Source organism: Atractosteus spatula, chromosome 16, assembly GCF_055471065.1.
Source record: "Atractosteus spatula isolate fAtrSpa1 chromosome 16, fAtrSpa1.hap1, whole genome shotgun sequence".
In the NCBI taxonomy this organism is placed as follows: domain Eukaryota; kingdom Metazoa; phylum Chordata; class Actinopteri; order Semionotiformes; family Lepisosteidae; genus Atractosteus; species Atractosteus spatula.
Window position 1 is genome coordinate 5486973 of NC_142721.1, and position 72089 is coordinate 5559061.

The following is a 72089-nucleotide window of genomic DNA, read 5'->3' on the forward strand; positions in this document are numbered from 1 at the left end:
TAAAACCAGACGATGTGGTGCCATGAGACCTTGTGACTTATACATCCGTGGTCTTGACATGATGTGGGCTGTTTTCAAAGATGTAAGGGAAAGCACTTTTTTTAGTAAAAATTATCTTGACTGTAAAATATATTTCTTTTTTTTCTTTCTTGAGTCATTAAGGTTATTTATACCATTTTTAAAGCATTTAATGCCAAACTTTGGTTCTATTAAGTCAGAAAAATTAAAGCTACTGTACAGATAGTGTATGAAATTACATCTTCACAGACATCATAAATCATAATAGTGATGAGTCTGAAATATTCCAACTGCAATTTTTAATTAGGAGTACTAAATTAAAATGTTTGTTTATTTTTATTTGTTTGCATACAATGTTCAAATAGTGTTTGGCGGTGTTTGTTTTAGAATTGTACTATTGTGGCTTGGAAACAATGTGTGGAAAACAAAGACTTTAAATGCAAACAAAATGTTTGTTCTCTGATTTAAATGCCTCTGAATACACACTTTTCTACTTTAGTACATCAGCTATCCCACATACTGCAGTTTTCTTTTTTCAAACAAGTGATGTTAAACCAGACTAATTATACATTTTCAACAACCAGATAATAAATTTCCTAAGTGCTCACAACTACAAATATTTCAAATGATCTAATAGTGAAAGCCAACACCACAAACTCAAAAACCAATTAACAGAGACAGCTTTCTTGGCTACTTAGCCTAGGGAGAGGTGCTGTAGGAAGAACAGACACTTTACAAACAAAAAGAAGCAATTCAACCCATCTAGTCTGTTTGGTACTTAGCAGTTAATGGCTCCAAGAATCTCATCCATACGTTTCTTGAAAGTAGCCAGGGTATCAGCTTCAGCAACATGGCTGAGTAGATTGCTTTACATGCCCGCAACCCTTTGGCAACAAGACAAAAGGTGGGAGCTCTTGGCTCTTAATACAAAGTGAATTAATTAAAAAAGATCACTTAAGTTTCTTACCTAGCTTCTGAAGAATAACACCAGTGTTACAGACTGAGGCCAAGATGCCTCTCTGAAACAAATTAACTCATGAATGATGGTTTCAGGCTATCTCTCTGTGCTTCAAAGCTTCTCTTGTCTCCTTCACAATAAACATTGTGAATTGTTACCAAGGCTTAACGGGCACCAAACAAGGTTGTCAACTCAAGAAACCCTTATATTGCACAGGTGTAACAGAACAGTCCTAGCCACACCTCACCTTAAATATTCATCAGCAAACATCCCGTACACGACCAGCCTCCATTGGAATGTTAGGAGAGAGTTCCACCTCACTCGACTGGTCTGGCAGGAATGGTCTCCTTACACATTGCTTTGAGTACAGTGTCAAAGCAAATCTTCACAACCGGAGCTGCACAGACCTAGACATGACTGTATCTTACAGATGTTACACAACTCTATAGTGCCTATATACCGAATGAAGCTTTGAGGGATACTACATTTCCTCTGCACTTATGTTTTGTGTAAGGAAGATCTGCCCTGGTGTTCTGCTAACTTTAATGCTTTAACAACAAAGTATAATCATGCTTGAAAAATAAAAGTTTACTTCATGAGGCCCACCTTCATGTATTTCCACACACTCTTGAATAATTCAATATCAACATTTCTGCACCCATGTAGAACTTACAACCTCATTGTTAGGGGTGTGGTTACTAATCAAACATGAAGGTACACAAAGTCAGACTACAAAGAAAACTACTCCTTTCACAAGCCTCAGTGCATGAATCATTTGTCTTATCACACAACATCCCACAAGGTTAGAGGGCATGCTGCTTTTTATAATATAGTTACAAGCTAAACCCCACTGACATTTTGACAGGAAAAAACTGTATAACTCAGCCTGTGACACAGGGAAAACAAACTTTGAAACAACCTCATGCATTGTACAGTAAATGACCTGAATTTTGTGGGTTTTCGTTTTGAACGGAGCTGACTACAAGGGGACTTGTTTCAAATCTTTAAAATCCTCAAGGGCATTGATAAAGTCAACCCAATGGACTTCAACAGAATAAATGTGAAAGAAATCCAGAGGACATTAAGGGGGTAACATCTTAATTTGTCTGCAATCTTTATTCACAGCTCACTCATAGAATAACGTGTCAAAGACGTTAAAAATATTTCAAGCACAATGTAACCCGTCACAGAAGCATCTTCCACATACTCCATGTACAATGCAAGTACTTTCTCGGAACAAATGAAAGCATAATTTAAGAGCGCTGGAATGAGAAACAGAAGTAGAGCAGAAAAGGAAATCTGGTAGCAAGATTACTTGGAAGTGTTTTACCGAAGAAAATCAGTGACAAAAGAACGATTGCGACTCATGGCCCCTCGGTGGCAGCACATAACAAGGTTTAAGCACAGCGGCTGTTGTGCAAGTCAGCAGTCCCACACAAAGAATTAATGTCAGCTGACGCAGACACCAACGGCAGATACCGCACGAAGGTTAATCTATTTTGTTCTTGTCGTTTTTATCCAGTGTAAACACGCTGAAGGGATCCGTTCCCTTCAAATTAGGAGATGCATATTATTCTTAAAATTTCACAAGATTGGCGAATCTAAATATTCATCTTAATACAATACACGTGTAGCGGGGTCAAAAAAAGACAACAGAGCCTGCAGACTTCCGCGCATGCGTATTCGAGTGTTGCATGTGCGAAAACCTCATTCAAAAATACAACTTCTGTTCCAAATACCGATCACTATCGGCAGTGCTTTATTTTCCCGAATATCATTTATGGTGTATTCTGATATGACTTTTTGCTCAAGATGCTGACTTGCAGCGAGCTGTTCAGATAATCTCATGCCCTTGTTTTCTGACCCAGAAACTACAAAGTGTCGTCTGTGAATGTGGCTTTTGAAGTTAATCAGGTGTGTGTTATGTCTTGGTACGGGAGGAAATACAAGATGTGCACAAACATAAGAAAAAAACAAATGAAAGAGAACAACCATTCTTCACAGTGATGTGTTGCAGCACTTTAAAAACTAATTTCTTTTATTTCATTTGTTGATAGTTTGAAAGCGTGCATCGGCGCATTGGTTCTTAAAAGGGTGTTTCCGGCTTTAAGGTAATTTGGACATGAATTATAACAACTTCGTTTTGAATAATAAAATATCATTTTTATATCCGTTCTTTGGTCATAAAATGTAATTGCTCTCAACTCTTCATCAATCATCTGATCTAGAAACGGATGAACTGTGTTAAAGCCCCTGTTAAGAAACGTTTTCTAATGTTGAATATGTTAAGGGTGTAACCTCACCAACCAAATACTGTATTTTCAGTGTTTTGTATTTTAACACCAGAAATGTACAGTACGTGTTGTGAATTAAAGTACACACAAATAATACAAAAATAAAACAATTTAAACTAATCTTTACATTAATATAATTTGTTTTCAGTGGGGAAAAGCTGAAAGATGGAACAGAGTGAGAATACCATTGTGAACATTAATGTAAAACAGGTAAGATTGTTTAATCAGTTTATGTAACGCATTAATGGTTGTAACCAATAGAGATTAATGTTTATGACAGTACAAAGTGATATACACAAAAAAAAATATCTTGGACCATTACCACATCTTTAAGTAACTGGAATGTAGAGCTTAAAAACTAAGTTTGTACTTTCTTCAAATTATTTAAATAGGATTAATGTTATAAACCTCTTAATTTTAGCAGTAATACTAATTTTAATAATAAACATTATTTCAGGGTCGTAATGAGTCTTAATTCAGAGGTACTGTAGTTTATACTAGAATCACAGCAGTGGTGACACTGAATTAATCAGTTTCTTAAAGAGTGATACAAGGTACCTGTAGACTTTTAGCAGTCTTTGAAACTGGATTCAGATTTGACTTGTGTTTACACAGATATATACACTTACATAGATATAGTGTTGCATTTTTGGGCAAAAAAAGGAGTAGGTTTTTAAAGGAGGGAATAAATTTTAATTTAGATGTTCTGCATGGGGGCTGAGGATAAAATAGACTAGATGTTCAGTACCTCTTTTTCTTTCAGTCATGTGTGAAGAAATAACCTACTCCCAGGGTATTTCTGAAATATAAAAAGCTGTATCACCGTTGAGAGTGGGATCAGGCTCTATTGAGATACCACTCTGTATTTGCTATGGGTATTAAAATATTCAAAGCCACAGATTGCTCTGGCTTCTTGATGTGCAGTTATATTTTGAAGATGTTGTCTACCTGCAGAAAGACTACAATCGAGCAATCGTGATTGCAGTCTCATCAGACGCGATCTTTAACCTGGAAGAGGAACAAAAGCTCAGTGCAGAGGAGAGCAAGAGAGAGACTGAAAAGCAGCTCGGGACTGATCTGCTGAAGCCAGGCACTGCCTTCCCCTTTATCAAGGTAGAGCACTGTGTTTGTCTCTCTTGTCGTCTAAAGCAGAAAATCTTCAGCTGTAGGAAGTGAACATTTTTGTTTGTCAAATGGAAATCTCAGAACAAGTGTGTCATGACAGTTTCTACAGGAAACACAGTAGAAACTTGTCAACCATCATAATGAAATATTAACTGATTTCCTTAATGTGTTTAAAAGTGGTTCTCATTAACATTTAAGCTGAAATTATTTTGTTATTGTCCTGCTTTTTGTTTAGAATAGAACTTGCTCAAAATCAGTACTGGAAGTCAGTGTGGTCCTATTTACAGTAATACCAGTATTGTTATGCTAAATGTACATGTACCTTTTTGGACAAATAGATTAATACTACATTCAGGCACTTTAGCTACATTTTAAGGATGGTAAATTAGTTTGCATTGATTTCTTCAAGTGTAATTTAGGTATCAAATATTATTATATGGTAAGATGCAGTAAGAAAAACAATTAAGTGTATAGAAAAAAATGCATTTTCAATATATCTAATTTGTTGATCTATTGGACTGCTTTACTTTGTTATATATTGTGATACCCAAGATAGAATAAACTTCATCTTTGTAAATGTTGCCCAGGATATTGATAACTGCTAACTGAAACTAAAATAGATGCAGATAAATTAAAGAATACTAAAAGCTTAAATGAAGAAAAGAAATCCAGTGGTTTAATCAGTCTCAGGAATATACAGTACAAATGGTCCGTGAGGCATTGTGTCTTGACTCTGACTCATCTGTCTTGTGAAGGCAGCTGAGATGGTTAACAGGAAACTGCTGGAGAAAAATCCTGATGAAACACATTTATTTGATGTGATCCTTGTATCTGATAACAGACCCCAAATCCGCACGCAGCTAGTCAACAGTACAAAGCATTATGGTAAGTGAGACATATACTCACTGGCTCACCTAGTTAAAGACAAGAATATCAGTTTCGCAGGCCCATTTCTGGGAAGATTCAGCAGCTGGTTTAGCATGACTTCACAGCACTAAATTTGAATTCTGTACATTCAGGCTCTGTAGAGAGATGCATACCTTGCAGTGTCCTCTTGGACAAAACTGTCAGATAAATAAATTGACTGAGATTTATCATCTGTCCATTATCAGAAAGCCACTTAGAGTTCACATGATCCTTACTGGGACGATCTCGGAAGAACATGGTACCAGACAGGATGACCAACACCCTGAACAGGAAACCAGCCTGGTGTATGATACACACAAGTACACAGAGATGATTTAATGACACTGATTGACATAGACAGCATGCCTTTAGAATGTGGGAGAAAAAGGAAAAGATAACAATTTAGTTTTGAATCATGAAGCTTTTGCACTTATTACTGTAGCCACAGCCTTTACCTAATTTAGATATAGACTCCAGGTCTGTTCTTTCTGCCTGTTAAAGGCTGACGTGATTATTCTCTTCCAGGTTTGGACATCAGCAGATTATGCTTTTTCAGTAATGATGATTTTGTAGACTACTTACAGTCAAACAATGTGAAGTTGTTCCTGTCAACAGATAAGACCAATGTCTGCAAGACTCTGAAGAAAGGTATGTCCACCTGCTCAGGGTGATGGGTAGCTGTAACTAATGCAAAAAAAGCATATACCAAAGTTGTGTATCTTGTGAAGAAAAATGCTGTCTTATATCACGTGAAATCAAGCACATGGTGTTTCTATCTCTCCATCCATCTTCATATGGAAAGTGTTATGATAAAAAGTGTCAATCTTTATAAATTATAATGTTATAATGTAAAGAAATACAGACTCTCTATAAAATGTTTCATTACCCAATGTACCCAGTTCCTTTATTGCAATTTTGCCCAAATGCTTTACTATACTTAGGTTCTAATTATTTTTCCTTCACAATCTTTGTGTGAAATAGCCACTGATAATATTTTATCCAGCTATATCATTCATGGAATGACTGTTTCGTGGTCAGTTATGTTTAAAGTAAAATGTTGTGGATACATTTTTAACATTGTTAATGTCTTGTTTGATTCACGGTATTTAGTTGAGTTATATTCAATTACCATGTGATTTAAAAAGAGTGTGTGAATAAATTTGCAGAGTATGTAAATTTGGAAACTACGGTGAAACATCTTCAACATCATTGACAATCAGGAAATACAACACAATTTTATAAGAATCAACATTTTACTCAAATATTTCACTTGTTTTATGCTATTATAACATGTGGAAACACTTCCTACAACATCAAGATTGTGGGCAGCAGGTCTTAAGTTAATAGAGATATGAGAACTAAAGAAAGGAAAGAGAGCAACATTCGACCTAACTGCCTTCTAAACTGATTTCAGATATAGAAAATACATGCTTGTCACGGATAAAAGAATGTTAGCACTCTTTAACTCTACAGAATGCTTGTACTGTATATCATAATTGCAGATGAAACAGATGTTCCACTTTTCTGCATTGTCGTGTATACTTCAGGAATTCCAGCAGCTCTCCTGTTCAGGCAGGGTGCCCAGGCACCCACAGACCAGCTGAGGATCTTCTTCACTGGGGACGATGTGCTCTCAGACAGTGCAGAGCTCGTGCTGAGGGGAGGAGAGCTCACTGAACCTGTGGACTCCAAGAAGGAGCTTCAGAATGCAACTGCAGCAAAGGTACAGAAGTACTCATTATAATATGTAAGATCGACTAAAAGGCTTTTTAAAATTTTTTTGTTTTGTTTATTTGTAGCTTTTCTACAATAAGATTTTCGCCCTACTTTTTCAGGAGTAGTCATACTTTAAAAGTTTCCCTAATTGTTATTTTTTTTCTGATAAGTGGTTTATAACTGTCTTGATAAATCAGGATAAGGGAGAAGGAGTCCTAATGCAGGGTACAGCAGATTTGACAGCATTATCGATAACATTTATTTGTTTCTGCTGCCGAAGATGAAACACTGTTATTTTTATACCGTTTTATACTGTTATTTTTTTCAGGGGGCAATGAAAGAGTTTGCAGGACTAATTGGGGAGATGAGAAGGAAGTTTGGCCGAGACAGCAGCCCCTTATGTACCTATTTGATGACAGCCCGGAGCAATAAGGAAGTGAGCTCCAAGGTAATACAGTCACTTCGCGGCTGGGGACTGGAGGTGGATGAAGCTTTTTTCCTGGTTGGAGCCCCAGAAGGACCTATTCTGGCCCAAATTCAGCCTCACATACTTTATTCTCCTGGTCTGCAGAGCTTGCAGAAAGACCGAGAAGATTTTTGATGGGTTTCTTGTATTATTAAGGTACAGATGAGTAGGTTGAACACCTGACTGCAGCCTCTCATTCCCATCTTTTCTAGAGTCAGAAACACGAGCACCAGCTTCCTAACAATGAGCACCAAATGGGACTAAGGGTTAAAATATAAAACACTTGCTTCTCTTGGAGCTGTGCATGCTTCAATGATTATATGATCACAGATAATATGATTATGGCATGGGATGAACTGAAATATAATCAGCTTGTTTTGATAAAAAAAACTGTAGCTGCTGTTTGTTTTTTAAATATATTCACAAAGTGAATTTTAAAGTATTTCTTTAGAAGTACTAAATTTCTCCCAACATTCAAAGTCCATATTATAAATGTCATGCCTTGAAAACTCTGAATACTGCAGACTGCTTTTTGAAGGTAAATATTGTGTTTTTGTAAGTTATTCATGTTAACACACTGTAATTCCTTAACTTTGGAAGATGTGATCTACACAAAGAACTCGTTGTTAAACAATTTGCATGTTACCTCACAACAGAGTGCCAATGTGGAGTGTCATTTTACTGGGTTTTGTACAGTTTTTCATTTTAACTGGAGCCAAAGCAAAGGAGAAATATTATAAAAGATGTTTTGGAATTTTCTGAGCTGCCTCCAACTGCAAGTGCACAATCCATAATACAGAAAGCCAAAGCCTTTCAGATTGAAGACATTGAACAGGGATTAAATTATCCCAATTCTGTATATAAATAGTGATTTAAACTATTGTGAATTTTTTTTTCATATTATTGCTTCTGGGTCCAGCATCTCACTCACACCTGCAGATGAAAACAATATAATGTTTTATCAGTTTCATTCCTTACTATGGCTTAGTATCCTGGTTGCAGTTAGCTGCCAATGGAGAACACAGTTTGTCATTAATTATGTATATTGGTATTTTCTGTGGTTTTATATTATTTGTACATATTCCAGAAAATGACACCTTACTATAGCCTGGTCATAGAAGACTTGTAAAGGTTTTTATGCTGATATTTCCTTGTATTGTTTTTACAGATTTGCTTTCACACTAGAGGTGTCATTTTATTTTTTATTGTTATTTGCTGCCTGTTACGAAAAACTGTTAACAGGATTACCATCCTGCGATGTTAGTGTTTCCAAGCTTACTGCTTTTTGTTTCATTCTCAATTTTGAATCTCTTCCATCTCCACAATAATCACTACTTTTACGGTTTCAATAAAAAGACTTTGTCCAATTCAGTTTGAAATACTATTGACATTATTACTATGTTCGATGGTTTTTAGTTGGAGTGCTGAAATGTGCATAATATAAGTCAATCTTATTTCAGTGAATTTTAATCTTCATAAATATACACATAAAAAATGGTCTTCAAGCTTGACCTTTTATGTCAATAGAAATATTACTTGGAATGTTAAATTTTTCATCCTGTTTTGGTTCATAATGAAACATTACATAATCCATGCAAACCTGTAGATTCAACAGAGCATGACACAGCTAAAACAAATTGCAAAATTGCATTTCTAAACAATCATATGATTAAGTTCTGCTGAAAAAATAATAAAACAGTCAGATGAGGACTTAAAGGTCTGGAGTCACACTTCTGTGTTTTTTACATGTGATTAAGTATTTAGGGAAATGGCTTTTATTTAACTGATATTTCAGGAGAGATATACAGACTCTGTGAAGGTATGCATTGCGAATACTACAGCTTACTTTAGCTTCAGTTCCCTTTGATACTGGGGTGAAAACAGTTCAATGAATGAGGAGGCTATGTATCCCTACAGAGCAAGATTGTTGATGAACACTAAGTTGGTAGAGGGTGGCTGAGCAGGAAATTCTGGGAAGGAGAGTCTGATATCTGTTATTTATATAGAAGAGGCAGTGGGTGACTTTGGAGAAGGTCTTCCTTCCTGAATATCTCCCCTAAAAACTTTCCATGCAGTTCTTAAAACGTGATAAGACTGTATTTAGACAAAAACCTAAATAATTTAGGCTCACTAGAACACTTCTTTTACCAAATACAGCCATATGTATTGGCATCCATTGATGCAAACAATGTAACAAAACTACATGCAATAAATATGGTTAACCTTGTTTAAGCAAACCTATAGAATATTTGTCTAAATGAAGGTTAGTTAAGATTATTTATGGACTGAATTTAGAAGACATGAATAGTTTCATTTTTATGTCCTTGGATATATACCCCATATGTTTGCCAGCAGTTATATCACCCTGCGACTCACAACTGGTTCCCCATTGAAGCTCAGCAGGTATGAGCCTGGCCAGTACTTGGAGGGGAGACTGCCTGGGTAAGTTAAGATGGCTGCTGGCGGAGGTGTTAGTGGGGCCAGTAGGGGGCACTCAACCTGCAGTCTGTGTGGGTCTTAATGCTCCAGTGTAGTGATGGGGACACCATACTGTAAAAAGGCACTGTCCTCTGGATGAGATGTAAAACCTAAATCTCTGTTGTCATTAAAAATCCCAGGGAATTTCTTGAAAAGCGGAGGGGTATTATCCATTTGCCACTGGCCTTACTACTAATGGCCTCCATCGCTGTGTTCTCCTCCTCACTGTTAGCTAATGTGCAGTGAGTGTACTGGCGCACTATGCCTGCAGTTGCGTCATCCGGGTGGTGGTGGAGGAGGAGAGTCCCCATTACCTGTAAAGCGTTTTGAGTAGAGTGTCCAGAAAAGTGCTATATAAGGAATTAAGGTGTAAGGAATTATATAAAGTTCATTTCTAATATAGTACAAATCCATTCATGTCCGAATATACTGATACACATTGAAAACAATTAAAAGTTTCATATATTTTTATGTTATCTTTTTATAATGTGTAATTTTGCAGCTTCAACACTAAAGTATGACCATTTATCCTAGGTTTAAACAAGCACTCATGAAATGAAATAGAAATTTCCCGTGCTTAATAATGCATGTGTGTGTCAGGGGTGGGGGTAGGGTCGTTTAGGGTTATAGCCTTAATTTCAAAGGATGTAGTAAAAGTACTAATTCAGGTTAAATTGAAAATCTACTTTTGAACAGTAAAAAAGTGTGGGGAACTGCAGAGTGAACTTAAAAAGAAACAACTTAGCAAAATTGGTTTTGTACTTAAACTGTCATGTGTTCATTTGGCGTCTTCATGTTGCTTTGTCATCAGAATCATTGTTGACAAACATGACTTGCAGTTCTGGACAATTACAAAAAAAAAATATTTCCCTGATTAAAATATTTAGATCAGGTATGCTTTTGAATTACAGAATTTTTCTAATAAACTAGAAACTTAATACAAAAGTGGGTCATTCTTATTTACTCATCTCCGTGGTTTGATAACGTTGCAAACTGCAGTTTTAGTGGCACACATTTTCTCCTTTAATCAATATTTGTATATTTTCTGACCGCTAACGAGAGATATACAATAGAATACCCAATAGTTAATCTATAAATAGCTTTATACATGATAAATTGTGAAGGGAAAACACTATTTTTACTAAGTAAGCGACTGATGCAGGTCAGCCTTTCAGCTGGCATACAGTACAGTATATGCCTTGTCTGTCTGTTTCGCTGTGGTTGTGCTGTGTCTCGTCACATGATCATTCTGCACTGGAGTCAGCTGACGGAGGTGTTGTGTTATTAAAAACTCGAGTGAACTGCTTGGTCATTGTTCATATCCATAATAGGGAGCCTAACGATACGCTGCATGTCCTGATCGCTGCAACACTAAAATGAAGCTTTCGTACTTGTTCCTGTTGGCTGCTTTTGTGTGGACCACCGATGCTATCATCAGGTAAGATTTTCTTTTTTTTTTTTACACGATCAGGTATGATCTTGTTGCATAATACCAGTAATACCCAAATGAGATCACGGACTACCGAGGGTGACCGGGTTGATTTCAAATTGACTGTAATCCTCACATTACTGAAACCGTGTCTTCAGAAATAGATCAGTACCTTTGTTATGGATTGGGCTGTTGCGCTTTTCATCGGATGCAAATTAAGTAACGGTTGGCCGAGAAGCGCACAGCAAAATCATTTCACAGCTTTGTTAGTCTTTACAAAATAGAGCTGAGGGCGTTTTTAAGAGCTGCCGTAGGCTATGCGTCTAATTTGAAAAGTATTGCTGCAAAATATCGGATACCGCAGTACTTTCTGTGACTATGTTATATTTGTTCTCGGTGAGTACTGCATGTGCTCTATTGTTGGTAGTGTCTTTGTCGCTGTATTGAATTTTGCGTTGCGCTGGGTAAGAAAACAGTAGCTTTATTATGCTGTAGTACCGTCACTAATTTGTAACCTGGCATTGATTTTTTTGTGCTTTTCATCTTTACCTCTATGTTTGTACGTATTTCTACTAATAAAATACTTCAACTGTTGTCACAACAACTTCTCACCTGACTGACATAGCCAAGCCCCGACTCACCTGATCATGGTGTCTGCGCTCCTACCAAACCCTCAACAGCAGACAACACTTCCTAGTGTTTATCCCCAGTTAAATTCTGTTGATCTCCCGTGACAATTTCTGTTAGTAGCAGCAGAAATTATCAACTGTTTTCTAAGGGTCGAAATTGGTATTCATTGCTATGAATCGGTTCAAACTGCTCAACAGTTAACCATTATTGTAAACTCTTTGAAAATGATGCTGTCAATGCAGTTAAATGAATATAACTAAATTATATACAAATCCACGGTGATATCTTATGATAAGGAATATGTCAAAGTATGTCACTGTATCTTTCTAATTAAAGATCTATTAGCTGAACAGTGTTTCAAATCAATAAGCACTGAAGGAAAATACTCATTAGAAAAGATCTTGGTGTGGTGTGCAGTGTTTTTAAATGTTCAGGAAGAGCCTTTGAATATGCTATTTTTTAACAGTTTGTTCCTGTATACAGTACGTGCTGCTTTTCTGTGAATGAAGGTGGCAGTCCTTGTTTCCGGAGGAAAGATTAAAAATTTAAAATTTTAGGAAGCTTTTGCTTCTATAGAAAACTTTTGGTCAAGTGTATGCATTCAAGTGCATTCAATATTAGTGTTGCAACTGACTTCCTGCTGTTGATCTCGCTTCAGAGAATTCAGGTCGAGCACTAACCGCCATTGAGGAGGGTGTCAGAAAGCTGCAACACCTCATGTTAGCTGAAAAGTGCATTTTTCTGTGCCTTCAAGAAGGAAAAACAAACTGCATTCTAAATACGGGGGTGTTGAAGTATTTAAGTGGTGCATGTTCTGGATGAGGTTCTGTACCTGTAAGACTCTGGGCTTTCCTTCTAACCAAAGAGGATCTGGCAAATGGTAAACACTGGGCACTCAGATGGGGTTTGGTGAGTCAGCTGTACTAGAAAGGTGCTTTGTGTACAGCAGCAGTTTTCTTAAAAGAGGGAAGCAGAAGACACATGAATGTAAAAGAGCACAGCAGGATTGTGAAAGAATATTTCCAAGCAGTGCTTTGGTTGTTCACATTTTACATCCAGTGTTTTGATAGCACTGAGGTGATTCAGTGCTTTAACGGGATTTGTCTTTTCCCAGGATTCCTCTTAAGAAGTTTCGCTCTATCAGACGGTCTCTGTCCGATGTGGGTAAAAGCGTCGAAGAGCTGGTGGCTGACAAGGAGTCCTTGAAGTACAACCTGGGTTTTCCTGCAAGCACTGGGCCTACTCCAGAGACCCTGAAAAACTACCTTGATGTGAGAATCCCTTTGCCCTTGTAAAAATTCCTTTTGTTTCTCAGTTGTAGAACCTGAGTGATATCTTTATTTTCGATTCTCAGGTGTCTTTACTATACTCATAAGCACAAGAATCTGAACGGCCTCCCCTCATTTTTAACTTTTTTATGTTCTAATAAAGAAATAGTGTGATACAAATATCAGATACTTTCCATTTTAAATCTGACCTTAAATCTGTTTAATTAAGTATGAGTGAAGCCTGAATCCTGATTTAAATTACACACCAGTAGACCCAACCAATGAAAATTACAAATTACCTTTTGTGGAATTCTTAAGTATAAAATGTACGATATGCACTCATAATCTGCAAATGTACACTTCAACAGGTTTGACCTGTTTAATCGAAACGCAAGTGGAAACGTGTTTATGATTTCCTACAGTTGTGCTAGACATTTTGTGTCAGATTACACACGCATGCAAAGTTAGTATAAGGGTTGGAGAAGACTTGTCATTGAGCAACTTGATTCGCCTGCCTGATAAAGGGCTTGCTCAATGCAGCAAACATTTAGATTGAAGCAGTATTAGGAAAATGATTTGATCTTCTATCACGTAAATTAAAACTCTGCCCAGACAGCACCATGATTAGATGTGACATGAATTCTACAGCGGTATTTATATTTCCTCTCTTGAAGCCAAAGAAACTGCCTGTAATCTGCGTGCAGGAGCAGCAACAAGGTTTGTTAAAAGCCTGTTTAATTAGTGTCTCAGCTGGTTGTTACCAGGAACGCCCTTCCTATGAAACTCCCACTGGTTGGAATATCATAGGATCTAGGAATCTGTTGATCAGGAGCACAAGGAAACAAGAGTTTGTTATATGACAGATGAGCCACTGTGTTACTGTACTGTAAGCTACTTTATTCCAACCACCTGACTTGGGGCATGCAGGGCTCAGCTCCGGGTTACTTAAAAGGCATCTGTCTGTTTAAACAGGCCTGCAGACTGAAGCATTGCACAATTTAGTGTTTATATTTTTAGAAAAACTAATAACGTCTTGAGTACATTGTGTTCTACTGTACCATGCATATTTCAAAACTTCTCCACTGGTTTTATTTGTTTTTGTTGCAAGCTAAAGTCTGTTTTCGACATTTTCTTTACATTTTTCTTTGTGCGGAGTGGCTTATCTTTTAAAAAAGTTATCTTGGATTTGCAAACCAAAAAAATTTAGTTGCTGCTATGGACGACTTGTGCTTAGATAAAGCAACTAACTGCTGTTGAAGAAAATATCTCGGATGGTATTTAATCAGTTGCTCCATGAGGTTTAGAAATGACTGGAAGCAAAAAGCAAAAAGCTGCTCGTCTATCAATGTGAGATGAGGGGTGGTATATTGAGGAAGTTCTTATCATGAAAATAATTGAAGGTTGTATTCTTGTTGAATGTTTTTAAACATTTAATGTTTTTGATAAAATCTGACAGACATCTCAAATATTTATAGATTTTAGAGGAGGTTGAAATTAAGTTGTGTTTGACATCAAATGTTGCCCACAAATTTTAAAACCTCTTTTATTTACTGTATTTTTTTTACTGTATAAGCATCATTCCCTATAACGTATTTATACTTTGGCAAGTAACCAGACACTGCATGTTTTGACTAAAATGTTGGTTTTAAAATCAAAAGCTTGGACTAGGCCCAGTTACTTTTGCATTGTGTAAAACTTCAAAATGAATTCTAAGCCACTTAAACCTGCTTAGACAGCTGATACTAAAAACTGCTAAAGAAAAGCTGTGATTGGCTCACACACTGACTCATAATCACATGAGCTTCAGGCGCCACAGCCAGTTGTCATGGAGCTTGTGGTTTTTTTACCACTGAAATAACTATGCAAGTCGTTAACAGTTGCAACTTATGCACATCAAAATTTAATCAAAAGAATACGTGCTTTAGATTTGTCTCCTGCTGTTGGAGCTGCCCTGCATTTGCTCAGTACAGAAAAATCTGGTACCGAAGTAAGACATTATGATTTTACCAAATAAGATTTTTTTCTCAGCTTGATATTACCTTAGTTAGCACTGGAAGGAGAATGGGGCACTAAAATTCTGGGGGCCATTTTAAGCTTAAAATGGATAACACTTGTAAATCCACGTAAAGTAAACAGTAACTAGTGTTTTTTAGACATACTTCTTGGTGAACTGCCTGGAAGAAATTAATGAATGCTGAGTCATAAGATGTAAAAGTCCAGATTCCTTCTGAAACATCTGGAGGGAGGAAGAGGGTCTTGCATTAGCAGCAGAGGTCCATGTCTTTAGTCTCTTGGTCTTTAGTGGGCTGAGCCAGAGAGGATTATGAGGCAGGTGTTATAGTGCTGATAAAAATTTGATGAATAGTATTTTTGCTGGCAGATTAACGGGTATGGTTTAGCTATTAAACACATCCCAGTAAATCTTCAGCAGACGTTCAAATTTCATTTTATAGGATTGGAACAATCCATCATTTCCTTGCAAGGCTGTCCATCAAAAAAAGTTTTTTAATTGGGCTGCCTTTTCTAATGTAGTGTGTAGGGCAAAATCTGAAATTTTAGCTGTAAACTTACAGATTCCAGCTTTAAACAGCTTAAAACCATTGAAAAATAAACACAGTGTGCTAGGTTTATAAAGAAGATTCTGTGATATGTATGAGCATCTGAGTCTATAAATATATATCGGGCAATATATATGCACAATGAAAAATTGGCAAATATGTGTTCCCGACACTGTAAGAAATAACAAGACTGAACTATGCAAAGTGCACCCCAGCTGTTTGCTTGTGGCTCTGAGAATCAGGACAGTCTCTTTGCTCTTTGCAGAAGATGACGCCGTTGACTCCTGTTCTCACCTGTGTGTGTGTTGACAGGCTCAGTACTACGGGGAAATTGGAATCGGAACCCCGCCACAGCTCTTCACCGTGGTGTTTGACACAGGATCGTCCAACCTCTGGGTGCCTTCCATCCACTGCTCCTTCACCGACATCGCATGCTGTACGTCTGACTTGTAAAATTGCTTTACTCCCATTTTGCAGGCCCCTCTCATTTGAACTCTTAATGTGACAGGCAATTCCATCCATCCATTTCCTAACTGCTTTGTCCAGTGCAGGGTTGTGGGGGAGCCAGAGCCTCTTCTGGCAAGCAGTGGGCACAAGGCAGGATACACTATGGGTAGGACGCCAGTCCTTAACAGGGCAGACAGACGTAGGCACACACACTCACCCCAGGGCATTTCCCCAAGTGTCAGTTAGCCTGTCTTTGGACTGTGGGAGGAAACCGGAGCACCTGGAGGAAACCTACTAGCAGTGCTAACCACTGCGCCACTGTGCCACCCCAACAGACAGTTGCTTCACTTTATTTTGAGACGATAATATAAGCAGAAAAAGACACAGCCAGACCTAAGTAAATAATGAATGTTTAATAATATGAAGTATATAGCTGCAGTGTTTCTGTTCATGTTTTCATATTTTCCTTTGTGAAAATGCCAAGGGGGGGTTGTCAGTATTGTAGAAAGAATCACATGAACTCATGCCATTTCAGCTGATAGTTAGGCAGCCACATTGCTGTTAAAAGGAAAGTTCTCTCTTTTGATTTGATGTCCACAACCTCATTTTTAGAGGGCAGCTTCTAAATAGTATCGTTTGCATATATTTTATAGAAAACTCGTAATAGGTAAAGTAACAAAAGCGCTTTGAGAAGCCACCTTTAAAGGTGCTATATAAAATAAAGTTTATTAATATTATTAACATAAAAGATAATGTTTGCAATCATACAGTAATACTGCAAAATACATACTGTATAGTCCACAGGTTACTACTTCGTTAGCAATGTCTAAATAGAAAAGATCGTGGTACGCTTTATTTGGCTTAAAAATCAAATAACTATCAGTTTTTTTAACCGTGTGTCATTGCTTTCCCTAAGTGTTTCACCACAAGTACAATTCTGCCAAATCAAGCACATATGTAAAGAATGGAACAGCCTTTGCCATTCAGTATGGATCTGGCAGTCTATCTGGATATCTCAGCCAAGACACCTGCAAGGTAAAGTATTTATGTTTTTAATTTTTCCTATCTTTAATCTAAAATTACAGATACCTATAGTGCTAGAGCACGTCTTGTTCTTTATAGTGCCTGTATGTGTACTTACTGTATAGTTGCTCCTTCCAGAATGCTTTGTGAATGAGACACGGAGGTTAGAGCAGACGGAAGTGGTCATGTCTTAATTTCTTCCTCAGGTTGGCGATTTATCTGTGGACCGCCAACTGTTTGGTGAAGCTATAAAGCAGCCTGGAGTGGCATTCATTGCTGCCAAGTTTGATGGCATTCTAGGAATGGCTTATCCCAGGATCTCAGTAGATGGAGTAGCTCCTGTCTTTGATAACATGATGAGTCAGAAAAAGCTGGAAAGGAACGTGTTCTCCTTTTACCTGAACAGGTGAGGAATGTGCCAACCCGCAGAGTTATGGCTAAATTACATTAATTTTTTTGTTCCTTCATTTGTACTAATGTCTACAGCGAGCTAATGTAAAATGTACTTGTTTTTTTTTGCAATAAGTGGAGATTACGATGTTTATTACTGGCCTTCTGTCCATCTAATTCTCAAAGAAAGCAGAAGTGTTCATTAAAAAGAATTTAAAACATTTACATATACATGTGGTTGTGGTACCTAATGTTGTGTGAAGGTGTAAGGTTGAAAAAATGCCTGTCTGCACCATTTAAAACCATAATATGAGATAAAATTTTGTAAGAGGCAAAGCAAAGGAAATTTTAATTTCTTAGTTTTTATCGTCAAAAGAATAAGGAAAAAGTGAGGTGGAGTGCCAGTCAGTATCCTTATTCACCCTGCAAAAAATTAGGCATGGAGACATTTTGTGAACATTTGTATAGCTTTGGTAGTGGTGCCACTGCCTGATAATATTGATCCCTCATGCTTTCACAGGAACCCTGAAACACAGCCAGGCGGGGAATTGCTGCTCGGTGGGACAGACCCTAAATATTACACTGGGGACTTTCAGTACCTGAACGTTACCAGGCAGGCCTACTGGCAGATCCACTTGGATGGGTAAGTTCAGGTTTAACCTTCACTACTTTTCTGGGAAAACAGAAGTGTACTTGCTGATAATGTTTCAAATCCTGTCTTTGACATTTTTCATTGTCTGCAAGGAGTTACAGTTAGTGTCTGGTTTTGATATCATGACAGAAAAGTCACATCTAGAATACATCTTAAACTTTGAAAAGAAGTAACGTTGTCTAATATTGTGTGTTCTATTGCTACAACACAGTCTACAGTCAATAAAATAAGTAACAATAAATTGTACAAATCAAATTGCTATAACATGGAGTTTGACAAGAACTCTGACAAATATTTCTAAACTATACTATATTTTGAGTATACAGTATAACTACAGAATAGTACACATTACTACGTTGATCAGACCATGAAGTGTAGCTTAAACTATGGTTGTTAGCCTAATAAAGTTCTTGGAGATGGGTTTCTAAATAGAGTTACAGTTTTCCAAGGGTAAATTGAAATGCTTCAGTGACATTGAGCTCTTGGCTGACATTTACATTGAATTAGGCAAAAGTGGATGAGCAGCTCAGTGCTAGTCAGCCATAGAGGTATAACAGAGTCAGAAAACTAACGTCTTTTAGACCAATAAAACATTCAAATTCAAGGGTAGTCAGAGCACTAGAAAATGAGCATATTTCCTCAGTTTTTAGTTAAAACAGCTCCATAATGAGTTAAATTATCAGAATATTTATTGAAAGACCTCATGAGCATTTTTGAGTAGCAATGGCGCATTGGTTAGGATTCCTGCTCTGCAACACTGGGGCCCAGGGTTTGATGCTGGCCTTGTGGTGATTTCTGCTTGGAGTTTGTGCGTTCTCCCTGTGTTCACATGGGTCTCCTCAGGGTGCTCCAGTTTCCTCCCACAGCCCTAAGAACACATTGGTAGTTTAATGGGATTCTGGGAAAATTAGCCCTGGAGTGAGTGTGTCTGTGTGAGCCCTGCGATGGACTAGTTTCCCATCCAGGGTGTATCCCGCCCTGCACCCATTGCTTGCTGGGATAGGCTCTGGCTCCCCCTTCACCCTGAATCGGATCAAGAGATTAGAAAAGAGACAGATGGGTGAACATTTTCTGTGGTCAATTTGTTTTCAGAAAAGCCACTCACAAAAGGGCTGGTGTGAAGGTGTGAAATAATAAATATTATGGCAGTGAGATAAAAAAAAAGTGTTTTAATGTTAGAAAAACAACTGATGAGTGTCAAACAGCATGTAATGTTGTATTATACTTTTTTTTTTACTACTTTGCTGTTTTACTTAGAAGTTATATATTAAATTAATATTTAGAGGTGCTTCTTTATAGAATGTGGAAGTGTGGGACAGGTCCATAGCTAATACCACCACTACTACATTTTGGTCTTCACAGGATGAGTGTTGGTAGCCAGCTGACTCTGTGCAAGGGTGGCTGTGAGGCCATTGTTGACACTGGTACCTCCCTCATTACTGGACCCGCTGAAGAAGTGAAGGCGCTCCAGAAAGCCATTGGAGCCATCCCACTCATCCAGGGGGAGGTACACACAAAGGACCCCAGGTCCCCCGACATCGCAAGATTGTTGTGTTTCAGGATTTTCACACCCGCTACTTTAAAACTCAGTGAAAATGGCCGTTGTGTTTAAGAAACTTTATTGTGCTAACAGAGCAGGGCAGAACACTCCTGACTGACTTTCCTGTGTTAAATTTTAACAGTGTTATCAGGGTAGAATCATAGTTAGAAGCTTACTTCTATTAGCAGATGAGGAATCTTGAGTTCAAGGTCTAGAAACCAGGAGTGGCTCAGTATGGAAAAAGATTTAAGACTGGTTTGAGTGACTCAGGCCTTGTGTGTATGTTCAGGCATAAGTATAGTATAAATGTTAGTAAGGTGTGAGTATAACAGCTGCTAATTTTATCATTTAGAAAGGTCTAACAGATAATGATATTTTCTTTTGGTCTATTTCAGTACATGATTGACTGCAAGAAAGTTCCTTCTCTTCCTGTCATTTCATTCACAATGGGTGGGCAGACATATAAGCTGACTGGAGATCAGTATGTCCTGAAGGTGAGCTCTTTGATTAAGAAATGAATATAGTTTTCTGAAGATACTATACCTAAAAATAACAGTGCCCCAAAACACCATTTCCACTTTCACTGCAATACTATGTAACATGACAACATTGACCTACTTCATTCAGTTACATGTTATTTTTTAAGGTGATCAAAACTGAGGCATTTGTCTCACTCCATCTTGACATTTATTTATAAAATATGTCCATGTTAACCAGCTCTCAATAGAAAATTAATTCTGTAACCACAGTTTTTCCAAGGTAAAAAACATCCAGTGAGGGGCAACGCAGTGTTGATTCTGTTGCCTTGCTCTACCAGGGTTCTGGGCTTGATTCTAGCCTGTGCTTGTGGTAAAAGCTCTGGCTGGCTGCCGCCCTCAGCCAGGATAAGCTACTTTCCGATAGCGGGTAGAACTTCTAATGAGAACATAAAGCCACAATTCCAACATGCAGTGAAGCAGATAGAAGAAAAACAGACCTAAAATGAAACATCAGAGAAGATTCACAGAAATCTTAAAAGGGGGTGCTACTCCTGTAGTTCTCAAGCACAGAATGGCCTGGCTGATTCAAGTTAATCGTAGCCAAAGCTGACTGATCTTTAAAAAAACACCATTAAAATAGATTCTAGGAAAAACAGCTTTAAAACCGCAGCATTAACCATAATTAAATGTATATTAAACAAGTTCTATCACTTACATGAATTCATGTTTGTTAGTTGTATGAAAGACAGAGCTGAGAAAAATATAAGAATATTTTGTTTGCCAAAATCTATTACGTTTTCTTCTCTCTGATTTGTTCTTTTTCTTTAGGAAAGCCAGGCAGGGAGGACAATTTGCCTGAGTGGATTCATGGGACTTGACATCCCTCCTCCAGCTGGGCCCCTGTGGATTCTGGGAGATGTCTTTATTGGGCAGTACTACACAGAATTTGATAGGGAGAACAACAGAGTTGGCTTTGCAAAAGCTAAATAGTTATAGAAGTAGTTAAATTTGACAATCTCTAGGGAAAGGAGAAACAAACTAAGGTTATTGCACAAATATGGGTTCCGTTGTATCAGGTAGCAATGCATTTAGATTTAAGGGCTTAGAGCCTAATTACTCATCAGCTGATATTTTTCAGTAAATAACAAATGATCAAATTTTAAGTTGAAAAATGAAGACTACATGCTTTGTGGTATCTGGCAGAATATTGACTGATGTGATGACATGAACAGTTTTGTTTTAATGTGTGTATTTTTTAAAAAAGGTACTTTTTAGTAACTGCCAGTTCACTTGCTTTTTGTTACATTTTCTTAAATATGTCTCGGAACCACAGCCTTTTTATGTGAGAATTTGTTTCCAAAAATTGAAAATGAACTTAGTGTTTGTCGTCTTTGTTCATGTGATATTTTTGAATTATGGAAACTAAAAAGTGCAGGGTACCAGTTAGACCATTTGTAAACGTAACTAAAATAAAAGCCACTAGCTGCTGATAAGTTTTTTTTGCTGTTGGAAAGTGTGTACATTTCCTGTAGCTGAAAATGTCCCCATCCGACTTAAAAATTGGCACAACAAAGCAATACCCTTCTCTTGTTCTAAGTAACACTACTAAAGTGAAGATCTAGATCATGTCCATCTTAGGCAAAAGGCCTAACTTAGTTTGCCTAAGTGCCAAGTCTCAATTAGATTATTTTCTGAAACAAACTTCAATCCTTTCTGTTCAACTCAAGAAAACCTTTGAAGACAAAATATAGTAAAGTGTAGATTTGCCTAATGTAGAGCTCAAGTGAACATCTAGAGCACAATCTAATTTATTTAGCTTAAGAACAATTTAAACAATCCCTTTTCTCTGGTTTTAACACTAGAGCAGAATCAGGATAACTGGTTCAGTGCTGGATAGGGAGGCATAATGAAGTGGTAGTCAACACTACTGCCTCACAAACCCAGGACCCTCTTTTGACTTCCTGTGGAACCTGCATGTTCTCCACTTGCCCATGTGGGTTTTCACCAGGTGCTCTAGTTCACTCCCAAAGACATACAGCTTATGTTTGATCACCTGCTCTGAAGTTTCTACTAGCAGGAGTAAGGGGTCAAGGGGAATTAATACCTGGAACTTATTCCAAGAACGGCAAAACTGAATGATATCTTCGCTTTACAGTGATCATTTTTCACCTCTCACTGTAGCCCAACAGCTCAGTTTACTTTTTAAACTGTTCAGAAAAGAACTGAAGGTGCTCTCAATTTAATCACTTTTTTTCGTTAACGTCTACAGCATCACTAGAAGAAAACAAGAAGGAAAATACGTACCGAAGTGTTTCCTATAGGGCTTGTCATTCAGGCTTTATCTGGGACACTTACACACATCATTAATCACAACGCTGCCAGGATGTTGTCTTACTTTTTTACATTTTGTGTGGTCTATCCTTATCTTTCACACCCCCTCTAGGATCCTAGATCTATCCATCAGCTTCAGGGAAAATTGCTTCAGTCCTCCTTTTTACCTGCCCTTCACTTAGCCCTACTGACATGTAACAGCCTGTATTAAAGCATTCATGTTCACTCATTTATTCCCCCCCCCCCAAGATTATTACAGAGTAAGAAAATGATCTGGCTTATCCTGTGGAGCCAGGGACACTGATTCTTAATAAGAACCTTTGCCCCTGACACAGCCGCCAGTTGAAAGCTGAACCACAGCACACTTCTGCCCAGCAGCTTACTTTTTCTCCCCATGGCCACATGGGCCATGCTCTCTAGATTAATTGGGAGTCTAAGTTTTCCTCTGTGTGTGTGACTTGCTTTTGCCCCATTTAATAGTATCTAGCAACCATTGCAACAGTGATTTAATCAATAAAGTAAGATTGTCTGCCATGTTCGACTCAAGCTCACGACATCAACATCCCCGTTTTACACAAAGCAGTTATTGAAAATTGATATTTTATTGCAGGGAGTGGTGTTTAATTTGCAATACATGACATTTCCACAGTACAATAAAAGTCTTAACTCCTCTCCTTATCGGAGACCTTTTTAAAGAGGTCCTTTCACAATTATAATGAAAAGAAATGTGTGAATTAAATATTAACCTTATATAGTAAAACCTGCACCAGTTCCCATGCAGCTTCTTCTTTAGCTGTAATCCTAAAGAAAACGTGGTTGGTGATAAAACAAAATGTGAAACACACAGAGCTTTGTTTTCCCATTACTGAGTAGTGGCACAGAGTGCCTCGCTATTGTTTTTTAAAATCTTTTTATAGTCATCTTACAGCAACAAAGTGTAGATTTGAATCCCATCTCTAGTGTTAACTAGCAGATCCCGAGACAGACCTCACACTCTGCCCGTTTGGTTTTAGTGAGTTACAGTATGACTGATCATACTGCATTTGACACACTGCACTGATCCTGACATAGCTATAGAAGGGCTACTGATTCATAACTATATTGCACACAGCTTCTGCCATTGTGGTCAAGGTACACTGATATGCCTCACTCTGCTGCTGTTTTTAGCACACAGCCATAGTTAATGAGGTTTATTTTCATGAAAAGCAAACAGCACTTGACAAGTAGCGTTGCAGTTGCTGTTATTACAGTGCTCATGTTGAGATCAAGACCATGAACAGCAGCTGAAACTCAGGATAGACAACCACACTACAGACACCTTTTTCTTTCAATCAAATTCTTTTATATTTCTTTTAAACTGCTGTAAACAATTTTGTTTAGGGCTGATAATATGCTATGAGAATATTCATTTGTCTTCTTATTTCAAAGCATTCAAAGTTTGATGAAAAACTATGACAAACAGTGGCTAGAGTATAATTAACTACACTATTATATCATTTATATACAGTAGTTAAAGTGCACCAATGTTAATTAATTTTTACATTGCTATTGACAATTATGAATCTTTCAAAAACTTGTGGGTGATAAATCACCTACTAGAAGATCATCTAATACAGTAATATAAATAATATTGTATATTAATAATAATATTTCCGCACATTCAGTAAATCATGAAAAGAAGCTCTTGAGATTTACTTACAACTCCTATGTTGGAGAGAGCAAGCTTGAAGTTTTCAGCTTAAAGACAACTAAGTCTATGTGTGTTTGGCACTTGATTTTGAAATGTCTCGATTTATAACAACTTGAGTTCTCATTGTACTGTGTATTCATTTCCTTTCACTCAGGTAGGAAAAGGAAGGAAAAAAAAGTGAAAAGGGAAAACTCACCTAATTTAAAGCTCATTGCTGGTGTTTTGACAAATCACCACATTTTTGAAATGGTTAGTAATCTTTCAAAGAGAAAAGTTCTAAAATCACTTTCAGAAAAATTAAATGGAAGGCAGCATTCACGAGCAACGGACTTTCTACACTTCTGCTGATTGCAGTGAAATCCTGAGAGTTCATAACAGATCATGGCAATGCAGGTGTGTTTCTCATTCAACAAGAAGAGTTTCTCTTTTACAGAGATATGTTTTCTTCCTCGTTGTCAGTGTCCAAGGTATATTTGTCTCCACTGTGAGGTTTGGGGTCTTGGAAGCGCACAGCGGGGGTCTTGGTAAACTTCATCTCTGCATCTTCCCAAGACGCTTTTCCTTGGGCTGTGGGAGACTCAGGATCCTTGTCACTGTCGTCCCCATCTAGGGATTCATCATCTTCGACAGCTTCGCTCTCTGGGTTGTCTGGAATAATGACTACTTCTTCTTTAGCATTGGGATCAATATCCTCCTTGAACCAGACGGACTTATACCCCTCTTCGTTCCTTCTTTCCTTGGTGAGGATGGGCTTGACCTCTTTCTCACTCTCTGTTTTGTCGGACCCAGCCAGGCTGCTTGAATCTCCCAGCAGATTAGAGGCCAGAGCAGGAGCTGCCGAGAAGCTCACAGGCTCGGGAAGCTCTTGGGTTTTTGATTGTAGATTTACATATAGATTGTGGTCGACCTCGTCTGGGCGTTTGGAATCAACACTGCTTGCATCATCACCATTCTTGTAACCATCATTTACAAACTGCATCCCGTCATTTGCAGAAGAACCGCGGCCAATCTGTCAGGGAGAAAAAGAATAAAGATAGATCATGTGTCACAGGAGAATGCTTTAGTAATATATTCAGATCATTTATTGAGTGAGTGTAGTACAAAAATCCTACATTTTGCCAGGGAAAAATCTTCAGGTCTTGTGTTTGAAATTGCATTTATAATTAATTACCTAAAGAAAAAAAATGTTAAAATACTTTTCAAAATTTTCAATATAATTTTCAAAAGAATCCCAAATATAACTTCAACAAGTATGCCAAAGTTTTGCAGTGCACTGAAAAAACAGCTTCAAATACAGTATATTGATTGTCTGCTGAGAGATATCCTGTGCATTTTGTGCATCACACACTACTTTTGTATTAGGAATTAGTTCACCAATTATGTATTATGTTATGCTTACAGAACTCCGGAAGATACTGGCTTCAGACAGCTTTTTCCAGTCTGTTTTTGTTTTGTAGATTTTAAATACCAGCAGGCCAATTATCACCATCGAAAGAATGAGCAGGACAGCAAGAGTAGCTCCCAGGGCAGCCATGTCTTCTGGACCGTATGCACCAGTTAGCACTGCATCGCCACCTACAAAAGCAGAGAAGATGAGAAACGCTGGAGAAAAAAGAAGTTTCATGGATAATAGGAGATAAAAGAGTGCAGTTTATCCTAATGACACAGAACAAAACATGGATGGGAATGTACATAATCAGTAAGATTCTGCCTTCCTTTTAATTATCAATTTCCTCCAATCTAAGTGAATGAATTAATATATTTTTAGAAGGATGAAGATAAAATCTCAGTTCTCTCAAACGGACTTTGTCTGGAGTAGGCATGTTTACACTACTCAAATTTATGGAGGGCAGGAGTAAAAAAACAGAATTCTAATACTGAATGATGACTCTCGTTATGTTTAAACCAAGCTGCAGAAAAGAGTGTGGCTAGCTGACTTTACTGTTACCACAAGGGTCATTTCTCTGTTGTTGGCACCTACTGCACTCTTTCTCCTAGTGCCAACTGGCCATACTTTACATGCCTCTTATCAAGATAGCTGCTGCTTGGGTCCGTGGTGCCTTGTATGGAACCCAACAACCTTGTAAGATAGTGGTTAATGAAATAGAAGCACTATTGAACTCGGCACTGATGGACCTGTTTTGGGTTCCCATTGTGGGGCAGCTGGGTGAAGAGTTGCCATTAAAGGGTTTTTATTTTTTAAATTATAAATAGGTTCTCAGTAAATATGTTTCTATTATTCAGTTTTGTTCACTTATAAACATAAAAAATTACAAAAATAAGACAATTCAAGATAAGTACTCATAGGTCACTGACTAATATGCAAACAACAAAACACAAGATGTCTGTGTGAATTCTAAAGACATAGACAATGTGATTACAGTTAATTGATAATAACACATGCCTGATGTTATCAAAAGCAGGAGGTAAAAAGAAGATAAAGTGCCTCTAAATGCTTGTTAGAATTGTGCTAGCATTAGCGCAGCCAGGTGAAACAAGCTCTGATAAGAGAGAATCAATATAACAGCAGAATGACTGATTGGAAATCAGCAGTGCATAGCAACACTGATTAGGCCAGGATCCGTCTGACTCAATGTTGAACAGTTCACATCTAATGTTAGATAAAACAAATACATCAGAGTTCATTGCACCAGTATAAACTTATATCAAAAGACAGCATCATTATTTTATCCAAAATAATGCAAAATGTGTGAATATTCTACTGCACACAGTGTAATAATATGGCACTACGCTTTTAGCCTCTTAGAGTCATTTGCAACAAAAGGGGCAGATGATTGCTATAGGAAAAGTAAAGTAGCAGATTACTTTTGGAGAAAAAGCTCTGCTGAAATATCATTTGACAAGGAGCTGAATATATTCTAAATATTCAACATTTAAGCGAGAAAGTGTGCTATGTGCAATACATGCAGTTTCATTTCAAATTAAGCACTTTTAATATAACTAAACCAGGTGCTACGTAACATGCAGTGTTAAAATACAGATGAGTAGAGGTCCTGCAAACAAAGAACAAAGGTTCTTCACTCATTATGCATCCTGAGAAACAAAATGCTTGTTAAGAAGCAAATAGTCAACGTTTTTTGCACCAGCTGGGCTCCGGAACAGTGCTGGTCTACCTGTGTGAGGACCTGAAGTGGGGAGAAGAGATGAGGGGGAGGGTGACCAGGGTGAGCTTCCATAGGTGGCATCAGGGGTCTGGGTGGGCTCTGATGTAGGGAGGGCAGTGGTGCTGTTGAACAGATCTGTTGTGGCGTTTGTGGTAGGCATGGCAGTGGTAGCACCTGGAAGAACAGCAGTTACGCCAGGTCTGAGCAGAGGCTACCTTCAGGAGAGAAGGTGTCCCTTCTGGGGGACAATCATGTTTTCAGAACTCAAGGCTGAGCCCAACGACAGGCAGCTGCAAAGCTGCTGAGCTAACTTTCCTTCTGAGAAAAAAACCCCAGGTACAGTATGATACAGAAAATAACACTTCATATCATTTGCATTATGAACTCAGTGGCCAAAACATTAAAGAATCCCCTCTGATTGACTTATTGGATCATCACAAGCAGCCGGGTGAGCTCAACCTGCAGTCAATGAGGCTCAGAAATATTATCAGGCCCAGTTTCACGCCCTTTTCCAGCAGAGCTGCCATCTGACGTGATGAAGAGAGTAAAGGTGAGTTACAGTAGGTTGAACAGCACAAGCCAGTGGCTCCAGCAGTTTGAGCTCATTAGGCTTGAGACCTGGAGATTGTTCACTCAGGGATGTGGATAAAAGTCTGTTTTCTTCTCCTTAATCTAGCAACACACGTCACAGAGAGATTCAAGTCATTTTACAGAGTCTTCCTAATATTTTAGCCAGTAAGTGAAGCAAAGCAGATTTTTAAATGTGGAAAATAATTTGATACACACAAATATTAATGGAAACCTGTAATGAGGAGAAAATTAATGAAAAAGCACCATGATCTTTATAACATTTTGACCCATACTTTTTATATTTTAAGCAAAACAATTAGCAAAGCGTTAGCAAATAATTTGCTCAAAATGATGTACCAACGTTAGCAGTTTTCAAAATCTTAATTTCCAGTTATTGTTCTTTAATATCATACTTGTGATATCCCGCGACTTGAAAAAAATGGAGATACAATACAAAATATAGATACAATTCACCTCTATAATAAACATACATAATATAGGCATCTTTTTATACTTAATATACTAAAATAATACTCGCTAAAATACAGACATATGTTTAACCTTTTCTCAAAGTTTTGTTTAGCAAATACACTAACATACTTTACATCACAATTTCACTAAAATTCTGCTCACCCATTAGCACCTCAACTGTGACTATAGTTGAGGCAGATTCTCCATTTGACATATCCTCAGCAATTATCTGGGGGAAATACAATTGAGACAAAAGACCAAAAATCATGTTGACATCTGCAAGCACCGAGACCTTTTTTCTTTGTTTTTGCTTTTGAACCACAGACAAAATAAGCCGATATATCAAACATGTCAAGAAAATTGTGTCATGACACATAAATAAACTGAAATTTAATACTGAATATGTTGTGTTGTATTAAACCCTGTTGTGTAATACATTGACTTGAAAATCCTAAATGTCTTGTTACCCAAAAGTGGTACTGTATATACTGTAATCTGGGTACTTTCATTGTCTTACGTTATACATGATACATATTTACATGCTTCCTTAAAACTAACACATGCCCTCACCTTAGTTTTCCCAGAGAGAACAAAGGATTATATACTGATTACTTACTTGTGCAATAATTGTGTTAGGTTGTAAGATCTTCTTCGAAAGAATAAAACCTTCTTTAGTCACTGTGAGGTCATTGTTGTCTTGGACTTTATATTCAACATTAGGATTTACACCCTAAAATAAGAACAGGAATTGTTTCAGGAAAATTTAAGAACATGATATAAGAAGCATCTTCTGCCATTTTTGTTGGTCTGTTTTTACCTCCTAGTAATTGTTTTTTTTAAGTTCTGTGGTTGGTACTGAATTCTGAACAGGTCTAACAGATTCAATTATAGCACCCCTATGCTGATGTCCATGCATTGTTTTCGTGTCCACTTTAGAACAGTCTCTTGTAATTATTTAATATGCCAAGTCATTGAATACAATGCAATATGTTTTTTATTGCTAAACGTATTTTTCCTAAGGATTTGCTTGTATTTAGTTTTTAGAGACAGGTGTGTTGCTTCTGAAATCAAGTTAAGCAATTAAATTGACCTCAAGTGTACTTCGTTCAAGTTTTAGAGTGATCTCACAAGGAAATTAGATGTACCTGAGCTCAATTTGGAATGTCATAGTGAATATTTATCAAAACAAGAAATTGCATCTTGATTAAAAACACATTCCTTAACCTGTTCTTTATTGAGTGCTTTATTTTAGTTTTTTCATTTATTTTGTGTCGTGGTTATTGCTGTGGGGTAGAGGTATTGTCTTACTATTGTTTTTATAAGTTTATATGGTTTATAATATATACTGTATTATAATTTTATATAGTTTTTATAATGTGTATATTTTCATACCAGTTCCTTTTTATTTTTTTATTTTAGAAATAACTAACCTTTTTAATGGAAATTGTCAGGAATTACGTACTGTATAATTGGAGACTGATCATTTTTTGTTTGATGTTCTTGTGTTTTATCTGATCATCTCATTTATACCTATAGTACATCATTGTCAGATAACTTTTAATAAAGGATAATTCTTTAATTTGCTAGTCTTCACATACTATAGGGTTTTTTGTTTCATTAAAGTGGAGTCAAGTAAGTTTACAGATTGTTTTTTACAAACACACACACACACACATTAGTTGTGGACTATCAATCACAGATATATTGAAAATGACTGTGATTGTAATAAATAGTTACTAATAGCAGTAAATAATTTGGATTGTCAAACAATCTTAACATACTTCATGGTAAAATAAGAACAAAGGAGATGGTGTTGCAATGAGACTGTAACAGTAAATATTAAGAAACAGGAAAGAGCTATTAACTTTTCCTGCACTGAAAGCCTAATTTCAGAAAAAATCTTCTTAAAAGCATTAAGCGGTACTGGAACATTTCAGTGCCTGCTGAAGTGTTTTGCTTACACACCTTTATCCACCTTATTTTGTGTGCCTGTTCTGTGTACACCGTCCATCAAGGCCACATGACTTTAAGCCAATAAAATAATTGCAACAGCAATTAAAGGGGTTGCAGAGGACAATGAGCAAGGGAATGGGCTAAAAAAAGATAACAATGAAGAAGATGCTTTACTCACATCTGCGAAATCGGTGTCCGTAGCAAGGACCTTCAAGGGCCTAGCAGAAAACCCCTCTTCCAGGACCATACTCCCCACATCTGAGTCACTGGATATAAACCCGTTATATCTGGGCTTTTCAAACTCAGGAGGGTTGAGGGTTTTCATCACAACATCTATAACAACAGACGTCGTAGCAAACTGGTTGGGGTTCTTAGTCTGGAAAGCCTGAAAGATGGAAGAATAATCAATGAATCTGTTTCTTCAAAGATTCATCATTAGAAATCTAAAAATTAGCAAAAGCGTGGAGAAGCATATACAGATTCTATACTGTATATGAAAGGTATTTCCGATAAAAATGATGGCAGCCTGGATTTTTCCAAATATATTTTAGTGCTTTAAAGTTTCTTAAAAACTGCTCATAAACACAATGATTTCCTTCACTGGATAAATGCACTTACCATAACTGTCAAGAGTATTGGCCCTGCTATATCCACAGCTTTTAACATTGTGATATTTCCAGTATTACTATTCATGTCAAACAGACCTGCTTCATTCCCTGTTAGATGTAAAACAGCACAAAAAGCATATAAATCTATTGACAGATAAAGTCTCAGATAAAGTCTTCATTTATAGGTGTAAATGTTTAAAACTGCACTGTAATATAAACATAACTAGCTTCCCCAAAACAAATAAAGGAATTACTTTTCTAAAAATCAAAACTTTGGACAGTGTTTCCCTACTTACCACTCAAAATGTAATACTCTATCGGTTCATTAATTCCCTTGTCTCCATCAATAGCATACAGGGGTTCAGGTTTCAAAGGCAATACCCCTTCCTATAACACAAACCACCAAATACATTATGGCCAAATCAAGCTGATTTGAGTGAAGTTATACTAAGCTTGTAAAACAAGTACAACTGTCCTTACACCTACAACAGTTGCAAAAAAAATGGTAGGTTTTCCTGTTGAAATTTCTGACAAACAACCAAGTTCAGACACTCAAATCTAAATATCTTTAGAATAGGAAATGTATTCAGTATTCCTGAATGCAGAACATGGAGAAAGAAAAGCAATACACTGGCATGGTCTGACATTCCAAATTAACAGATCAATATGATCAGGTTTCTACTGCATGCATCTCAGACACAAACTCCTGTCAAAGTACATGGAGATTTGTACTGTACATTTTTAAGTTTGAATGCTCTGCATGTTTGGGAAATAATACAGTGTGTTTTTTCCTACCTCTTTAACAGTTAAATTGACAGTTCCTTTATAGCCCATGTTGAGACATATTTTGGTACAGGTATCATCAAATGAAATTTCCTGGCATGGCAGAAACCATGGCGGGCGGTTATCAATATCTTTAACATCGATGGCTATGTTTGTGGAAGCTGTGTGGGAATTTGCAGCCCCAGCAGTTTCAGTATCCTATAGAGAGAATGAGAGTCATGATCTGAGTGCCATTAGAGTTCTGAGTGAACCTATATTAGGAAAACACACAGCAACCTGTGAAACTTACCCGTACAAATAAGATAAGATCCAGCTTGGGGGTTGAATCGTAGTCCAAGATTTTACTCACTGTGATGTCTGGGGCTGTTACACTTGCCAAATGGAAATATTGAGCCCCACTCTGTAAAAGAAAGTAATGTGCATGGCTAAGCATATTTAAACAGTATTTCTGTTTAAAGTCCTGTATGTAGAGTATTAGTAACTTCATGTTCTAATTAAGGACAGTGAGCACATTGTCAAAAATGTAAACTTCAACAAATTCTCAGAGCATCATGAAATCTTAAGAAGGCAAACAAAGAGTAAAACATTTAAAAGAGCTGGAAAATAGCTGGGGTCATGGATAAAGTCATAGAATTGGTTAACAATTCTACAACTACACCTCTTGGATCAAATGTTTTATTTTACAATAGAGCCAGGGCCTGCTAGACTTAAATCAAAGTATGTAGGGACAAATACTGTCTAAACAGATTTGTAAATGAATTAATAAAATGTTAAAAATTCAGCAGGAAAACAGCAATTAAGGCTGTATACTATAGGTCCATCTACTTTACATAAAAAATAAAGCTAATTAAAGTGGCTTGATTCACATTAGATTTCACAGATATACCTGTATGGAGAAAGGAAAAGCCTGAGACTTACGGTGCTGTTGTCCAAGTGGTAATAAAGTCTATCCCCATCGCGATCTACAGCATTTACTCTGCCGATGTTAGTGTTCACTGGTTGGAACTATATTTAAAAAATACACTTTAATAAAGCTTTTCTTTCTTTTGGGAAAATGTGGGTTATAATTTCTGACTACAAATCTCTAAAAGTTCTCAAATACACTAAGGAGAACATTCGTTGAAAAAAACAAATTTAGCGACATTGGTGAAAGCTGTGTAATATTGAAATATATCTCCAGCACCCCTTCAAAATGTTTAAATCTGAATATTAAAATCAGTAACAAGTAGTCATTGAACAACAAGGACTTCAAGTAAACATTTCCTGCAACTGTTTATCAGTCTCTTGGCTTTTATTAATTTTGGCCCGTTCATACATACAGAATTGCTTCAGGTCAGAGACACTTAAGTGTTTCCACGCATGAACGGCTCTCTTCAGGTGCTGACATAACTTTTCAGTGGGACTTAGGTATGGGCTTTACCTTGGCCATCCTGAAATTCAAATTTTTCTTCAGCCACTGAGTGGTAGATCTGATTGTATGTTTTGGGTCATTGGTTTTGCTACTATACATGACACTGCTCCAGCTGTAGCTGATGGATGTGGAACCAGGTGATGAGGTGGGGACATGGGAGTCAGGAATAGCATGCTGGGGCAGGCAAGTAGTTACATCCCCACTACCAGCTTGCAGGACCCTCGACTTGTTTTCTAATTTTTTTTAGAAAATAAACTTTTAGAAAGGAATCTCACGCGGGTTCCTTCTACACATGTTGGTGACAGACGACCAACAGAGATAAGCATGAGTACGGGGTTAGAAATGGATGGCCTGATATTTTCCTTCAGAATTGGCCAATACAATGCCAAGATCAGGATCCAGATCCTGAGGCAGCAACACAGCCCCAGACCACGACACCCCCACCATCATGCTAGACAGCTGGGATGAGGTTCTTCTGTTAGAAGTCAGAGATTTAGAATGTTTTTCATTATAGCAAAAAAGCTCAACTTCAGATTCAACTGTCCGGAGGACAAAACTGTTTTTTGGTGAATTTGAAAAGGCAATGATGTTCTTTTTTTAGGATAATGGTTTCTTCCTGGCTATCTATCTATGAAAACGTTTCTCGTTCTCGTTCAGTCTTTTCTTGAAGGCTGAAGCATGAGCCACGGTGAGACAGGTCTCCAAATCGTTAAACCTTACTCCGGATTTCTTCTAGACTTCCTGGATGGTTATCAGGTTGCTCTTAAGGAGACTTTGGCAGGACGACTGGTCCTAGGTACAGTCTCCATTGTCTTGAATTTTCTCCAACTGTAGATTGTCTGTCTGATAGCAGACAGACGGAGCCCCAGATATTTAGAAATGGGTTTGCAACTCTCTCCAGAATGGTAAGCACCAACTATATTTTTTTCTAGGTCCTTTGAAATCTATTTTAATTGTGATGTCACTTCTGACTTGTTATTTAACTTATTCGAATTATGCCCTTAATTTTACTAAGTAAATTGGGGTTCATACTTCATTGCATCTCAAAAAACATTGGTAACAGGCAAATTAAAAAGATAAAACTAGGATTTAATTTTAACTGGGGTATCATAGATAGTACAGTAATATTAAAACATTGCTTCTAGAACCTGCAGAATTAACTATAGTAGCTTTCTGAAGGTGTTTTTGGTTACAGGTGCCCAATAAGCCTGTGAATTTATCATGTCTTCGGACTCTGAATGTAGTCCAAACCTAAAACACTTACCTCATCTACAGACAGAGTATAGCTTAGTTCTTGAAAATATGGAGGATATTCATTAACATTTGTTATTTCAACAACAATCTGTAAAAAAAACTAAAAAAAGGATAGAAAACAAGCATCAATTTAAACGTAGTGCTCACAAATAAAGTATGACAATAAAAGTAAATACAAGTTAAAAATACATACAGTAAATGCCCTAGTACAAATATGAGTTTTAAGTTTAGTCTTTAAAAGAGCCAAAGAATTTGTCTCTTGAAAGGTTGGAGGAAGGGTATTCCATCATAATTGAGAAGCGAGAGAAAAAGTATGGTCCCCAGCAGTCTGAGATGACTAAAAAACCATCCTCAACTGAACAGAGCCTACAGAGAAAGTAACAAGCAATAGGTTTATTCCATGCTGAAAAGAGAAGAAAGAAAACGCAACGTTTCGGCCGTGGAGCCTTCTTTGGGTATGAAGAAGGCACACCTGAAGAAGGCTCCACGGCCGAAACGTTGCGTTTTCTTTCTTCTCTTTTCAGCACGGAATAAACCTATTGCTTGTTCCTTTGCAGCCTACGCATGCTGACGCAGCTCCCCACCTGAACGACTACGGAGAAAGTGTATACTATACATGAAGAAGCTCAGTGATGTATGATGGAGCCGGATTATTCAGAGCCTAAAAACTCGTAACAAGATCTCAGTTTGAATTTATTACTTTTTAGGCAAGTTTTAGGCATATTGCAACTTATGAGGACTTCAGACAAACTGACAGTATTAAGGGATCTGGTGGTATACAGGTTGATACACTATTTTAGCCTTTTTTCCTGGTCAGGAAGATAAAACTAGTACAACCTTCTCATCTCCTCCCCAACAGCTGGGGAGGAGAAAGTGTTAAGAAACACTTGAAAAAGGATGTCTTCTAGAGATGCTTCTGCTGTATTACGTACCATTATTGTATCCTTTGTATGACTCCCATAGGAAAAACCAGGTAATGCTTTAGCATTGAATATATGTAGAACACCACCCATTAGCCTGTCACTTTGGGTACAAATGCCATCTATAATCATATAGAAATTATATCATATAAATAATAATAATAACAACATGAACAACAATAAGAACAATAATACCACTGTTTCTGTTCCTTCTTCACAACGAATAGAAGCTATGATCACTTTCTCTGTCATATTCTGAAAAACAAACACAAACATTAATTTTTTTAATTTACCTTATATTGTCCTTGAAAATTTTCCAAATAAATATGAATCATCTGAAAGACTTTCACGTTAGGCAATGTCACTTAAATGATTCAACAGTTATACCAAAAGACAGACGGATACCTCATAATCCATTTGTTTTGTCAGAACTAGTGTTTTATCATGCAAAGCAAATGCTTGACTTTTATCTTCAGATATGGTGAGCATTACGTTAGCTGATGTGGTGATATTTACAACTTCCTGATCAATGGCGTTGTTCTCCTCAATTTGTATGGGTAGAGGAACAGGCAGAGAACAAACTAGACACAAATGAGAAAAGAAGCATAAAGAAAGAACATTAACATGAAGTACAGTACATACTGTACAATAACTATTGCTGTTAATCAGAAACGACTTTATACTGTATATCACAGCTGCTCAGAAAAACCATTCACATAGTCTACTCTACACCACTATGGAGTAATGAATGCTTGTAAACTTGTTTTTTAGCCTGGACAATACTAAGATAAGAGAGCTATAAGGAAACGTCTTTTGCAAGAAGTGATGTTATAGGACTGACAGATGGAATTCCACCCTCAGGATCAGTTATTCAGCTCCAGTGCACCAGCATGGAGAAATTCTTCATATAAGAATTCAGACTTTATTCCGTTCGGGGGAGACAAACAGAATTAGAAAGGAAGTCTAAAGTACTCTCCTTTGATATAAAGCCTACATAAGCGCTTTTAAAAAGTATGGTCTATTTGCAACCTCTTATTGTTGTTATTTAACATTGTAAATACAGGTTTAAGATCTATACAAGTGTTCTATGTAAAATGTATATAACATGTTTTAAAAAATGGAAAAGCCCATAAAACTTCTTCCCTGGACAATTAAGATTTAAACACAAATTAGGAGGGACAAACACATCCAATTCTGAAAAAAACACTACATTAAAATACAGATGATATTCCTGTCATAAAGAGTACAGAAATCAGCAGGGAAGGAGCAGTAAAGAGTGGTTTTACAATAATATTGTTGTACTGTTACTATACATTTAAGCCCAGGAAATACAGTATTCTAATTCAAACTGATCTTAAAAAAGAGAAAATATAAATATACTGAAGAACAAGCTTACTTTGACAGTCACATTCTCTGTGGAGGAAGAACAGGAGTAGGAGAAAGAGGATCCTGTTGACAGAAAATCTTTTATATTTTAAATCCATCCTGAATCCTCTGAGAAGAGAAGCACAGAGCCCCTGGCACAAGTGGTTTCTTCTGGATAGATAAAACCTCCTAACTTCCTGATGAGGTGTAGCCTCTCCAGCCTTCGTCACTTGGACTTATCGCATTTATGGCTTCAGGACTTCACATGTTGTGGACTTTTCCCTTGTGTGTGAGCTATAAAACTGCCTGCTTTGACTCCTGGTTTATGGTAAACACTAGAGAACCATTTCTCTTTTCTTCCTATGTGCTCCATGTACAAAAGAAATACCATGTTGTGTTGTAGAAGCCTAGAGTCTAATAAAAAAAACATCTACAGTATAAAACTGTCATCAGAGCAAAGGCAACAAAATGTATCTCATATTAATAGCATAATGTGTGCAATACAGAATGCAGCAAGTCTGAATTACTAGTTATTGGTGTATTAGAATCATCTAAAACAATTTAAATAAGAATTTGGTAGTCATTCCCTTAAATATACTGTATATAAATATACTGACAGAACACACACTTTAAAGCTGAGCTCTTACACAACTGAAAAGGGTCTGAAAAGTGTGTGCATGGTCTCAGGAAAAATGCAGTTACTCTCTGTAAAATGAGACCACATGTGTCCATTAAAAAAATATTCAACTAAATATTGACAAATCTAGATTTCTTTCTTAACTTCACTAGTGCTTCTATGAATTTGGTCAGCTAGAATTAACAATACTTAACTGCTTCTTCAGAAAGATTCGCCATCCACGAGGCTATAGACTAAAGGTCATAAGAAATATGATATATACCTGAAAGCATTGATATCACATACTTGGAATATTACTGTCCAACACATCAACAGTTTTATTCATTCACAATGCATGGAACGGCTATTTGAAATATGCTGCATTCCAACTACAGCTGCAATCCTCCCTGCATATAAATATTAACATTAAACATTAAAACTGATTAACAGAGAGAAGACTGAACTAAAACTCAAAATTACTGTAGGAACTTTACTGTAAAGTTGTGGATATAACTCCCAGTTTTGGCTTTGTTTTTACCCGAGCAAAGACTGTTTTATCTGGCTTGTTGTGAAATTACTTCACAAATTTGCTTTATAACGTGCTGTTTGTTTTGGATGCAGGTTAACATGGTGACAGCCAGCAACTCCTAAATAAAAAGGAACAGTATGTATTGAAAGCAAGACTTTATTAATATTCATATCAATTTTTTTAACTGTAAAGAAGTCAGCAAATAGCAAAATAATAAATGTTCTTTGTTATAAACGAGCAATACGTTTTTCTGTGTTGCAAGCATTAGTTTTTATTAACACATTCTTTCTGCTCTGTTTTTTATGTGGTGTACCAGATATTTTGGTTTTCACATTTGCCTGTGTGTCACTATTACATGTGTAATATCACAAAATGGGCTCACATTTATCAGAGAGGTTGATGTCAATTGCTGATTGCAACTGATGTACTATAATAATTAGGAATATATAAAAATGTTAAACATTTCACAGGCTATTAGCTTTTTAAACTATTTTTTTTTATAAGAACACACATCCTTTACCAGTCAAAAGGATTTCTGTAAAATGCAAGTGAATTCACACTGATTGTTGATAGAATGATATCAACATAAAAAGAAGCAAATCAGGTTTCTCTTTCCTCAGTCTCAGACACACATCTTTCACGTTTTTTTGTGGAATCACCTTTATTAAATCTTTATGAGTAATCTAAATGGTTAACTGATAGTCTGATACAAGTCCATGATACATCAGCAGTTTTGCTATCCGTGGTTTGATTTACGTAAAGCCATTACATTATACAGAGAAAATAATAATGTTTGCAACAATATATAGATCTATACAAATCTGTTAAATCACAAAGTAAGCATTTGGTTCCACATTGTCTTTCAGACATAGAGCATGAACAAATAATCAAGGCTTGCAATAAAATAATTAGGTGACAACTGCATTTTTTATTGCATATGCCTTGTATGAATTAAAAAATTCAGACAAACACATGCAAAGGCACAGAACTGAGAGAGTCTTGCAATTTTGTGTTTTTCTTTCTCTTCTTGGTTGGTCACCAAAAAAAATTCTTTTTATAAATCTGATGCCCACTGGTTCGCTATTGGGCACATATACTGCCTCATGAGCTGGTTCACCTTCTCTTCTTCAACAGTAGTCCAGCTGGATAAAGGTTGGAAAACATATTGTTGCAGAAAATAAGGAGCACATTTACATCCTAGACATATCTATTAATGTTTACAGCTTTGGTAATATTAAATACGGTCTATACGTTAATTTACATATATACAATTATTAACACAGTACAGTTCAATTTCACACTTTCTGATAAAAGTAAACAAGCTATATATACACATTATGCAATAATACTTATATGTGCAAGCATAAGGATTTCACCTTGTATGTCTTGTAGTAATAATAATATCTTGAAAAACTGCAAGTAATTTTGTTTGCAAGAAATGTCCACATTTCTAATAATTAAATTTGATTCCTATGAAAGAGTGCATTTAAAAATACCTTATTTTAGAACTCTGCATGCGGCGTAGAAAGGAGCAGATTGTACTCATCTTGGCCTTGGATCTCAGGAATTCTGCATATCTATTGGAGAATTCTATGTCTCCAAGCTGTCTTGTGCTTAATCCAGACACCTCTGACAGACTGCAAAAGTATTAAGGCACATTTCATTTAATATCTGGATCTTGAAGAGAAGGCTTAAAGCAGCTCCATTATTAATACAATGAAAAAGTGATCAATACTTTTCTGACAGTCATTTCGTGGAACAATTTTGCTGAAATGCACACATTGTTTTGAACCGCACAGAAAAGGGCAACCCATGACAGTGCTAAAAGCATCTGATGAACCAGCTAAAACAAGAAATGGACTCAACTAAACCATAATAGCAATACATATAAATATAAGAACATTCTACACCACTAATGAGGAATCTGCTAAAAAATCAAGATGATAATCAGAAGATTTGGCATTGTGGTTGGTGCTATTCTCCAATAGCGCTTGTCTTAGATTCAGTTCTGATATGGGTGCATGGATTTGTGTTGGGTGTGTTTCCACCAAAGCCATGCTATCTAGTTTAATTGTGTGTCTGAATGTGCCCAGTGACTGACCAGCATCCTAGCCAGAGTGTAGTCCTGCTTTGTTCCCTATGCTTCTGGAATAGGCTCCATGCCGCTACATCTTTCAATTACTCATGAATGTTCTTTGATACATTATTAACATGATTAACATAACTCATCATTAATGAGAAGAGCACTTCCCTTAGAGTCAGTATGTAAACTCCAGTTCTGTTCTGCACTTACTTACCTTGGCTCCCAAAAGGCAGTTTACGTAAAAGTATTTATGTTACTGGTTTTACATGTAAACGAACTCACACAATCTATTTCCTGTTTATGCCCCTTAAAAAAATATGATGTCGTTATAAAATATTTATATAAGCTAAAATACCTGAAGAACAGAAATATTGTGAACTAATGAATTAAGATACCGTAAAACTAAAGACAGGCATAAGTGTCTATGACGGTTGCTAAAGACTAAGGGTTTGAAACCCAATTTCTATATTCCAAAGAATATTCTTTATCTCAGAGTTCTCATAATTTCACAGAACTAAATGAAGTTTTAGCTAAAAGCATGAGATTCAGGCAGTTTTACCTCTCAGGAACTGGAAGTGATGTCATTTCTTTGAAGAGAACTGTTGCCAGTACAAGTACCTGCACAAAGCTAATTAGAAATGCCATGATGTCTTCCTGAAAATATAAAACATATAAAAATATTACATGTAGGAGTCTGATTCATAATAAAAGTGGCCTCAGGTCCCATCTAAAGTCATAAAACAGGCATGGTCCAGACACCTTTAGCAATCAGATATAATCAGTTGTCATTACTGGTGCTCTAAAATCCAGACTGATCTGAAGCTTATAATTTACTATAATTAAGTCTAAAAATCCAGTGAAATTGTAAGATCCACATAGGTCAGAAAATCATTGTAGCTCATCTAGTGGAACACTGATACAGTTACATTAAATTTAGTTGATGAATCTCTTGCTCTACTCAGTCAAAGTAGTAATAGTCTTAAAAACAAATGAAGCTACTCACCGTCTTTAAGTCCTTAGCGCACAAGCAGACTATTTAAAGTACTGTACATGCGTGAGTTGGTGAGGGTAGTGCCTTAAATACAATGTTGAACCCCCCCCCAAAAACATAAATAAAACAAGACAGCTTTAATCATAAAATACTTTCCAGCTGTCAGAAATATACTTTTATGGCAAAGCATATTTGGCTATGTCATTATTGTTATTTGCTATTGGTTTCCAGGCTAAAAGAATTGAGTTTTTATGTATATATTCTCATTAAGCTGCATCACAAAGCAATACACACTTTCCGGTCTGATGCTAATTGCTGCAGATCACAGAACCTGCTGTCAATATTAATTTTTTTGGACGCATTTCTTCAAGTCAAATAAAGAAAAATCAATGCAAAAATGACATATCGTTTGACATTTGCAATGAATGACAATAAATTCATTATGAAGTCATGGCAATGGCATGCATTAATAGCATGCAAAAAAGATACGGATTTCATGAAAAAAGTCTGCAGTGTAAAAACCTTGTCCAGTAAACATAATGTTGTAGACACATACACTGTATAAGAAATTAAATATACAGTATAGCATCATATATAGCTTAAAAAGTTATCCTTGTTAAATTGCAAATATAAGGAGTTTTTAACAACCGGAATATCTATTGTGTATTAATGTCATGCCATACATATACACAAGCTAATTGCTTTCAATATGCAGTTACAGATCTGACATAACAGGCTTCAGTAAATTCATATATACTGTATATATTTCACAATATTGTTTTTATTTTTACTATATAGCATATGATCCATTACAGTCTTCAGGAGATAGAATTCTTGTGCAATATTGTAATTCACAATAGACTCACATCATAAATTGCATTTTTTTTTTAAAATGTAGTGAAAAAAAAGTACAGTCAAAAAGTACTCTAAAAAAGACTCTCATCAGAATCTTTACATCTGATGTTTCATTCAGACTAGGAATTTGACTGATTGCTCTCCTTCAAAAAAACACAATATCACTTTTGCATCATGGAGGCCAAAACTGAGCACAACATTCAAAAATGAGATGTACCCCAAGCTTCCCCCATGATTTACATTCTTCAATTATTATTGGACTTTATACTCTATCATTTTCTAAGCCATTCTTCATCAACATTAGACCCAACGTTAGTTACTGACTCTTCTCGAATACTAACCTTGTATAAATGTTACACAAGGGTAATCATTTTTAAATTTCATCCAGACGTCTTCTCTTATAATGATCTATGAATAGAGGAAAAGATTGTTATGGGTAAATTACCTCAGCAAGTATAAGAAAAAGCTGAATAGAGGACATTGGTACACTAGTGTCAAAGGTCGCACTTGGCAAATGAAGAAGGCCACGGTTGCTAAGAGCACAACAGAGTAACAATAAAACAAACAAATTAAGAAATGCAATTTCAGCTACTGTACAACTGTCATAGCCGTTAAATATTTGAATGAGTCATTTTATGCTGTTTCTAACATGACACTGACATAACAATTCCATCTGGCTTTGTAGGACATCTTAGTTTCTGTCCACTTTACATATACATGTAGTGTATTACAAAGCAAAACGATATTGAAGACAAATCATGTTAAACACATCAGTACAATCAGTAATGTTGTTCTATAGTTTTTTTGTAAATGAACTAGTTAGGGAGTCCCATTTCATTCAGTGCATTGCAATCCCTCACATTTTAATTTATCAGCCTACAGGTAGTAATAGGGGAGAGTATGGCACCCCAATTTGTAGGTTCTGATTCAATCTAATTACCTCAAGGGTTTCTGAGGATTATAATCCACTAAAGTTAATTTAATGCTCCTCAGGCCCATCCTCCAATCCTGTCCTTGTCTAGTAATGGCTTATTATCAGAATACCTTTCAATGTTTCAAGTTTGTGAGGGCTGGATTTTCTAGGACACAGTTTCTTTGTCTACTGAAAAAATACTGTCATTTGTTCTACACCTACTCTCTGATAAAATTTAGCACCTAATTATTTGAAAACGTATGCCTAGATTATTTCTTATAACAAAATACACTTCACAGAGCATTCAGGTGATGTCTTCACAGTCCACAGCTGAAGCTTAAGCTCAATAAATACAGTCTTGACTGGCCTGCAACAAGTAAAGTGAACAACAGAGAGCAGTATAGGACCATGGAAGTCTAGTCTCTCAGTTCGGTTGCTGATAGTCTTTTAAAATACTGTATGATCTAACCTTTTAGATTTTTATCAGATAATGTAGCAGTTTTCGTAAAAAGATATTTTCTAAGTCTTTGGATGGGGAAAATGGAATTTATTTGGGGACTAGAAAAACCAAACCATAAATCAAAAGTTTGTTGTTTTGTCAACATAGCACTCAAGAGAATTACAATCTGCAGTATCAGACTTTACACGTTATTTACCATGGAAATGGTAACATGAGTCAGGATGCCCACTTTACTCACAGTCAGTTACCTTCCTTCACACAATCACCAGAATCACAGTATGAGGGACAAATTGGACCTCTCGTTGCCCTGAATTTCCTTTTTTTTTTTGAGTTTCTCCAGAGGCAACTCAGTTACTGGGTTCTTTTCAATTCTGAGCTCAGACAGAGGCCATGAATACAGCTGTGTTCCCCTATGCCCTTCTGACATTGCTTCTTATGGTGTCCCTGTTCTATGAACAGCCAGGCAACAAAATTGCTAACCAGCTACAAAAGCCAGAAGGCTTTTCCTTTTTTTCTCCCTATTCCTCTGACGCAGTGCATCCGCAGAAGCCCTGCCCTCCTTCTGGACAGTAGAGGTCAACGGACCCCCGAACACTTCTGCTTCCGGGTTTTCAAACGCCATCTGACTTGACCGAGGGTGCCTGAGGACAGCTGGTCAATCCCCACGCCTCTCTGGGGAATGTCGTCCAGACAAGAATCACCATCTTGCCTGAACCTACAGTATGGCCTTCTTACATACTGCTCACAAGGATGAATCCGTGTTCCATAAACTTCGCAAAGATAAAAGGGATGAATATAGTTTAACGAGTAATATTTATTGTTAAAGTTAACAATTATTTTGTCTGGAACTGTAATATACGAAATATTGCAAAAGGGCAAATTGCTCAGAGGCAAATAAAGAACCCTGCCCAGAACTCATATACTTTATACAGTATACAGTAGGACTGCTTAGATCACGGAGTATATAAAAAATAATGACCAATAATAATGGTAAGAGAACACACAATTTGCTTTAACGAATCCTTACATATTACCTGAAATTAATGCTGCAACAGCTAACAATGGCTAATAATAGTATTAGCAAAAGTCATAATGGGGAATTATAAAACCTACAATAAAAAGAAAAGGATAAGGCAAGTGTCATGCATATATATATAAATTAAATAATGACACATATGAAGAAATTGAAACAGCTGTTTTGCTGCAACCTTTACACAGAACCCAGCTAAGAATGTAATTAATACTGTAGCCGGAGGAAGAATTTTTCTAAATGAAGAATATAACACTGGAAGAAAGCGAACATTCCAATGGTGTGACGCATGAATCAAATCTAAAAAACTTCCTCTAGCAGAAAACTTAATTGAGTTTTGCAGGCTATTAAAAACAGAGCGGCCCCTCTTGGGATGTGAAAGTTGTTAATTTACGATTCTACAATGAATAATGATGGCTGCTGCCACAGTTCTCCTTTAACAGCCCGTTATATACGGGTGGCACCTTCCATTATAAACACATTTCTCATTGCCTGTTTGATTTCTCATAGTCTAAATAGGGTGGAAAGGTCAACGTCGCCGCTACTGCATACAGGTCCTACATTTATTAGCCTACCGAAACACTCAATGAAAACATTTGGAGTATTACAGATCCTATTTGCAGTGAAGGAAAACTCCCATACGAGAAACGCATCCTTTTTCAGGCTAAAGGAATCTTTGATCTAGATTGAAGTATGAAAATGTATTGCTAATTATCATATTCTGAGCCGAGTGTTAGTCAGAATTATTTAGAAGTGCTTTGTCCTGTAGTGTTTCAGTGATATTGACATCAGGAAAACATTGGATTTCAGTCCAAAAGGCTAACTACTGTAACCACAGCTATTTGAAAAATTAGACGTTTTAGAGTTTAGAGGTTTTTTTAGAATATTCCACTTAAAAATGTGGATTTGGTATTTACTGTATATAAATTATCTCAAGATCTGTTTAGTTAAAGAAAACATTAATCACTTATACAATTTTCAAAACCCTTGAAGTTTATAAAATGTTCCTTGTTCTAAAATGTCAACCAAACTCAGTGATATTTTTATAAAGAACTGCACTGAGAGTTTCACAAGATTTGCAATTTCTGTCTCCAGACCTGAACAGCTGCATTTCGGTCCAGACAGTTACATTCAATTTCTTTGAAATTATTTTCATAGGAGCTTAAAAACTGATGAGTGTGCTCTCCATGTTAGATATTTATGAACGCAGCTACAGAATAAAAGAAAGTTGCTGATTCATATATATTTTTTAAATGTGAAGAGTTTAATCCTACCGAAGTTGTAGCTGAATATAATTTTTTTTAAACATGACCTGATTTGAAAATACATATGTCATGTAACAAATGAGACAAAAAGTGAACAGAACAAGACCAGTGTGTCAGTGCCTCTTCAGTGCTGTGAACAGTTTTATCAAAAAGTTGAAGGAATGTTGCCCCTCCAACCCCTTCGCTTTGCTGAGTGCCTGCAGGTCTGCCCATCTGTCTGAGAGCCAAGGACCATCACTCTCAAATAACCTCATCACTCAAAAACAGCATATTCCTATCACTCTCATTGATCGTTTGACCTTTTTTCATTTCTTCTGCTGCCGACGAGCTGGGCTCGAGTCTCATTACACAGGGAACTCAGGCTTCTCGACTAGCGGAGACCCAACAGAAATAACAGATCCTTTATCCAGAACATCCCGCAACTAAGAACATATTCTTCCTCCTAAAATTAAGGACTCACCTCTTCCTGCAAAACACATAGGAGCAGAACTAATATTATTGTTTGAAAAATGTTTTTTCTATGCAGTGTCAAGAACATTAACAATTTAACCTGTTAAAAGGAAAATAAGGACAGCTATCTCAACGCCACTTTTAAATGTTGCAATGGAACAAGTAATAGGTTTATTTCGTGCTGAAAAGAGAAGAAAGAAAACACAACGTTTCGGCCGTGGAGCCTTCTTCAGGTGTGAGCAAGCTAAGCATGCTGACGCAGCTACCCACCTGAACCACTTTTAAATGTTGTTGAACTTTATGAAGCTTTATGGTCATCGTTTACAGTTTTAACACTTACAGTATGTTGGCCCAGAGCTACACTAAATAGACTCACCATAAACAGAACAATACAAAATAATAGTAGCCGAAGAGCAAAGCACTGGGCAGTACGAATCTGAATTTGGAATACAACATTGACTTTTCAATCTAAATGTATATTTATGAGTATTGTAGTTTACATAAATTAGCAGCAAGAGAAGTTACTCTTGATCAGTGTGATAAGATTAAAGCTTCAAACTGAGGATACACAGGTTCAATGGCAGAGAAAATATACCTGAAATGGCCTCGAGACTGAGGACTGGCCTCATGGATCACACTCTGATTTATTCTGGTAATATTCTAAAATTGATTCTCTTTAAATTTGTACTTTAGTTAACTTCCAACCTCCTGAAAGGTTCAATTAGCAGAAATGCTTGTTCAGAGTGCAGGTTGACGCCTGTACAGTAGGCCGTCAGGTGGCTGTGACCAGGATTCTTCAAGTGGCAATGCACAACTGGTCAAGCCTGTCAAGCTGGGTGGGCTTGAACCCGCAGTGTCAACATGAGCAGGATTGCATATTCACTCAGGCACAGCTAAATCTCCTGTGAGCACAGTGGGACTCAGCAAGTGACTTGGATGTTAACGGCTCTGACAGGACACATTTCAGAAGAAACCCTCCTTGTTTTCTTCCATCCCATGTTGGTAAAACTCAGTAACATGGTATTAAAGATGACGAATGCCTAGAAATTCCTATCTGGTTAAAGAGTGAGAATTCGGGGAGGAAGAGCAGAAAAGGATTATGTAACACAAATATAGACAATGAGACACTACATAGCAGCATCTAATTTGACCTTTACTTGAGTAAGATTATCAGATGAATATTAAAATCTGTAACTAACTAACATACTACTATTAAAAAAGCCAATTTGCATACTAAAACAGTGCAGGACTGTTCCATCAGTCTGCTCAGAGCCATAGATTCACTTCTTGGAGTAAGACAGCTTATTCTGCCAGCAGCCATAACATCCTGCAACTCACAACTGGCAACCCACTGAAGCTCAGCAGGTGTGAGCCTGGTCAGTACCTGGATGAGAGACTCCTGGGAAAAACTAAGGTTGCTGCTGGAGGTGTTAGTGGGGCCAGAAGGGGGCGCTCACCCTATAGTCTATGTGGGTCCTAATGCCCCACTATATTGACAGGGACACTATACTGTAAAAAAAAAAAAGGCACCATCCTACAGATAAGACGTAAAACCGAGGTCCTGACTCTCTGTGGTCATTAAAAATCCCAGGGCGTCTCTCTAAAAGAGTAGGGGTGTAATCCCGGAGTCCTGGCCAAATTTCCCATTGGCCCTTACCAATCACAGCCTCCTAATAATCCTGAAGTGGCTTCATCACTCTGTTCTCCTCCCCACTAATAGCTGGTGGGTGGGGAACGTTCTGGCACACTATGGCTGCCGTCGCATCATCCAGGTGGATGCTGCACATTGGTGGTGGTGGAGGGGAGTCCCCATTACCTGTAAAGCACTTTGAGTGGAGTGTCCAGAAAAGCGCTATATAAGTGTAAGCAATTATTATTTTAAATTATTATTCTTCTGTATAATTAAGACACCATATTCTATGTGTTTGCCTTGCTTATTCAAGAGGACAAGAGCATTCATCCATTTGTCACAAGAGAGCCAAGCCAAGCATAATGTATTGGAGACAGACATGTCGATGTGAAAGTCAGAAAGTGTTCTAGGATCACTATTTTGGATCATAAAATAAAAAAACACCAGCACTCTTTGAATCTCTGTATGAAATGAGGCCATCCAAATTACTAGCAGATAAACTGAGAAAGAGAGGTTGCTTCACAGCACATACATTAGAGTATGTTCATTTTAACTTGAGCTGCTAACCACTGAAAACTGTAATTATTGTAAATGAAATTAATAACTTTCAGCTGGAAATGTCAGTCACCCTGTGCTGCACATGAAAAGGATGACTCAACCAGGAGAGGGACACCTACTGCAGAAATAAAAGGTGCAACACAAGACATCAGCCATTATAATAAAATAATAAAATAAATGTAGATCTTCTATTTTAAAAAGAAATAACAGCATTTTGAAAGTACTTTTACTTTGCATACTGTTGTCAATTTGAACCACAGCAACTTAACTCATTTCAGTAGAAAACACTGTGAGGAGACAACTTGGAATAAAAATACAGCTTTGGGTGACCTTTTTCTCCGACATAATAATGACATCTGAGATGGCAATAATCATCACCATTATCTCTTTTAAATATAGCAACAATGTTGGGATTATATTGGATGTGGTATGAATGCTGAATAACTCAACAGTGACCCAGGTACTGAAATATTAAGGCTGTATTCCAAAATATCATCCACAAGCAAAATGAGGTTTGAAACAAGTATACAGTACTTCATGAAATGGTGTAGACAAATGAAAGACTGACTGCTTGGGTAGCGCTCTCTGCATTTTATGCTGAAGTTAAAACATATTACATGGCATTGGTACCTTGCTGTATAAAGACCCTAATCTCACATTCACAAAAATGTTGTGAAGTTCTAATGCGCTCAGTGCCAACTTAAAAGGTATTCTTTCAGTTTAAAGTCTCACAATTACGTTTTAGAAATCACCTTAACCTTATCTGACTTGTCAAAATCTTGCAAATAAGAACAATCAGCTTGCTGTTTATGGTTGCTGCAGATTGCATTCCTAATAGCATTAAACAGGCATAAGATTTTTTTCAGTGATTTAGCTTTATAGGCTCAAAAGTAGAAAATAAATGTTTAAACTGCAACTCAAACAAAAATAAAAGCCAAAACTCAAGTAGTAGAACACAAACTCTTCTTGTCAATTACTTTTATTTTGCATTTAAAGAGAAATGTAGATTATGATGGAACAAGTTATAAGGTTTATTCCATGCTGAAAAAAAGAGAAGAAAGAAAACACAACGTTTCGGCCATGGAGCATTCTTCAGCTGTGAGCTGAAGAAGGCTCCACGGCCGAAATGTTGTGTTTTCTTTCTTCTCTTTTTTTCAGCATGGAATAAACCTATTACTTGTTCCTTTGCAGCCTACGCGTGCTGACGCAGCTCCCCACCTGAACTACTGTAGATTATGATGACTTGTTTATCTTCTCTTTCAACATACAATACATTATAAACCTTATGGATAAGAGCACATCCTCCATACTACTTGGCATGGAATATAGAGTAGTGAAAGGTTTGAATATTCAGTAACATTAACAGAACTTTGAAATCTCAGGGCCATTATGTCTGCAGTAATTCAAATGTAGCTCTCAAATCATCCGCATTAAACATTTTAACATTAATGTACAACATTCCAAACCTTGCACACATGTCACTTAAGAGACAGAGGTTTTCAGTGTGCTACATCGCCCCTGATGTCATAATAAATACTGCAAAAAGCCTGACAATTATTGACAAATGAATCAAGAAAGGGGGCTTTGTGTCAAATGTGAATGGATCCTACTTAAACGTACAAATTGAATTTAAACAGGAAAACACAGGGGGTGGCACAGTGGTGTAACAGTCCAGAAATGTGTTATTGAACTGCCCATCTCGTCTTCTTCATCTCACTTTAACATTAAAGTTAGAAAACATGCAAACTGAGAAAACTACTTTTAAAATAAACCCATCTGACGACACTGGATGCTTTTTTCCCCCAGGATGCTAAATTCACATTTGTTTCTACAGACCATGACAATGTGTTACCTTAGATAACGTGGCTGTAGAGTATGTGTGACAGGAGTGTGACATGAATGATTTTGTTCCTAAGATGACATGCTGGATTGACAGGCTGTGATTTTGGTTAGTTATTAAATGTCTCTTGCTGCTGTTTCAGATACCCCGAAGTTGATCCCGATGAAGTGAGGTACAAGAGGAATAGTTAAGTATTTCAGTCTATTATGAGGTGTATGTTGCCAGGACCAGTTATTTTATATAAGGGTTCTTTCAGGGCAAGCACAGCGAAGGACAAGGTAAAGTCCCTAAGCAGCTTGAGAAGGGTTACAATACTCAAGTTGAATTAAGAAACAAGAAAACCTTACATTGTGTGCACTACTATTCATTAATACATTCTTTATTTGTTGTCGTTGCTTTAGAGGATAAGTTGTTTTCTTTTTTTTATGTGAACAGTTAATTCCTTTAAAGTAGTCGTGAGATTTTCACAGCTTTGAAGGTGATTTCCTAATCAAATGATTATTTCTGAAGAATTTTTAATTCTCCTGCACAACTGAACCCGTTGAGATACTGAAAACAATGTGAGGTTGTATATTTTAGAAATGATGTTTTTTAACAAGCAGAGGTTCAATTAAACAGCAGGTTACTACCTTATAGGCTCCTCTTCTCAAATCTAGTTAAGGTGGTCGAATGTTGGTAGTTGAATGGTGATGCAGTGTGCGAACCCAGTCCAACAATAACTTTGGCTTCTGATGCTTTTTTAGCACAGATGTTTTTGAATTCCTGTGAAAGAATACTAACAGGTCAGTGTGATCTCTGTGACAATGATCAGGAGAGGTAACAAGGTACAGTAAGATGTCACACGTAAGAAATTAAAGCACTAAATAGCTGTTAACTACTTCTTTGTTTGCATTATTTTTTACAAACAATTATAATCCACACCTAAATCACCAGTGAAGGATGTACTTTGCATTTATGAATTATCTGGTGACTAGAAAAAAGACTTTATTACATTTCAGTGATACAATTGTTTTGAAAAAGAATACTGCTGTTCGCTATCCCTCTTTTAGAATATTTATGATTGCTTTAGAAGTTTACATATAAAAAAACATATCGATGCCCTTCTCAATTTCTCATTCTTATTAGTTCCGATGAGTTACAGTGCTATATGAAAACTTCTAAATTAAAAATAATTAAAATTATTGTGTGAGGAGCTGATAGTGGAGCATTACTGAATATTACATTTTCTCCATTATATCATATAACTGCAATGGAGTAGAGTTTCATTCAGAATAGACAGCCAGCACATCCTCTCTAAGTGAGGAACTTCAACATAGATCATGTTCAATGATCCTGAGAAAACAAACCTTAGAGGATAAACCATCATAACAATGAAAAAAACTGGAGTACTCTGGACTGAAGATTAGATTGTTGAAGGCATTTGGATTTTCTTTAATAACACATTTGTCCCCTTAATTGATTAAATCAGTTAATACTGCATTGAGGTTTTTAGAACAACAGTCTCCAAAACACAATCCTGGACTAAAAGAAAAACCCCACCCCATCCTAACACTATACATGTTAAGGGTGGCCAAACAACGAATATTCTGTTCATAGTTCATGTATCAACGTCTTTAGCGCAGTCCTTTTAGTCTATAGGCATCGTAATAATTCAAGATTTCCTTTAAAACAATACATAACCAAATCATAAAATGTATTATCTTTAATCATATAGTTTCTGCCAAACAACCACCTGTAATTTCTTTGCACTGTGTCAAGCTACAGTGCAATAAGGTGAAGCACAGTTAAACGTGGAGGTAACCCCCAATGTATGCGATATCCTTCTGCCCATAATGCGTTTCCCTCATTACCTGGTATTTCAAACATCAGAGAACCCTTTTCACCAAGCAAGAAGTCCGTCTTGATACAGACCGTTCTGGTACTTCTGTTCCTAATCCATGTCATATGGTAATTTGTGTAGATTACTACATTCAAACAGAGGTGTAGCAGTTTAATTATCTTAAAATCTGATTTTAATCCTCGCAGTGCCACCTGAGATTACACAATAAACCCTTTTGTGGTCTGGGAATTCACGTGACCTTAAGTGACATTTTCCAGAAGAAAAAAGTCTTTACACATTTACTACCAAGTGTTTTTTTCCCCCAAATAAAAACTAAATTTTAAAATGGAATAGTTAGATGATAACAGAACTCGTTTTTCCTATTTTAATCCATGAGGGGCACAGCAATTGTCCTTAAGGTGGTGAAAAATATAAAACTTAATAGAGATCAGTTCTCCAAAGGTCTATTAAAACCATTGATGACATTTTCATTTTATTTTGTAGGTTGTTAGCAATTTTAGTAAGAACTTTGGAGTGTAGACAGTTGCTTCATTAGGTTTTGTTAAATGAAGTCTGAAAGCCAACAATGCTCTGAATTTCCAGCACAAAGAAAACTCCATATAATAGCAAGTATACTAGGATTCAGCAGGCAATTGTAATGTGAAATGTTTAATTATGGGTCGTTTGATGTACCTGTATTGTTGAGTGTAGCATCACTCCCAAGAATAACTATTGACTCCCAAGAGCAGCTGTGGATCTAATGACTAATGAGTATGCGGAAAATATCTATTTTAATTCTTCCTGCCTGATACTTGCACTTGTTAATGCTGTCCTGTTATTTCCAGTGTGTTGACTCTTCTACTTTATTTTCACTGCTTTGTCTTCTGTGTGACAATGGTGTAAAACTTTTGGCCATGTCATCAATGCAAATGAGAATTTGTTCTTAATGCACTTTTCCGGTTAAAATGAAAGTGATAATTATTACCTGTAGCATTATTAGGAGTATTATAATAAAAATATACAATAGGATGACAGTGGGATTGTAAACTATTAAACATATCACTATCACAATGTTTTTTAAAATATTAAAGACGAATGTTAAAGAGACTTTTCTATGCTCGTTTACTGTAAGATAAAGAGGTGGTATGATTGGCAGCCTCAGTTACTCCTTCTGCTTCACAGGTCAAACAAAGGTTCTGGGTTTGAATGTAGCCTAGAGACATCAATCAAACTAGCTAGCATGGCACTGGAAACGTGGATGAAACTGGAACATTTGGAGAAGGCCAACACAAACACAGGATCTCAGCACAGAAGGCACTGTAATCCAGAATCGAACAGACAGTATACAAAAATTACATTTTGCGTGGGAGACAATACCCAATTTATGCCTTACCATCCTAACCGAGATGTCACCTTACACTCCTTGCATTTCAGCCCTCTTCAAAGAGCATTCAATTCTTAAAACTCAAATCTAGAAATATAATTGAAGTGGGAAAAAAAATCAATTCATGAAACTAGAATGAACATTATGTAACAAGCCCTTCAAAATGTTTAGCCATGTAACTCCTTACATTACTTCTTAGAAAAGCTTTTTACATACAGTAGGTCTTTTGCAGAACGCTACTTTCTTTTATAACTAACAAAAAAACAGAGGTCACTTAATTTTTCAAAAGAAGCTTATCACCAGTAATTGTTCTTTTTTTTACAGCTAAGATTCATTACTCTGAGTCTTGCACTGTTTTGCAGGATTAGCAGGACAAACTATCTGACTGAATATCTTGGTACTTGAAGTTTCACTCTTGATATCAATTGATACAGAAAAGAGCTTAATAGGATTTTCTTGTAAAGGACTCTCCCTTTTCCAGTAATCATACTGACTAGCTGAAACAGATTTTTTTATTTTTCACACATTGGATTGTATGGTATGTTTAAGTCAAAAGTGTGCTATTATGGAAGTTATGATGATGTGTCATTTATAAATTGCAGAGCTGCAATGACATTATAGAATTATAGTAGAATCTGTATTTTCTATTATTTGAATTTGGTTTCATATTCTACTGTGTGCAATTTTAAATTATCCACTTTTTTTTCAAATTGTTTTGACCAGGCAAGATAACTGTTAAGAGAAAAATATATTTAAAGAAGACTCTTAGAGACTGAAGGTCAGGTACATGTATAGAGAGAGACATATTTGATACATAAGTAAAAAGGGTGTTATTGTATAAAACAGAAAATAGTGAATGTAAACAGAAGCATGCAAAGGATCCAGCTAACAAAACAATTCTATTTCAAAGTCTGTATGTGCTTTTCTCTCTTAAAGATGATAGGATTTGCTAAAACAAAACAGCACAAATTAACATGTGAAAACTCTAAGCTTACAGTATGTCACTGAGGACTTCAGAAAACAGAAATCAGCTAAAGATGGCTAAAAGTGAAGCAGTGTTAAATATATTTAATTACGTTTTATGTTTTGTTTTTATCATGGGAACGAACACAAAAAACACAACCTCATTCATGGTCAATTGAAAAAAACATTTGTATAAAAAACAAAGAAAAAAGTAAGCATATCGAGAAAGAAATTACTGTTTCCTATCATATTGTCCATTTTATTAGCAACAGTTAAAGGGGAGCTTTTGTAAGTAAAAAAAAAACTATGATATACATATAAAGGCACTCGCCTGATCAGCAAGATAAACTGCACGCCATTGGCAAAAGTACCCTATTATACTATACTATACATGGACAATATACCTGACACACCAGAATAAGACTCCACAGCCAAAATGTTATGTCTCTTACTTTCCTTTTCAGCATGGAATAAACCTTTACCTGTTCCTTTGCACCATTATACTACACTCCTTTCCTTTACCTATATTGCAATGGTAGTCTTTCTGATACGAGTTCGTGTCACTGTATCAGTGGCTTTGTTTGGCAGGACTGCACAGCTGTCGTATTCAGTTAAACCAAAAGGACAGATGTGCATGAGATTACACTCACATTCCATCACATCATAACATTGCACAAAAAAATCAATAACTTCCTGTCTAGATCCATTTGCTACTGTAGTGCCCATTGCCATAAATTGTCATTAGACTCAATCTGCTTACTTAAACTACTAGCTATAAAAATTACAGAATTAGGTACAGTACCTCTTTAATCTTCAGGAACAATCAATTAGTATTCTAAAACATTAGCACCATAACCTCAGACACAGTGAGGAGGCAGCAGGATGGTTGGATTTCATACTGGTACTTCTGGAATGTGAATGAGGAGAGCTGACTTCCATAGCTTTTCTCCATATGGTGATTTAAATCCCCAGCCCTTCACTAATGCAAAATTAAATTTCAGGGAGGCTAACTGCGGTTGGTGATGACCCTTCTGGCCCAATTAATTCCCAGGAAAGGAAAAATGGTTTTGCTAGCTCATTTGAGCAACTGTGAAACAATCATCTGTTCAGAGCACAACAGATTAGAGGACCATTTAACCTTTTTAATTTGTGTTTGCATAGAAACAATAAATTATTTTGAATCAGACTAATCTGAATGCCAGCTCTTTTTTTCGGTGTGCTTTGTTGTTTGTTTTAAAAAAAATCTGTGCCAGTTATTTCATTCACAGGCTGAATTCAAGAAGTGAGTTTAAAAAAAAAAACATTTACCAAGTAAAAATTAATTTTCTAATTAACTTCCCAAACCTGCAGATGCTTTGGAAACTCAGAAAATGCAAATTACTGATTCATGTATCACTCTGTATTACTCTGGTATTTTTTACATAACAAATCATTCCAAATTTTGTGTGTATTTGTGATACATACTGTATACTTCAAAAGTATTTGACTCTGGATCTGAATTTGATACAAAAGTCATTTAAATAACAATAGCAGATAATAACTTTCCAAGTGTAAATCCTCTCAACCTCTTAATTCAACCACAAGTACTGGTGTTTGAAGTTTTCTGGCACACACACACCTGTGGGATTTCTTCAATACAGGACACTCTGCAAGCTTCACATGTCTTACAGTAGAGGCAGGGTTAGTGGGGACTGAGGGGGCGTTGGTTTTTCTCACTGATAACATTGTAAGCTTGCAGATACCCATCATGTCCAGGTGACCCAATAGGTGGTTTTTGACCTGTTCTGCTCTGACACATGGGGTTGCCAAGTCACAGCCATGTCATGACTCATGTCAGCTTGAGTTCTAAGCAAATACCTTCACTGATTGAGCCATTCCTGTGGAATATCCCTTTCTCTTAAACTTTGATGAAAGCAGTGCATTATCTTGAATTTTCAAAGAAAACACATTCTAAATAACTCAGACATGAAGTTCAGAAAAATTCCATTTCAAAGAGCACAATACTTTTTTAATGTCCCGTGTTACCTTCTGACTGACATGACTTGCGGAAAAATACTCATTCATGCAGATAAAACTCATTAGAGTTTGTCAGACGTAACTAAAATGTACCCCCTTCATTTCTGTCTGCTTCCAGGATTTTTGAATTTTTCATGAATGATTTTCCTCACTTTAAATTTAAAGATTGAGTGCAGCAAAATTATACTTTTAACCAAGCAGTAGTGATGTGCTGTAGTCTGAGAGGATTTCATAGACCAGTGCCTAGTGTGAAACAGGCCCAAGCCTGCGATCACAGCTCCAGGTGTTATTAAATTAAATACTGTGTTAAACAGAAAGCGAGGTGACACATGGGGAAGGGGAGCAATGAGAGCAGTGAAGAAATTCTTCTCTGTGGTCTCAGGCCCTGATACTTTCACCATGGTTGTGTTGTAAATGAAACCATTTGCACCATGGTGGTGTAAATGTTGTGTATGTCTTCCACTGAGCTGTTAAACAGTTAACCACTTGGGCAGCTGTGGGAAATCCTACGGGCAATTCTTTGTCTTCAATGTTTTACATAAATTGTGCACTGTGATGTCAAACCCCTCTTTTAAAACTACATGGGTGGCAGTTCGAGACACTGCAACGCTACAGTGCTACAAACTGGGCAAAACCTAGTACGTTGCTTGGACTATAATCACTGGCCAGGATCCTAGGTTAGCACAAGTAATTCAATAAAATACTGTTCCTGGTTAGTTTGATAAGCATGAGACAAACGTTCATCTTCCCTGGCCACTAAGGACATTAGTGTACTAGGTACAGAGTATGGTGCCAGCAACATTATGAAGTATTCCCATTATGAATACCCCTTATGAATGCCCCTTATTTTAGCACATGGTAATTATTAACTTGACCCAGTGGAGTAACTAAAAATAAAAATGGCTAGCCAGTTCATCTATTCATTCCTATTTTGAGGACTGCATAGTATTTGTATTTCACACTGTTGACAACAGACAACGGCTTCCATATTTTTCCCACAGCTTCCAGTCGTGTATCAGATTCTGGGTCCGTCAAAAATAAGGTCATTAGCTTTCCCAGTAAGCTGATACTTTATAGGTGACTAAAACAAATATGCAATTAGTGAGAGGTTTAAGGTAATGAGGCTAGACCGAGGAAGTGTGTGCCTGACATCCACTACAGCATTTTGTACCCAATTGGTCAAAAATAGCCAAGCCTTAGATTCGTACAGAAACAATCAGATGCTGGAGCAGAGAAAGAATGTTGTGCTGGAAAAGAGTGGCACACAGTTACAATAGTTTCTTGGCAGAGGAGGCCAACACTCTGGGAGGGCATATTTTTCAGAGTATAAAACACCTTATAAGAGCTTTGATCTGCTCAATTTGATTTTGTTTGGGTTTAAACTTTTTCCTACCATCCTATTATAGAGGATCCCAAGCTTACTATGATGGGGAAAAGAAAAGCCTTAACAAAACTTACACCCCACAGTGCAAGGGGGTACTGGCAGCCTCAGAAGCCGCCCTTTCATAATGCTTAAATGTTTTTGACAAGTCCAATCCTCTTACTCAGCTTGAGCAATCAATTAGGAGAGCAAAATGGTATGAACTGTGACTGACCCAGCATAAAAGAAATGAACATGCTTGCGTTTGGTGGCATTTTCTGCTTTTTCTGACCTGCTGAAATGGGGAAGAAGAAAAAAATGAGCTGTATAAATCAGTTTAAAAAATACACGCCGCCGCTCACCACTGCATGGGAATCTAGCTTCTCCAACAGGTTTCAGATTTTTATGCTTTTGCTGCCTCTTCAGCTTCAATACATGATGACAATTTCAGGCGGTACTTAAAAGTAATTGAGCAAACACTGCAACTTTTCTGAAAGTGCACTTCTCGCAATTACAAACACTTCAATATTTTATAATGATTACATTGTTGTGGGGGATCTGCAACAAAATTAATTCAACACACAGTGTTTACTGTATATGATCAATGCTCAACTTTATCTGAGATACATTATCCTTCCAAGCTTAATGTATGTTCCTATAAATTCCTTCCACAAAATAAGCTGAATAGACTAGAACTGAAGATTAGAGTAGGAGAAAGGACTAATAAATGCATCTTTTTAAACGACAGTAATTAACTATGTTTCATCTTCAGGTTTACAACATACAGCCATGGATTTATTGTAAGGGAAGCTGTATTACCACACATAGCACTTTCTGATCACTAGTCTAATCAAATAAGATAATGTCAATCGCATTCCGTACTATTATCCATGTATTGTACAGCACATGAATGCTACCTATTAAATACAGACTATAAATCACTGTTTGATTTACACTACTTTTCCATACTAGCAATTAACAATTCATCAGTCCTCTTTTAGAAAGTTGTTTACACCTGAGGAGAATGTGAAAACTCCACTCAGAAAGCATTGCTATTCAGAATCAGGATTATTAAAATGTTTTTATTAATAACATTCTTATAAATTAAAATAAGAACACTAATCAAGATAAAATTCATTAGTAGTTCAGTAGTAGTTCAGGTGGGTAGCTGCGTCGGCATGCATAGTCTGCAAAGGAACAAGTAATAGGGTTTATTCCAGGCTGAAAAGAGCAGAGAGAAAACACAACACTACAGCTGTGAAGCCCTCTTCAGGTGTGAAGAAGGCCTCACACCTGAAGAAGGCTTCACAGCCGAAACATTGTGCTTTCTCTCTTCTCTTCTCATTAGTTATCCATAATGCTATCATGTCACAATGGCCCAATCCAAGCAATTGCATTCAGATTCCATTTCAAAGAAAGAAATGATAGTTTCAATGCTGGATATGTCCATGCTTTGCAGAAATGACTATAGGACAAAAGTTTCTTTAGCCTTTTCAGAGATAGAATCTGATCTTGAGGACTTGCACTGAAAGTCTTGATGCATTCCTGATTAGGCACTGCAAGGAATCAATATAATATATATACACACATGATAAATTCTAATAATTGGCAGCATGGTTGCACAGTGCTTAGCGTTGCGGCCTTACTGCCCTGGAGCCCCAGATCCAATACCGGACCTGGGGTGCTTCTGCGTGGTGTTTGCATGTTCTCCACAAGTTCTTATGGGTTTCCTCCAGGTGTTCCGGGTTCGTTCTACAGTCCAAAACCATACTGGTAGGTTAACTGGCTTCTGGGAAAATTGGTTCTGATATAGGTGTGTTTCTGTGTGTCTGTCTACGTGTGCCCTGCAATGGACTGGAGGGTGTATCCTGCCTTGTGGGACAGGCTCCGGCTTGCCTGAGACGCTATACTGGAGAAAACGGTTAGGAGATGGATAATAACTAATATGTTTCTTTTCTCCTCTTTCAGCAATCATTCAAGCTAGCTTTTTCTGTCAGGGCTATTCTCACGTGATTAACCAGAGCTGACAGTTTTTGAAGGGTTACATTTAAGGTCTCTGTGACATTAAACCGAAAATAATCTCTCAGCAGGTTTACTGCTATTAACAACCTCTCATAGCCTCTATGCATGTATCACATTTATAGATTACTTCACTGTTACAGGATTTTTTACAGTAGCAGCATTTTACTAAATCACTTTGCAGAAACATTTTTAAAGAAACTATATATACAGTGCAGAGAACAATTACAAAAGGTCAAATTCACATATAACTAAATCCACCCCTATACCATTACATAATGAATTACAGTATATACCATGTATTGTTAAAAGACATACTGTAAGTAACCCACCCTTATATGATGACTACAGTACTAATGCATTGGCTTTAAGTTAATTAAAAAACATTGATGAACTAAAATAAACAACTAATTACAAACTAACAGTAAGCAGTTAAAATAAACAAAATGGATGGATGGTTTGACCTGATTAAAGTTTATGTTTTTTATCATTGTTAAGTAGCAGAACCAAACCTTTTTCTTTGTAGAAAACATTATGTCTTGTGGCAGTAACTCAACAAATGTACACATAAAACTACATAAAGATTTTCACACAGATCATTGTGGGAGTCTGGAGCAAACAACACAGCCATATTGCTGAAGCTGATACCCTGGCCTCCTTCAGGAAACAGCTGGATGACGTCCTTAGATCCACCACCTTTTCACAACCGATCAAGCTAGATGAGCAGAGAGACTTGTAGTTTGTAACCTATCTGTTGTTCTTAACTGTATTGGTAATTTTACCACAGTTAACCTTGTTAACATACTTCCACACTATCCTGCTCTACAAAAGCCTGCCTGGGGACTGTGCCACGTTCATGCTAGTGAGGGACCAGCTGTGAACAAACCTGGCAGAACACCTGGAACATCTGGTTAATTAATGAACTGAACCGATTCCTTCATCGGACGAACAATATTGCTGTCAGGTGTAAAAGGCCTTCAAGAGAGTTATATTAGCATAGATAAATGAAAGATAAAAGCAGTGCCATTACAATGTTATTACTGCATGTCTTTTGATACCATACGATCAATGTTTTCAATCAGTGTAATAGTTAAAAATAATCATTTAAATAGTTAATGCAGAAAATAACAATATTAAGTCAGAAAATTGTGCACATGTGAGATAAACACATATCTGTTTTAAATAAAATTAGCACCAATTATCAGCTACTACATACATCTTGACACCCATAGGCAGGATTAGCTGTAAAAGGGTTGGAAGGGAGGAAAGAGGGAAGGAAGCATCTGTTCTTTCCTGAAGGAACTTGAGGATAAATTCAGAGAGTGAAAATCACCACAGATGTTTAAGGAGGAAGTGCTGAGAAACAAAATGCTCAAAAATACTAAACAATTAATGTGAAGTGAATTGAATTGAAAAACATGAAGAGAGTAGCAAGACAGACAACATTTAAAGCAGAAATCCAGGCTCACTCAGCTCACTGCTCACAATACGCTGATCTCACCAAAAACAACTTAAAAGCTGAAAGTTCTCAACTAAATATATTTGATGAAATGTTGTGTGGTAATCTGAAACATATGGCAATTTTAGAAAGACCTCAATAGAATAAGCTTATTTCCAAAGAACAGTTATTGGGTATTCCTATTCATTATTTCAATAAACTTTATTGATTCCAATTATACATGAAATACAGAAACCAGTATGTGACATCTCCTCCAGAACACTGTCTCCATTGTCATCTGATGATGTCTCTATTCAAAGATTAGCAGCTTTTGTTAAACCCATAACACTGTTAGATCTGTCAGTATCTGTATCTAGGGAGAGAAATCATTCCTTCCTTTCTCTGAAAGAAATAGGCTCAGGCAAGAATTTTTTAATCTCACTAATTTGGTGAAGAAAAAATACAATTTTTGTTAAGTTTCTTTTATTTGTTTTCCTAAAGGCACTTTATTTTTCCATTTTTGTTTTCAAAACTGCTTTTCCTAGAACATTTATCCTGCCTTTTTTAAACTACACATAATACAATTTTAACCATCCCCTAGCAAAAACATTTAACTAAATGGGTTATTGGCAGACTGTTTTCTAGCTTTTATAAATACATATCTACAGTGTAGAGATCATAGTCAGTCCAGTTTGAAACTGACTTTCTCAACACTACTGTAGAAAAATATGACAAACAGCAAAAATGTGAATGATGAAATCGTTCTCTCGATGATTTTCCATTTACCTCTTGTGAATGCTGACCAGGTCATGCAGACCAGTGGATGACAGGATGTCTGTGTTTCTCATTTGAACCAAGTAATACTCATTTTTGCTCGCTTTAAAAATTAATTCCACACAGAACACACATGGCTGCATGATAGATGAAGCATGACTAATTAGCCACTGCGACTGCTTATTTAAAGTATAGTTCATTTTTCTTCTACATTTGCTTCAGCTCTCTCTCTATGTCTTATTTCCAGATCAAGGGATGGAAAACTAGAGAGCAGAACAGGTAGTCAGAAAATAAATGACAGATTGCTTCTTTCAGAACATAGAATTACAAAGAAGCAAAGAAAACATCAGAAACTTCATTGCAGGACTTGCATTAGATCCACGTCCCTTAGCAACAACTGAGCAAAGAAAAATCATTTACAGTGTAGAAAAATGGTGAGCTCTTAAGGGGTAAATGATCTGTCCTCAACGAAAAATTTTCTGACATTATTATTTTCTGAAATACCTAGGATTTGACAAGCCAAGTCTGACAATCAATACCATTTACTCACAGCTTCACTTTCTTCACATTATGACCATTTCATGGGCATTCTGATGCTGTCGAAGGATATGTGCTTTCTATGGCTTCTGGTACAATTGTAATTCCACATTATAGAGTTCCTGACACCAGACAGGATACAGATATCATGATAACTACAACATATTATTTTGTCGTAAAATAATAAATAAAAATAAAATACAAATATAAAAATGCTAAAAATATAAATATAGCAAAATATAGCTAATTTAGTGGACATTTCTAGTTTGATAGAAAATTTAATTTTCCAGTGAATGCTGTCTTGTTAAGTGAAAACAGCAGCTTTTGCTATGCACCTGTCATGCTCATGTTACTTTACATTTTGCAGGCTGACAGTTATCAGTAATGAAACTAGAAAGAGCCAGCAAAGCCCAGACACCTTAAACATTTTAGCTGTGAGAATAACAAATAGAATCACCTGAACATAGTCAGCAGATGGAGAGAAATACTAACAACAAATGCGGCACCACATCACAAACAAATCACAAAACAAAATGCCCACCTCTTTGCCCTCTTTGTTACTGTAGGGTTTTAAAATGCTAGATTTCAAAAGACAGCTCAAACCTATCAAATTATTTTGATATTGGTGACAGGTCTGTTGCTTTCCACACGTAGTAGTCCTCAGCTACCTGTACACGTGGAATTTGACTAAGTGACTAAAGTGAACTTTAAGTGAAGTCAAAGCTGTAAATATGCAAAACTAAACCAGGAGGAAGAAGTGTAAAAAATCCAGGTGAAGTCATATGCTAATTTCATTCAGTCTGGCATTCTTCCAGCCTGAAAGGTTATTAGTTTAAATTAATCCAGGACATGCACAATATCAATGACTCTTTTACTTGGCCAATATAAAAATTCACATGCTGTGCAGTGGGAATTATTCAACATGCAGGATGATGGAACACAGCAGATAAAGTTCTCTCTCAATAGTGTAAGAAGGCTCAGTGGAGTGACCTAAGGTGTAATACTGAGACAGTACCGCATGACATAAGGCACAGATGAATCTGTTGAGACCCCAACAGCAACAGCTACATCTGTCAGTATTACAGCAGAAGAGGCTGAGGTATCTGAAGGTCACAGTCAACAAGCTTAGCATATATTCAGAGTAGGTAAACAAGAAGATAAGCAAAAACTAATGCTTGCCAAGTTCAAAACATTTTCTCCTTGGCTCTTGGCCCCTGCTATTCTGCAAATCTTATTAATTAATCTTAAACTTTTTCCGTATTTTAAGTTTATCAGGTACATTGTGTGGCCCTACATATATAGGATGTGGTGATCTTTTTTACTATGTTCAATTTATATTCAAAGAGTGTAGTGTATGAGATCTAAAGTATTCTTGGAATTTAGACCATCTTGCAAGCTCTGAGAATATTTTTTCGGAAAGTGAAGAAACTCTTCTGGGCAATCAGATGCTTAATGCATCAGGTACAATTATATAACATGATACATTATATAGAAATGATTGCATATTTTACAACTTCTCTAACTAGAATTACATAGTAACAGACTGTCGATGTTTTCATTCTCACTTAATAGCTAAAAACATATTTCCAATGTTTTCTTATCCTATTACTTCAAAAAGAACCTGTAGTTCTTGTGTTTTAGTATTGCCTATATCTTTATCGTGCTTATGTCTATTTACATAGACAGTATTGGAAGAGAACAATTCCTGTACATCACAGAGGTCATAGACCTAGATTGACCAATGCATTTTTGTCAGATAATATATTTAAATTTAACAGAAAATAAATTTTAAAAAGAACCCTTTTACATGATAAGTATTGTTATTCTAAAAAGCACCACATAGTTTTAATGCAATTTAAATGTGTCTGAATGTCTTCCTGAACTGCAAAATTAGCCAGAAATTACTTTTTTGCATTAATCAAATCTGACAGAGTTTTGTAATTCTATATTAATACAGCACTGCAAAGAATAAATGCATTTTGCTCCTCTGCGTTAATTCTGATTGTCAAGCATCACTAAAAATCACTGAAAATCCATTAAATATAAAATCTAAATTTGTATTTTAAACAATCTGTTTATTTTCAAATGTATTTTCCATTTAAATAGTAAATCACACTAGTAAAACACAAAGAAAAGAAAACACAATGAAAGTTTAAAAAGTCACCTATTTGTAATATTTCAGAAAAAAACATCTTAATACTACATTTGCATATGTACAGTACACAAAAAGAAAGCATATATAATTCAAGACATCCCCATTAAGAAAAGCCTAAGAAATCCTAACAGTAGGCATCACTTAGTCTGTGCCAAATTAGCTGAGAAAGTCAAGTTTAAGTATTGCACACTGACAACAGCCACATGGTTTAGTAGACATGTTTTTGTTTCATTGGCAAAATATCCAGCAGGCAATTGGGTACATCTTTGTTTGACCAGATGCACTCAGCTATTAAAATGACTAACCAAGTGAAAGCAAGCAGCTGGAGCAAAGGAGCAAGATTCAGTTCCATCAAGCAATAGAAGAACAAGAAAACTCAAGGAAAATGCCATTCTTGGTGTTTTAACAAGAACACCATACAGATATGATGGCTAAATTTATAGAGCTTCATTACTGCTAATGTCCTTCTGATTCTAAACAAAACTTATACAGTGTGGTAACATTACTATCAATAAACCACAATATAGGGTGGTAACATTACCATCAATATGCCATTTTCGACAAAGAAGACTTACATTATGATTCATATTCATATTCATTGCCATGTCTGATTCAAAATGAGTATAGTCAAAGTATACTCAAGTATAGGTCCCCAATGTCTTAGGGAAGTGTAGCTTGAAGTAAAATCAAACCTATAAATTACAACCCAATATACAGTAATTTATCAGTGCAACTGTATTTTGAAGCACTCTCAATTTCCCCCTATGACAGAGCTAGAAGGACTCAGCTAAGAATAAGAATAAGACCAGAATAAGAAAAGGAGAATACCGTCAAAGCACTTTTCAACATTTATTGGTGAAGATATTCTTGTGCATCCATAAAAGTGAACTTCATGAGTTTCACATTCAGTCGTACTGTAGACTGAGGGGTGGCATGTTCATACAGTGGTTAGCCTTCCTGCCTCATAGCAGTTGTTCCCTGGGTTCATTTCAGGACCTTGGGTGTTGAATTGAGCTGTGTTGATGAAGTCCATACCCTGGCTTCCTTCAACAAACAACTGGATGAGACTGATTAGATCTACCAATGAATCCATAAGCGATCTTATTTACAGTATATCTTTTAATTAAACCATCTTTCTCCAAAATTGTATTTTAATTTTATTAATAAAGATTTCATTGTATCAATACAATTATCTTTATTTGACAATAACTAAAACTAACAGTGCTGTCGAGGCGTTAAGTATGTCTGCTTAAAAGACAAAATGTTACTTTCATCAAAATGTCGCATTCGGGCAATGAGGTATCTACTGCAGAGGAATGTTGTCAACGTCAGTATTGCTGAAGTGTGCGACACGCCGGGTGTTACCGAGGACAGCCAAATTTAAACAAAAATTCGAAACATTTAAAAAATGTTGTCTAAAGATTTTTAAAGTTTGTACTTCTCCTCGTTTTTAGCAATAATCAATGGAAACGGCAAGGACGTCATTTTTTTCATTGGTTGGCAGCATAGAAGAGATTAACGTCAGGCGATCACAAGGAATTTCGCCTAACGCTTAGCCCTGGATGATCCCCTACACATTGCGTAAATGCAGCGCTGAAGTTTGTTGTTTCAACCAGACGTGGAAGCCCTACCCCCTGTCAGAGCCCCGGGTGAAGACACAAGACTCTCTTCGCCACTTCAGCGCACAGGACGGTCTCCAGCAGCTCCGCTTCGCTCTCAAAGAAAGACGACTCAATCCCGCAAACTGAATCGTTTCCTGTCTGTTGGGTTTAGGGCTGTACTTGTCTTCTGATAACATTTTCCCACGGCACAGAGAGCAAGTCTTTCGTAGTTGATCGAGACGATCGTTGTTGATTCACTCTAACAACATAGTCTCAAAACTTCTAATGGTTGTTTTCATTGTTGAATATATTGGGCCAAAGATGCTTCATTGTGACCGAAGGAGAGGCTTTGATTTTGTTTTTCATCTGCTAGCGCAGCAATCAGCATACAAAGCCAAACGCGATCCCCCAAATTTTCGCACTGTATTTTGATGCGCCTGAGCTCTGTCCGCGGGCGGTGGTGCTGAAGATCAAGACCAAGCAAACAAAACAGGCGAAGGACATAACCGCGCTAGGAACTACAGTGATCACGGTCACCTGCAACAGGAGCCAAAGCTAACAAAAACATCAATACATTCCGCCAAACGGAAAGACACGATGCCTAGATGAGAGTCAATTACAAAGACGGTGCCTTCCTCAAGAGCAGGAGGTGTCGCAGGAGCGTGTGGATCTCCTGCCACTCCAAGACAGCTAGCTGCCTGCAGACATGCCACCTAACCTCACGGCTTCTAACGAAACCGACCCGTCGCAGAACTCGCACTACAACTTCCCTGCTCTGATCTTCGGAATATTGCTAATAGTTATCATAATCTGTGGCAATCTCCTTGTGTGCCTTAGTGTGTGGACGGAAAAAGCTTTAAAAACTACAACGAACTACTTCATAGTCAGTTTGGCTGTGGCAGACCTGCTTTTAGCAGTACTGGTGTTGCCACTGTTTGTGTACGCAGAGGTGAGTACGCGCTAAGTTTCTTTAAGTTTTAATAGGCGGCAGTTATTTTAGCTTCTTCGTCTAAGTCCAAGAGCATTTTAATAGTGGTTCATCAAGAAAAAATACGTTAACGTGCAGCAATATATTCCTAAAATAATCTTCTCGCTGTTATCATTATATTTATATTATATAAATTATAATATTATATATGTATTTAAAAAAACTACAAAATATACATTAGAGGGGAAAATATCGTGTAAAAATTTGTGATAAAGATGTTTTAAGTAAATAATGCATACGTTTTACGTATTTTTTAAAATACATATACATAATTACTAAGTATCGCCAGCTAATACAGTAAGGACATTGCACGTACAGTACTGTAAGTAATTAAACTCCGAGCTTATCGACGAATCTGCTATCCAATCCCTGTCGCTTTGATAAAAAAAAAAATAGCACTTAGCAACGAAATGGCACAAAAGACGAAGGAGAACATTCCGTTCAGAGTGAGGGTCATTTAAGACTAGGCACACTGTTGTGAGTGTGACGATTATTTTCCTGTGCTGTAAAAATAACACACAGGAGGCTCAACGTACTGTACGTGTAGACTGTGACATTGTTTTAGAAATACTTGCCAACCATTAAGCTAATTTAATTAAACTCTTGGGGGTTGTTCGGCGATTCCCCCAAAAATGAAGCGCCCACCTTTCACAAAACAGCGCTTTTCAATTTTCGTAATTCCCTTTTTACAGTCAAGGCCATGAATAATACATTGAAACTAGAAAAAAAGATAGATACAAACTCCAGGATAAAAAAGCTTTATGTTGTAAAATACGAATTTCATTTCATTTTCAATTCACTTGTCAACCACTTGGCTGACTTGGTTGGTTGCAACAAAAATTATTTTTAATTCACCTAAAATTACTACACACCTTACGTATTTTTCTTCCAGTAATGCATATTAATAAACCGTCTTTATTCAAAAAATATTTAAGAAAATGCATTGCTCATATCTTTAGAAAATAACGTTATTTACTAAATAATATGTATAGACCTCTACCTGTGAAGCAGAAACAATTCTTTTAACACTATTATTAGTTATTCTAATTTATTGCAATCTTCCTTAAAAGTTACCACACACTAGTGGTTTCAAAGAATGCAAGTAATTTCTGAAAGCAAAACTGAGCCAGAAGAGATGGATTAGTTGCAAGGTTAGATTTGCTTTAAGGATCATTGGAGATGAGCTTTCTGTGCAGGGTTGGAGATGCATAATTTTAATGAACAACTGGAAAGTTCCTTAGATCAGAGGTTTAAAAAGCACATTTCTTATTTAACTTGCATGTCCTACACAGAATTAGCTGTTCTAATCAGTAGACACCATTATCTCATTAGGCAGAAGATCATTTTAGTCCTATAATCCAATGTTGGGTAGAAAGAGCTACAGAAGGTTATGCTAGCCATGTTCTTTAAATACCCCATGATTCACATATTGTGGTGCTTAAACAAAGCCCCACATTCATCCCATATTTTTTTTCCATTTAGTAATGAACCAGTATGGAGGAAAACTATTATTTCAAATGATTATTTTAGGTGTAAAACAATTATTTCCGGTGCTTTCACTTTCATCTGACAATATGGCAACATTGAGTTTTGCTTGGCAATAAATACAGGTGATTTAAATCAAACTTGATTGCAAATTTAGCAGTGGTACAAGCCTGATATTGAGGACTATGTATGATACACAAGTTACAAATTAACATATAATTGCATCTATCAAAAAGGTGATGATTATAAAATATGTAGCCATGAAGTATTTTTTTAATAATGTTTCTTATAAAAATGTACATAACATTTATCTTTTTTTAATTCTTTAGGTGCTATATATCTTGATATTAGACTCTGTGATGTACTAATGCAATGCTAATTATCCAGAACAATTCCTTATGATACATATGGTGGCAATTTCAGCAGTAATTAAGTCAATGTTTGTATTTGGTCTAGTTACTGAATATGAAATGAAAAGCACCAGGCTGCACAGATTGGCATTACAGTTCACACCTAGGTCCCAGAACCCAGCTATGTCTGGAAAATCAGATTTTCTTTTTCACTCACTGCAGTGCAAAACACTTATGGTTGTTCTATTTAAAAGGTCTAATTCACGTTTTTTCTTTGGATTGTATAATTTGGTTAATTGAAAAATAATGCACTATGAATGGGACATATTTTAATGAAAGGGAAAATAACACAGAATGACATGTCAAAAAAAAAAGCTCTAAAACTAGTTGTAAATAGATACTGTATGTTTAAGGGCTTCCAGATGGAGATGATCACTATTATATTTGTTGAGGCAGTTAGTCCTGCTGTCTCACAGCACTCAGATCCTGAGTTCAGTGGCGGACTGGAACACCGTTTGCATGGAGATCACATGTTCTCCTGTGTTCGTGTGGGGTTTTGCCTGTGTTTGTCCACCTTCCAGTGGCATTTAACCTATATCTCTAAGACCTGCCTGTGTTAATGTGCCCTGTGCTGGACAGGTATTCTGTCAAAGAAGTAGAGATACAGTACCTTACGCTATATGCTTCTGATTGCCATGATCCTTGTCAGGGGTATGTGGCTTTCTGTGAATGGGTGGATTATTCTTATTATTTGCCTAAGACATGCCCTTTTGCAGGGTCTTCCAAAGATATGCTTGCAAAACCAATGTAAAAGGAGTGAACAACGGATACAATCCAGTGTTGAAAATACACGAGAATGGCTTCTAATGTAAAATTTGAATGTGACAAAGCAGTCTCCTGCTTGACTGAGCAGGCCTGTAAAGTGAAAAAAAGGACCCCTAGCCTCCCCCCACATTCAGTTTCATTGCTTGTGGTCATCAGTCAAGTTAATGATATTGAATCCAGTTTCTGAAGATACTGGAAATTATTAATTGTCTTGATTTGCTATATAATAATGATCCCTGTAGGACTGAACATGATCAGAGTTACAAGCAGTCCTCTGTGTTCGACTTCCACAATCACGCAGGAGCATGTGGCACAGGCAGTATTCCAGAGGAACTGCACGTGTTGTGTTCACCTGTCCCCAGTAGGAACAGAGCGGTGATACTGATGAGATGGGTTGAGTAGCAGTTGCACAATGGCTTGCCAGTGCATTGGAATGCACAGGGAAATGTCCATCAGACCAGCACCTTTTTTCTTCAGTCTATTATTGTTTGATTTTACCGTCTAAAACGCGTCACATAGCAAACATTACTTTACAGTAGAGCATTATGTTAAAAAAAATGTTTGTACACGTCAGTTTTAATGGCAATGCCTTTGCTTTCTGTCCAGTTTCAGGGTGGAGTGTGGTCTTTAAACGCAGTGCTCTGTGACGCACTGATGACTTTGGATGTGATGCTGTGTACCGCTTCCATTTTTAACCTCTGCGCCATCAGTGTGGACAGGTTTGTGTTCTCCCTTCATCTGTGTTATTTTCACAAAGCTTTCTGGGGGAGCTCTGGCCAGACACACCTCCTACAGCTTCCTTTAACAAGCCAGTTGTTATTTTAAAAAGCATACTTATCCTATACAAATCAAATCACCTCATTTTATTTTACACTGCCAACATTTGTATTTTATGAATTTGTTCAATTTTTATGGTTATCTGTTTGCAAGAACTATTTTTAAAGTGAAAGCATAAGAAAAAATGGCCAGAAAAGAGTCCATATGAGAACTCTTTTTATTTAAACATTTATTTTGGCCAGGAGAAACAGGAGATGGATATCTGTCATTAGCTATAAATATAATATGATCACTTCATACTTATTATAAATAATGAGTCATGACTTAAATATTGCCTGGCCTTCACAAATAAATCACTGAATTAACTAAAATAAATATTGCCATTTTAATTACTTAAATGTTGTAGTGTTTTGGAACAAGCAACCTCATCATGTTGTTATTGCCAGTACCCTGGCCTCTTGCAATAAATGGCTGGAATACATCAGTTAGCTACTACAGTAGCAACCAAATAGGCTCCTTGGGCCAAATGACTTCCTTTTGACTGTAACCTGTCTTATGGTCTTTAAAATCTTTTGAGTCGTGTTCTTTGGTTAAACACTGTTTGACAAAATATTATTAGTTTCAAACCAAAAGTCTAGTCCTTTGTCTTAGAGAGTTTTTAGCACTCTTGAGAGATAATCTCTCTTGACTCCATTAAACCTATTATACTTTTCCAACATAATTTATCTGCCAGTTTCCTAAGCTTTTAGGCAGTGTCACAGTTCCAAAAATGAACTCCTGTAAGTAAAGTTTGTGATGTACAGAGCATTTGTTGTCTTCAGTAATGAAAAAATACTTTCAATCACATTGGTACTCATCCTATCCCATGAGTCAAAATACACTCTCAGAGCCTCTATGTCTGAAAGACTGATTTGGCAAAGGATATTCACATAGGAAACTATTCATGTCAGCTGTCACTTAGTTTTCAGGGCAGGTTGCTGTGATTGCACAGTCTGAAATGATGATGGAAAATGACTTTGCTTTTAAACAAAGGTGACCCTTTTCAAATTCCTTAAGAAAGCCTCACCGGAATACACAACAGCATCCAAAATCAGACAAAATGATGAATCCATCAAAATAAAAAGCAAGCCATTATCGTGCAGGAGTCGTTGGCGTTTAAGCCTGTATTGCCCTGCTTTGCAGCAGTAAGTTTGAGATAAATGTGTACCTGTACCAGCCCCAGCTCAGCTGATGACATCTTTTGTGGGTAACCTAAAGATGTTCTACAGTTTTCCACAAGAGGCTCAAACTAGGCAATCTAAATAATTCAAAATTGTTGCATTTCGTTAGGGTAAAACCCACTAGGCATACAAAGAGATAATAGATTTCCATCCCAGGTCCCTGGAGGAACACTCTGTCTGTTGGTTTTCATTCCAGCTGGGTTCTAAATCACTGGTATTCATTGATGACTTAATAGATCCACTTGCCTCTTTAGACAAAATGGCAACATGGCTGTGCAGCTTGTGAGGAGTGGCTCTGTG

At 36.7% G+C, this 72089-nt stretch overlaps 4 protein-coding genes across 6 annotated transcripts in view; 3 read left to right on the plus strand and 1 right to left on the minus strand.

Moving 5' to 3' along the window:
- Positions 1-2417: 2417 nt before the first annotated feature.
- Positions 2418-8850, plus strand: LOC148819421 (cytosolic 5'-nucleotidase 1A). Its single transcript, XM_088935061.1, has 8 exons — positions 2418-2464; positions 3034-3087; positions 3419-3480; positions 4225-4383; positions 5151-5280; positions 5827-5949; positions 6849-7024; positions 7346-8850. Exons 3-8 carry the CDS (start codon positions 3436-3438, stop codon positions 7616-7618), a joined length of 906 nt encoding a protein of 301 aa, XP_088791187.1. The 5' UTR covers positions 2418-2464; positions 3034-3087; positions 3419-3435; the 3' UTR covers positions 7619-8850.
- Positions 8851-11203: 2353 nt separating this feature from the next.
- ctsd (cathepsin D) lies at positions 11204-21867 on the plus strand. Its single transcript, XM_088935060.1, has 9 exons — positions 11204-11399; positions 13135-13291; positions 16159-16282; positions 17210-17328; positions 17523-17722; positions 18227-18349; positions 19721-19865; positions 20294-20392; positions 21206-21867. Exons 1-9 carry the CDS (start codon positions 11338-11340, stop codon positions 21365-21367), a joined length of 1191 nt encoding a protein of 396 aa, XP_088791186.1. The 5' UTR covers positions 11204-11337; the 3' UTR covers positions 21368-21867.
- A 1638-nt stretch (positions 21868-23505) lies between these two features.
- On the minus strand, positions 23506-37052 carry LOC148819423 (cadherin-related family member 5-like). 3 transcript variants are annotated; one of them, XM_088934494.1, is made up of 15 exons: positions 36890-37052; positions 35899-36074; positions 35692-35748; positions 34584-34673; positions 32827-32913; positions 32198-32308; positions 31921-32106; positions 31422-31512; positions 31136-31233; positions 30696-30902; positions 29181-29294; positions 28727-28793; positions 27533-27697; positions 25798-25973; positions 23506-25407 (listed from the first exon to the last, which is right to left on the minus strand). In XM_088934494.1, the coding sequence occupies exons 1-15, from the start codon at positions 36975-36977 to the stop codon at positions 24826-24828; spliced, it is 2295 nt and encodes a 764-aa protein (XP_088790620.1). In that variant the 5' UTR covers positions 36978-37052; the 3' UTR covers positions 23506-24825. The 3 variants fall into 3 exon arrangements, with proteins under 3 accessions (XP_088790620.1, XP_088790619.1, XP_088790622.1); XM_088934493.1 differs by having other exon boundaries at positions 35689-35748; XM_088934496.1 differs by lacking the exon at positions 27533-27697 and having other exon boundaries at positions 35689-35748.
- Positions 37053-66208: 29156 nt separating this feature from the next.
- The window catches only part of LOC148819424 (dopamine receptor D4-like), a 13178-nt gene continuing 7297 nt past the window's right edge, over positions 66209-72089 (plus strand). Inside the window, exons 1-2 of the mRNA XM_088935062.1 lie at positions 66209-67093; positions 70399-70511. Of these exons, the coding sequence (XP_088791188.1) occupies positions 66851-67093; positions 70399-70511 (356 nt within the window). The 5' untranslated portion in view covers positions 66209-66850. The remainder of the gene's footprint in view (positions 67094-70398; positions 70512-72089) is intronic.

What these genes read in the sequence shown, in the direction of transcription:
- LOC148819421 (XM_088935061.1), top strand. Translation starts at nt 3,436, where the DNA reads ATGGAACAGAGTGAGAATACCATTGTGAACATTAATGTAAAACAG. An exon ending in TGAACATTAATGTAAAACAG is followed by an intron (nt 3,481 to 4,224) that starts GTAAGATTGTTT and finishes GTCTACCTGCAG; the next exon opens with AAAGACTACAATCGAGCAAT. An exon ending in AGAATGCAACTGCAGCAAAG is followed by an intron (nt 7,025 to 7,345) that starts GTACAGAAGTAC and finishes TATTTTTTTCAG; the next exon opens with GGGGCAATGAAAGAGTTTGC.
- ctsd (XM_088935060.1), top strand. Translation starts at nt 11,338, where the DNA reads ATGAAGCTTTCGTACTTGTTCCTGTTGGCTGCTTTTGTGTGGACCACC. An exon ending in ACCACCGATGCTATCATCAG is followed by an intron (nt 11,400 to 13,134) that starts GTAAGATTTTCT and finishes GTCTTTTCCCAG; the next exon opens with GATTCCTCTTAAGAAGTTTC. An exon ending in TCAGCCAAGACACCTGCAAG is followed by an intron (nt 17,329 to 17,522) that starts GTAAAGTATTTA and finishes TTTCTTCCTCAG; the next exon opens with GTTGGCGATTTATCTGTGGA.
- LOC148819423 (XM_088934493.1), bottom strand. Translation starts at nt 36,977, where the DNA reads ATGGATTTAAAATATAAAAGATTTTCTGTCAACAGGATCCTCTTTCTC. An exon ending in ATACTCTGTCTGTAGATGAG is followed by an intron (nt 32,914 to 34,583) that starts GTAAGTGTTTTA and finishes TTTTAAATATAG; the next exon opens with TTCCAACCAGTGAACACTAA. An exon ending in CAATACTCTTGACAGTTATG is followed by an intron (nt 30,903 to 31,135) that starts GTAAGTGCATTT and finishes TCCATCTTTCAG; the next exon opens with GCTTTCCAGACTAAGAACCC.